Source organism: Schistocerca nitens, chromosome 4 (genome assembly GCF_023898315.1).
Source record: "Schistocerca nitens isolate TAMUIC-IGC-003100 chromosome 4, iqSchNite1.1, whole genome shotgun sequence".
NCBI classification, from domain to species: domain Eukaryota; kingdom Metazoa; phylum Arthropoda; class Insecta; order Orthoptera; family Acrididae; genus Schistocerca; species Schistocerca nitens.
This window is the reverse complement of record NC_064617.1, coordinates 74,234,184-74,306,272: the sequence shown is the minus strand read 5'-3', so window position 1 is coordinate 74,306,272 and position 72,089 is coordinate 74,234,184.

Below are 72,089 nucleotides of genomic sequence, written 5' to 3'. Positions count from 1 at the left end.
AAAACAATTCGGTAGGTCTTTCTTGCATTCACTGTGCCAGATTTGCACCTGATAGCCAAAATTGCAACTAATTTCTTCCAGTGTAAATCGGGTCCGAATTAGCGCGTTAGTTTATCAACCAAGTTTTGCTGCCATATGATAATCAGAGACACAATGGACCTCTGTGAGTATCTGCACTTTAATTATAACCACCCGGTATTTACGCATTTAGCATATACCACACCACAGAGCAATGTTAGCACAAACGCAACCACACAAAAGCTATGGCACTCGCGCAGAAACCCATTCTCGTCCCGAACGCTGGCCGATTCCACCCGATTGCTCCGAAGGGCTCTTGGGCTAACATGTTCAAACAAACTGCAATACACTTTCCGCCACAAATACCCGGAGAGTGTGCTGAGAGGCGTTATTTAGACACATAAGCCGGACAGTATCTAAGTGCTAAAAAAATTTGGTGGATATACACCATGAGGTGAACCACAAATATAGACAAAGAGGGGGAAGGAGAGGTGGACACAAACAGGTGGCGGAGGGGAAGTGGTCAAGGTACACTACTGGCCATTAAAATTGCTACACCAAGAAGAAATGCATAAGATAAACAGGTATTCATTCGACAAATATATTATACTAGAAATGACATGTGATTACATTTTCGCGCAATTTGGGTGCATAAATCGTGAGATACTAAAAGGTTTCAGATAGATTATACAATGGTAAGACAGAGATTTAGGAACCAGGTTTTAAATTGTAAGACAGTTCCAGGGGCAGATGGGGACTCTGGCCACAATCTATTGGTTATGAACTGCAGATTAAAACTGAAGAAACTACAAAAAGGTGGGAATTTAAGGAGATGGGACTTGGATAAACTGACTAAACCAGAGGTCGTACAGAGTTTCAGCGAGAGCATAAGGGAACAATTGACAAGAATGGGGGAAAGAAATACGGTAGAAGAAGAATGGGTAGCTTTGAGGGATGAAGTAGTGAAGGCAGCAGAGGATCATGCGGGTATAAAGACGAGGGCTGGTAGAAATCCTTGGGTAACAGAAGAAATATTGAATTTAATTGATGAAAGGAGAAAATATAAAATTGCAGTGAATGAAGCAGGCAAAAAGGAATACAAACGTCTCAAAAATGAGATCGAGAGGAAGTGCAAAATGACTAAGCAGGGATGGCTAGAGTACAAATGCGTGGATGTAGAGGCTTATCTCACTAGGGGTAAGATAGATACTGCCTACAGGAAAATTAAAGAGACCTTTGGGGAAAAGAGAGCCACTTGTATGAATATCAAGAGCTCAGATGGAAACCCAGTTCTAAGCAAAGAAGGGAAAGCAGAAAGGTGGAAGGAGTATATAGAGGGTCTATACAAGGGCGATGTACTTGAGGACAATATTATGGAAATGGAAGAGGATGTAGATGAAGATGAAATGGTAAATACGATACTGCGTGAAGAGTTTGACAGAGCACTGAAAGACCTAAGTCGAAACAAGGCCCCGGGAGTAGACAACATTCCATTTGAACTACTCACAGCCTTGGGAGAGCCAATCCTGACAAAACTCTACCATCTGGTAAGCAAGATGTATGAGACAGGCGAAATACCCTCAGACTTCAAGAAGAAGATAATAATTCCAATCCCAAAGAAAGCAGGTGTTGACAGATGTGAAAATTACCGAACTATCAGTTTAATAAGTCACAGCTGCAAAATACTAACGCGAATGCTTTACAGACGAACGGAAAAACTGGCAAAAGCCGACCTCGGGGAAGATCACTTTGGATTCCGTAGAAATGTTGGAACACGTGAGGCAATACTGACCCTACGACGTATGTTTGAAAATAGATTAAGAAAAGGCAAACCTACGTTTCTAGCATTTGTAGACGTAGAGAAAGCTTTTGACAATTTTGAGTGGAATACTCTCTTTCAAATTCTGAAGGTGGCAGGGATCAAATACAGGGAGTGAAAGGCTATTTACAATTTGTACAGAAACCAGATAGCAGTTATGAGAGTCGAGGGACATGAAAGGGAAGCAATGGTTGGGAAGGGAGTGAGACAGGGTTGTAGCCTCTCCCCGATGCTATTCAATCTGTGCATTGTGCAAGCACTAAAGGAAACAAAAGAAAAGTTCGGAGTAGGTATTAAAATCCATGGAGAAGAAATAAAAACGTTGAACTTCGCCGATGACATTGTAATTCTGTCAGAGACAGCAAAGGACTTGGAAGAGCAGTTGAACGGAATGGATAGTGTCTTGAAAGAAGGATATAAGATGAACATCAACAAAAGCAAAACGAGGATAATGGAAAGTAATCGAATTAAGTCGGGTGATGCTGAGGGAATTAGATTAGGAAATGAGACACTTAAAGTAGTAAAGGAGTTTTGCTGTTTGGGGGGCAAAATAACTGATGATGGTCGAAGTAGAGAGGACATAAAATGTAGACTGGCAATGGCAAGGGAAGCATTTCTGAAGAAGAGAAATTTGTTAACATCGTGTTTAGATTTAAGTATCAGGAAGTCGTTTCTGAAAGCATTTGTATGGAGTGTAGCCATGTATGGAAGTGAAACATGGACGATAAACAGTTTGGACAAGAAGAGAATAGAAGTTTTCGAAATGTGGTGCTACAGAAGAATGCTGAAGATTAGATGGGTAATCACATAACTAATGAAGAAGTATGGAATAGGATTGGGGAGAAGTTTGTGGCACAAGTTGACTGGAGGAAGGGATCGGTTGGTAGGACATGTTCTGAGGTATCAAGGGATCACCAATTTAGTATTGGAGGGTAGCGTGGAGGGGTGGAGGGTAAAAATCGTAGAGATGAATACACCAAGCAGATTCAGAAGGATGTAGGTTGCAGTAGGTACTGGGAGATGAAGAAGCTTGCACAGGATAGAGTAGCATGGAGAGCTGCATCAAACCAGTCTCAGGGCTAAAAACCACAACAGCAACAACAACAGATCCTGAGAAATCAGTTCCCCGAACAACCACCTCTGGCTTTGATACGCCTGGGCATTGAGTCAAAGAGAACTCGGATGGCGTGTACAGGTACAGCTGCCCATGCAGCTTCAACACGATACAACAGTTCATCAAGAGTAGTGAGTTGCGTATTGTGACGAGCCAGTTGCTCGGCCACTATTGATCAGACGTTTTCAATCGGTGACAGATATGGGGAATGGGCTGGTCAGGGCAGCAGTCGAACATTTTCTGTATCCAGAAAGGCCCGTACAGGACCTGCAACATGCAGTCGTGCATTATCCTGATGAAATGGGGCGTTTCGAAGGGATCGATTGAAGTGTAGAGCCACGGGTCGTAACACATCTGAAATGTAACGTCCACTGTTCAAAGTACCGTCAATGCGAACAAGAGGTTACCGAGACGTGTAACCAATGGTACCCCATACCATGCTCGGCCACCGTTGATCAGACGTTTTCAATCGGTGACAGATCTGGGGAATGGGCTGGTCAGGGCAGCAGTCGAACATTTTCTGTATCCAGAAAGGCCCGTACAGGACCTGCAACATGTAGTCGTGCATTATCCTGCTGAAATGCGGCGTTTCGCAGGGATCGATTGAAGGGTAGAGCCACGGGTCGTAACACATCTGAAATGTAACGTCCACTGTTCAAAGTACCGTCAATGCGAACAAGAGGTTACCGAGACGTGTTACCAATGGCACCCCATACCATCACGCCGGGTGATACGCCAGTATGGCGATGACGAATACACGCTACCAATGTGCGTTCACCGCGATGTCGCCAAACACGGATGCGACCATCACGATGCTGTAAAGAGAACCTTGATTCTTCCGAAAAATTGACGTTTTGCCATTTGTGCACCCAGGTTCGTCGTTGAGTACACCATCGCAGGCGCTCCTGTCTGTGATGCAGTGTCAAGGGTAACCGTAGCCATGGTCTCCGAGCTGATAGTCCATGCTGCTGCAAACGTCGTCGAACTGTTCGTGAAGATGGTTGTTGTCTTGCAAACGTCCCCATCTGTTGACTCAGGGATCGAGACGTGGCTGCACGATCCGTTAGAGCCATGCGGATAAGAAGCCTCTTATCTCGACTGTTAGTGATACGAGGCCGTTGGGATCCAGCACGGCGTTCCTTATTACCCTCCTGAACCCACCGATTCCATATTCTGCTAAGAGTCATTGGATCTCGACCAATGCGAGCAGCAATGTTGCGATACGATAAACCGCAGTCGCGGTAGGCTACAATCTGACCTTTATCAAAGTATGAAACGTGATGGTACGCATTTCTCCTCCTTACACGAGACATCACAACAACGTTTCATCAGGCAACGCCGGTCAACTGCTGTTTGTGTATGAGAAATCGGTTGGAAACTTTCCTCATGTCAGGACGTTGTAGGTGTCGCCACCTGTGCCAACCTTGTGTGAATGCTCTAAAAAGCTAACCATTTGCATATCACAGCATCTTCTTCCTGTCGGTTAAATTTCGCGTTTGTAGCACGTCATCTTCGTGGTGTAGCAGCGTTAATGGCCAGTAGTGTATGTCTCTAACTCCGACGCAAGCAAAGATGTGGGGAAAAGCCTAGCTTAGGTAACACAAATTTGTAGGGCACTTACACGTAATTTCCACTTTCTATGTGTTCTTTATTTCACGCTGTCGGTACTATAGTAGCCACCTAATCAACATTTTTTATCTTTTGTTTGTTCTTGAGATTTCCTTCTGGCAGTGCACAATAGCTTTTGTTTTGGTCGCTTCTTTCTGTATGCGACTACTTTTGTTTCGGCATTCTAGTGAGAAACTGTTGAATTTGAATGACAGGTATTGTCCGTAGTGGCATAACGTGTTAGTATGACTGAGATTCACTAGTCGTAGCCTACAGGTTCTGTTAGATATACATTTGTGCGTAAGCTTCAGCTGTCGGGCAGCGCCTCTGCTTCTGTGCAGTGGTCATCCACAATGGAGCTTCCACCGCTGCCCCTGTTTCCTCCCGTAACTCACTGTCTGTGCAGCTACAGGCCAACCCACTTTGTGCGGACTGTACGTGTTGCCCTCATCACCTTGGTTGGACATTTTGTAACGTATCACTTTGTGCGGGCATGGGCGAGCCCTGTCTTGCGCTCCTGTGTCCATATCCAGTGGCGGAGGGCTTTCTTCCAGCCATAGAAAGGTGGGGCTGTCCGACGATAATCCTCCTAAATTGGCTGCGGACTGCGCCTACTATGTTGGTTTCAAGATCAGGTACTTTAGTAGGGTCGTAGGTCTTTTCTAGCATTTATTATCAACAAATTTTGAAAAACTGCAGGAAGCAGTTGTTTGTTGAAGAATGCTTCTACGGGAGCGGGAAATCGCCAATGAAAATATCTGCACACCGCATCTCAGGTTGACTGGCTGCGAGGCACGAACGTTGAAGCCAGTTCTGAGGGAAGTTTTTTTGAGTTCGGGAAACTGGAGGAGGTATGTCGAGGGATCTAGCAGTTGTTGAATTTATTTCTTCTGCCCTCTGGGGTGGAGGTGATGCTTCGAACTGTATTTCTGAACTAAGTTTTCAGCAATCCTTAGCGATCAATTTTTTATTTATTTATTTATTCACTTTTCTTACAAAGACGGGAAGGTTGCAAAGATGCAAAACCGCGTTCTGACTGAGTAATTTTAACTTTGAGGGTGCACTTGCTCGTTAGATACAGGACTCAAATCACGTAGGAGAATAAATTAGCTGGAAATGGTGTTTTGTGAACGACACTGACTGTAATTGAAGCCGGGGAACATTCAAGTGTGGTGCCTTTTGTTGAATAGACAAGACAGCCTAGACACAATGAGAGGAAGCCGAAAGGCATGCGCTTAAACTCACGCAGGCTGGCGTGAGGTCTGAAACAGGATACGTAATGAATGCTATAAAGAAAAGTACGTAGCTTCTGGAATACTTAACTTTAATCCACATTTGTAGAACATCGCTCTTGATAATACATTAATACAGGGTGTTTCAAAAATGACCGGTATATTTGAAACGGCAATAAAAACTAAACGAGCAGCGATAGAAATACACCGTTTGTTGCAATATGCTTGGGACGACAGGACATTCTCAGGCAGACAAACTTTCGAAATTACAGTAGTTACAATTTTCAACAACAGATGGCGCTGCAAGTGATGTGAAAGATATAGAAGACAACGCAGTCTGTGGGTGCGCCATTCTGTACGTCGTCTTTCTGCTGTAAGCGTGTGCTGTTCACAACGTGCAAGTGTGCTGTAGACAACATGGTTTATTCCTTAGAACAGAGGATTTTTCTGGTGTTGGAATTCCACCGCCTAGAACACAGTGTTGTTGCAACAAGACGAAGTTTTCAACGGAGGTTTAATGTAACCAAAGGACCGAAAAGCGATACAATAAAGGATCTGTTTGAAAAATTTCAACGGACTGGGAACGTGACGGATGAACGTGCTGGAAAGGTAGGGCGACCGCGTACGGTAACCACAGAGGGCAACGCGCAGCTAGTGCAGCAGGTGATCCAACAGCGGCCTCGGGTTTCCGTTCGCCGTGTTGCAGCTGCGGTCCAAATGACGCCAACGTCCACGAATCGTCTCATGCGCCAGAGTTTACACCTCTATCCATACAAAATTGAAACGCGGCAACCCCTCAGCGCCGCTACCATTGCTGCACGAGAGACATTCGCTAACGATATAGTGCACAGGATTGATGACGGCGATATGCATGTGGGCAGCATTTGGTTTACTGACGAAGCTTATTTTTACCTGGACGGCTTCGTCAATAAACAGAACTGGCGCATATGGGGAACCGAAAAGCCCCATGTTGCAGTCCCATCGTCCCTGCATCCTCAAAAAGTACTGGTCTGGGCCGCCATTTCTTCCAAAGGAATCATTGGCCCATTTTTCAGATCCGAAACGATTACTGCATCACGCTATCTGGACATTCTTCGTGAATTTGTGGCGGTACAAACTGCCTTAGACGACACTGCGAACACCTCGTGGTTTATGCAAGATGATGCTCGGCCACATCGCACGGCCGACGTCTTTAATTTTCTGAATGAATATTTCGATGATCGTGTGATTGCATTGGGCTATCCGAAACATACAGGAGGCGGCGTGGATTGGTCTCCCTATTCGCCAGACATGAACCTCTGTGACTTCTTTCTGTGGGGACACTTGAAAGACCAGGTGTACCGCCAGAATCCAGAAACAAGAAGCCATTCCGCCAGACACGTTGTCAAACGTTTCGGGTAATTTCATTCAGAGACTACGCCATATTATTGCTACGCATGGTGGATATGTGGAAAATATCGTACTATAGAGTTTCCCAGACCGCAGCGCCATCTGTTGTTGACAATTGTAACTACTGTAATTTCGAAAGTTTGTCTGCCTGAAAATGTACTGTTGTCCCAAGCATATTGCAACAAACGGTGTATTTCTATCGCTGCTCGTTTAGTTTTTATTGCCGTTTCAAATATACCGGTCATTTTTGAAACACCCTGTAGAATCTCAATATCAATTGAATACGGCGCCTTGCTAGGTCGTAGCAAATGTAGCTGAAGGCTATGCTATCGTCTCGGCAAATGAGAGCGTATTTGTCAGTAATCCATCTCAGGCAAAGTCGGCTGTACAACTGGGGCGAGTGCCAGGACGTCTCTCTAGACCTGCCTTGTGGTGGCGCTCGGTCTGCAATTACTGACAGTGGCGACACGCGGGTCCGGCGTATACTAATGGACCGCGGCCGATTTAAAGGCTACCACCTAGCAAGTGTGGTGTCTGGCGGTGACACCACATTTTTACCTCTGGATTTTGAACTGTATCATTTGAATTAATCAGAAACGGTAGATTAAACTGAGTCAGTCGTAAAATTATTTAATAAATTTTTAAGGATTAACTGAATACACAGCCAAACCACCTGGCCCCCTTAGTTCGACAAACAACAATTAGAAATCCACGAGTAGAAGGTAAGCCTCTCTTAGCAAAACATAGTTCACGTTCGACGTAACTGTTTCTTTTGGACGAACGGAATACTGAAAGCAGGCGCCTAACAGCTTAAGAGCACTACTGCTCAGGTAACCAGTCTACCTGTAGGATCAGCATGACTGATCAGTTTTCTGTTTCGTAAGAATCAGTGGGAATGTATTCGTTTACGAAAATGAAAACGGCTTGAGATATATTCTAGCAAACATAGAGTGGCACGTGTGGAATAAATATACTAACAGGAAGGCTGAAACTCAATTAAAATTTGACAGAACACATATTAGTTTAAGAATTTTAGAGAGAAAGCTCGAATCATGCACACAAAACGTGTTGGGTTGCTGGCGCCTGATTTACTGAGCTAGTGAGTACATAAATTAAAAAAGTACTTGATCTCATGGGCTCATGATCAGTTGATAATCTGTAAAATAGGGATAGTTTGACGGACAGGTATCATACGCGTACTTCCACATTCGGACTAGCGCCATACAGAGAAAAGAAGATAAACGAGAAGAGTTAGACCTACACCATAACCATGTAGTCACTAAAAGATGTGGTCCCATCGGACTAACACATCACTACTGAACAGAAGCGCAGATTTGTCAAAATGTCTCGAAAAGAATCACGTGGCCGAACCGGCTAACATGCTGACTAAACCGCGAAAACTCCACAACTTACGGAGGAAAAGAAAAAAAGGACGCATGCAAGGAAAAGAATCGCAGAATGTTGTGAGCGATCAGAAATACAAACCAGAAATATCACACATGCGAATGGATTTTAAATTAAAAGGAAAGAAACCTAAGGACGAGGTACTGATGACTCATTCGTTTTTCAAGCTTGTGATCCGAGTTACACAAAGCAAGACCACGATAGAACACGAAGATCCTGAAAAACTGGTTATAGCAGACAAATATTTATCCTCCCAAAAAATTATTGCAAAGTAATGACAAAAGAAAACTGACTCAGAGAACTGAAGGCTCTCTAAACGATACACTAATACGTGAAGTCGAACAGAAGAGGCACACGTATAGTAACTGCAGAATAGTTTAAAACTGATGAAAAAGGAAGAATTACAGCGCAAGAAAGACAAGCATACGCAAATTAACACTGAAAGAAAAAGATTAGTACCAGAAACGAAACACAATTCGTCCAGAACACTTAAACATTTCTAAGTTGGATGAAAAAATCGACTACATGTAAAATTCGAATAATAGCAAAAATACTAGCAGTCTCTGTGTGGTATAAACTATATCCCACGATTACCAAGACCAAAGTCCGCCCCTGGTTGCTAAGTGGTCAGTGCGACGGAATGTCATACCAAACGGCCCGGGTTCGATTCTCGCTGAGGGACTGTGTATTGTGTTGTCCTTATCACCATCATTTCATCCCCATCGACACGCAAGTCGCCGAAGTGGCGTCAACTCGGAAGACTTGCACCAGGCGAACGGTCTACCCGGCGGGAGGCATTAACCACACGGCATTTCCATTTCCATCAAGACCTAAGGCTGTAAGAGAAATGTATTAATTCTTCAGATAGGTTGAAATATACACAATCTCAATTACCATACTAAAGCTAACAACATTGGGCCCTACACAGGTAGCCAAAGTGGTCACAGAAACCCATTCCGCATTGTGCCAAGTTAAACACAATAGCGCTTTCAGCAACAGGGTCCAAACCCCTTTTCCTCACACTAAGACTACACATGTGTTGGTTAAACTACCACGGCTGCAGAAGGATCTACACCCACAGGTAGACAGTATGAAATGCAATAAACAAACATATTCAATTATTCTGTTACTGAAAGAGGGGAGGAAAGGGAAAGAAACACAGGAACAAAAAAGATAAGCGTCAGAACCAAGGCTGTGACAGGTAGAGAAATAACAGACACTTAATGAACTTATGCATACACATACAAACAACTTACAAAACACACAATGTTACAGAAAACGAGTGAAACTGTAATTGATAAAGACATACTCAACTGCTCATTCCTTATAACGGCATGATTTACTAAATGCTTCGAAAGCGTGAGGTGCTAGTGATTTGGGGAGTGAAGTTAACTTAATTAAAACATCAGGAAGCGGATCATTAGAGATCTTTCTTTGCTAGCGGTTTGCTTTTTCCAGTGCATTTGTGGGATCTCGGAATCGTGCTGAATGTAGACAGTTAATTTCGAGGCATTAATCGTTGATTTTAACCCTATCTCGCAGATATAAGCGAATTATTTTTTACATTGATTTAGTGATGTAGCACGCAGAGAAATAGTCAGGCCAACCAATAAAAGTATCTGATTAAATGTAGCCAGCAGCATGTTGCGTGATTTGTCTCGCGTGCGGCACATCGTTATGAATGCGTGGATTCTGGCAGCGGTCGTGTGCAAGTCTTCGGCCGACGCCACACCAGCTCCGAGGACAGGTAATCATGAAATAAAGTTATCACGATAATAAGACCTCGTCTTGCTTTAAAATACCCAACTTATGTTCCGTTGCTCCGTCCCATCACTAACACTCAATCGCCAACGCATCTCCTTTCCTTGTGCAATGTCACTGACTTTATTCACTTGTAGCCACACCAGCTGAATTTTGCTACATTGTTTGTCTAGTGGACATAAACTGTCCGACGTCAGATAAATGCAACTAGTTTATTCCAGTTCCGCACTTCGGTCCTAATATACCATTCGGTGCCTCTCGGACGCAAAGCTATCTTCTGACATATGGCAAAATCCGAATGCAGTATGAAGGTGCATGTGGTCAGCACACACTCTCCCGACCACTGACAGCTTCCCGGACCTGGGACACGATACGTCTCGCTCAAGCACCTGTTCAGCTGTCGTCATGAAACTGAGAGGAACGGTTTACTAGTTTTCGTTCCAAGATTTTAATAACGCTAGTTGCATTTCGGTACTGAAATGTATCAACGGTAATAGGTGAAAATTTTTTCCGAATTGTATTCGAACCAGGATTTCCCACTTTACGCGAACGGTCGCGTTAACTGCCTCGGCCCTTCGACCACGCATCTTTTCCGACCGAAATTCCCAGTCTACGAGGTGCATTCAAGTTCTAAGGCCTCCGATTTTTTTTTCTAATTAACTACTCACCCGAAATCGATGAAACTGGCGTTACTTCTTGACATTTGTCACAACGCTGACGCCATGATTCCATGGCAGCGGCGAAGGCTTCTTTAGGAGACTGTTTTGACCACTGGAAAATCGCTGAGGCAATAGCAGCACGGCTGGTGAATGTGCGGCCATGGAGAGTGTGTTTCATTGTTGGAAAAAGCCAAAAGTCACTAGGAGCCAGGTCAGGTGAGTAGGGAGCATGAGGAATCACTTCAAAGTTGTTATCACGAAGAAACTGTTGCGTAACGTTAGCTCGATGTGCGGGTGCGTTGTCTTGGTGAAACAGCACACGCGCAGCCCTTCCCGGACGTTTTTGTTGCAGTGGAGGAAGGAATTTGTTCTTCAAAATATTTTCGTAGGCTGCACCAGTTACCGTAGTGCCCTTTGGAACGCAATGGGTAAGGATTACGCCCTCGCTGTCCCAGAACATGGACACCATCATTTTTTCAGCACTGGCGGTTACCCGAAATTTTTTTGGTGGCGGTGAATCTGTGTGGTTCCATTGAGCTGACTGGCGCTTTGTTTCTGGATTGAAAAATGGCATCCACGTCTCATCCATTGTAACAACCGACGAAAATAAAGACCCATTCATGCTGTCGTTGCGCGTCAACATTGCTTGGCAACATGCCACACGGGCAGCCATGTGGTCGTCCGTCAGCATTCGTGGCACCCACCTGGATGACACTTCTCGCATTTTCAGGTCGTCATGCAGGATTGTGTGCACAGAACCCACAGAAATGCCAACTCTGGAGGCGATCTGTTCAACAGTCATTCGGCGATCCCCCAAAACAATTCTCTCCACTTTCTCGATCATGTCGTCAGACCGGCTTGTGCGAGCCTGAGGTTGTTTCGGTTTGTTGTCACACGATGTTCTGCCTTCATTAAACCGTCGAACCCACGAACGCACTTTTGACACATCCATAACTCCATCACCACATGTCTCCTTCAACTGTCGATGAATTTCAATTGGTTTCACACCACGCAAATTCAGAAAACGAATGATTGCACGCTGTTCAAGTAAGGAAAACGTCGCCATTTTAAGTATTTAAAACAGTTCTCATTCTCGCCACTGGCGGTAAAACTCCATCTGGCGTACGGTGCTGCCATCTCTGGGACGTATTGACAATGAACGCGGCCTCATTTTAAAACAATGCGCATGTTTCTATCTCTTTCCAGTCCAGAGAAAAAAAAATCGGAGGCCTTAGAACTTGAATGCACCTCGTATTACTCACTACTGACGTCGGGACACCTTTCCGTGAAACCCTTAGTCGCAGTTTCTGATTCTCAGACACGGTGTGAATCCCCACTGTAAGAAGAGCGCTGGTCGTCGTCACATTATTGATATACAAGGTGTAACTGTTACAAGTGCAGATATTTCTGTTGATAACTGAGGATGGCTTACATCTGTATTTATATCATTTACAGACTAATAATTATGTGTGCTGCAAAGTCGTATGTTTTTAGAATAGGTGGTATTTCCAAGAACATGCGCCAAGAGCAAGCCACAACGCTTATTATCCCCCGAGTAGCAGGTCAGTTGTTGTTGTCTCGAAGTGTGCAGGTGTGGACGTAGTACGACTACTCTATACTAATAGGCATATTCCACTTAGTAGCGCAGTTACGACCGTGCAGAAAACAAAAGGTTGTAAAGTTTGTGACCTGTTCTCTGCGATGCAGAGAAAAAAACAATCAAAACACTGACGTGTGTACATATTATGATACTACATATAAAAGTATCTGCACTTAAACCTGTATGTATAGGATGAGTCACCTAGAACTTGCGCCGCAAACACTGCGGAAATGGACAGTGCTATTAGTGTGTGGTTATCACAGAATGGATCAGTGGTCAAAGGCTCTTATTGTTACGCAATAAACAGATTGAAATAACACCCAGAGAGTGTATTTTTCGTGTAAAAATACACTTTCTTTAAATGCTATAAAGCCTATTGACACTAACAACCTAAAAGTAGGGTAAATTAGAAAATCAGTGGTGCTTGTTGCAGAATTCTGGTGCGAGTCATTTACGGGATATCGCGTTTTGGAAAGTTCCCACAGCGATACTTGTTTGTGCCAGGCACGATGTCGTTATGTTTATTGATAGTGTGCTTGTGTGTTCCTTGAGTGCACTGCGACTTGCTCGTCATTTAGTGTGTAACAAAAAAAAAAATCGCTCTGAGCACTATGGGACTCAACTGCTGTGGTCATCAGTCCCCTAGAACTTAGAACTACTTAAACCTAACTAACCTAAGGACATCACACACATCCATGCCCGAGGCAGGATTCGAACCTGCGACCGTAGCAGTCGCACGGTTCCTGACTGCGCGCCTAGAACCGCGAGACCACCGCGGCCGGCTAGTGTGTAACAGTCCAAGCAGTAGGTCGTGTGTGGACAATGGGATTTATGAATGTAGAAAAAGCCGATATGCTCATGATGTATGGAGAGTGCAAGAATACTGCGCTTCGGTCTTGTACAGTGTTTGCGGAAAGATATCCCAACAGACGTCAAACATCTCGGCAACTATTTATTAGCCTCTTAATGGTTCAAATGGCTCTGAGCACTATGGCACTTAACTGATGTGGTCATCACTCCCCTATAACTTAGAACTACTTAAACCTAACTAACCTAAGGACATCACACACATCCATGCCCGAGGAAGGATACGAACCTGCGACCGTAGCGGTCGCGCGGTTCCAGACTGTAGCGCCTAGAACTGCACGGCCACTCCGGGCGGCCAGGCAGGTGTCCTACGCATTCTCCATCGACAAAGGTCCCATCCCTACCATATTTTTCTCCGTCGAGGGGTGACAGGAAATGATTATGAGAATCGTGTTAACTGCTGTACTTGAGCATTAAGACACTCTAGATGTGTCATATGTCTCGTTTACTGATGAAGCCACATTTACCATTCATGACCTGCTAAACACCGAATCGTGCACTACTGGTCTGTTCACAGTTCCGTTGTATTCGTCAGGTGGAACGTCCGCGTCCACGGTGTGTAAACGTATGCTGTGGGATATTGAACCACCAGTTCACAGGGCCTGTTTCCATAGATGGAACACTGAACGTGCACAAGTATCGTAGCCTCCTAACAGATCATTTACCACAGATGCTAGAAGACGTTCTTCCGTACATAGTGCAAGAAGTACTACAGCGCGTCCTCATGAATTGTCTCCAAATCGTTAAATTGGACACAGAGGACCTGTACCTTGGCCTGTTCGGATATCTCCACTGAAATGCTAGCACGTGTGCAGTAGTTGTTCTACAGTAGACTAGAAGAGTGTATTGCCGCTGCCGGTGACCATTTTGGACACAACCTGTGACGGTCAGTTGTCTCGCTAGTGGCCAGTACCTACATAACTAGTGGATGCTCTTGCGCAGTTCTTCAGAATGACCTACCGCAGGTATTGTACAAGTGGGAGTGTGTGAATTTTTCATAATACGATATCTCGTAAACTGTTAGCACTATAATCCTGACACAAACACCACTGACATTCTAATTTACCCTACTTTTTTTTAAGGTCGATAGGCATTTCTCCATTTAAAAACGAGTACTTTAAAACAAGAAAGACACTAAGTATTATTACAATCTGTGTATTGGCTAACAATACGAGTTCTCTACTACCAATCCATTCTGTGAAAACGGCACATCAATAGCACTTTCCATTTCCGCAATATTTGCGGTGCAACTTTCACTTGATTCACCCATATATAGGATGATCATAAATAAAACCAACAAAACTGCAGGGACGAATTCCTGACTGAAAATGGAGGAGTGGGAATGAGCCAAGCAGATTGAAAAGGTCGAGAGGCAGCACGGCCATACCAAAACAAGTAACCCCCACCCCCCACCCACTCTACAGTCAGGATCCTGAGACGAAGCCCAGGACTAGCTCCAGTCAAGTGGCCCGCCAACACAGTCTACGCCAAAGTACAAGTATGTGTATCTTGCATGACAACCGCTGCTATCCCTAATCACCTGCAGTCGCATGGTGGACGCAGAACATCTGTTGTGAAGTGAATGTGGTGCAGCACTGTACTGTATTCCTGGGAGATCTGTTTCATTGCACACACACTCTCCGTTTCCAGACACATGTTCATGTGACCTTTTTTCGTCCATTTCCAGTCAAGAATCCGTTCCAGCAGTTTGTCGGTTTTATTAATATTCGCCCTGTATATGCCTGTTATTCGAGATGTGGTGCTACAGAAGAATGCTGAAGTTTAGATGGGTAGGTCACATAACTAATAAGGACGTATTGAATAGAATTGGAGAGAAGAGAAATTTGTGGCACAACTTGACTAGAAGAAGGGACCGGTTGGTAGGACATGTTCTGAGGCAACAAGGGATCACCAATTTAGTATTGGAGGGCAGCGTGGAGGGTAAAAATCGTAGAGGGAGACCAAGAGATTAATACACTAAACGGATTCAGAAGGATGTAGGTTTCAGTAGGTACTGGGAGATGAAGAACCTTGCACAGGATAGAGTAGCATTGAGAGCTGGATCAAACCAGTCTCTGGACTGAAGACCACAACAACAACAACAACATGTCTGTTACAGTTTGTCCTCTCCCAAAGTTTTCGTACGCATCAGCTGTGGAATTGAGCGTCCTCGTCAAACCTGCGCTTAGAAAAATTAATTATTTACTGTGCTGATAAAACTCTTACGTTATGATTTTCAAACAGCTGAGCAAAACTGAACGTACTCAGACATTTCTCCCTTTACTTATTCTGATCAACACTAAACTGACACACAATATTTTTAGCACAACGAAATCTGACTTTCAATAATCCCTACAAAAGAATGGCCCCGTCTAACAATAACCTATACCTTTCATGAATCACTTACCTCACAAAAATCTTTGTTCCTCGAACTACTGCAATACAGCGAGCGCCAATACTGCCAGATAAATAAAAGGTTCTAACTAATGAAGGCACTAACTACTGATAGGCATAGTTAGCAAATGAAAGATTATGATAGAGAACAGACAATGTATTTACCTTAATAATGTTCAAAAGTCATAATATATACATATCAGTTCACGATATCCAGTATTACAAATTTACTCTTTCTGGCGGACACACGTCCAGATCGTCCGCTCTTAAAATTCTGCCATCTCTCTCCCCAACTCTCCCCACCTCCAACTGCCCAACACTACGCACTGTTCACATTCAACAGCCCAACACTACAATAGCGAATATTCCAACAATGCAAACCAGCCACAGACTTCACACAGCACAGTCAGTGATTTTCATATAGAACGCTACGTGGCGTTACCAACATAAAAACCTAAACAGCCTACTTACACTTGGTGTATTATTCAAATTTTTCGGCAGCCGAATCTTTGCACACTGATGAGCAAAAACAATGTGACCAACTGCGTGTTTATGCACGTTCTGAACTCTGCGTGCTATGGATTCGGTAAGCCGTTAGTAGGTTTCCAGAGATATGTAGCATCAGAAGTCCACTTACCAGTCACACAATTTGCGTAAATTACTGTCCAATGGTTTGTGGGCACGAAGATGGCATCCGATACTGTCTCAGATGTGATCCGTCGGTTTAGATCGGGTAACAGCTGTGGGTATGAAGTTTACTATCATGATGCTGAAACCACTGTAGCATGATTCTGACCTTTTGACACGAGCAGTTATCCAGCTGGAAAAGACTGTCACTGCTGGGGGGAGACTTGAAGCACGGTGGGATGCCGGTGGTTCGCTGTCGTGGTGCCTTCAGTTACTATCAAAGACCGCGGGTGAATATTTACCGTAGCGTAGTACTGCCCATTCCAGCTCACACCTGTGGCGCGCTGCGTATTCGAACAGCAACTCGTATGCAAGATGACGTATCCGTAACAAGGAACGTGATTCATCTGGCCAGATTACACGTTTCCAATGATCCACCGTCCAATCTTGATGATCCCACGCCCAATGCAGTCGTAATTGTCGGTGTCATTGCACACTACTGGTCATTAAAATTGTTACACAACGGAGATGATGTGCTACAGACGCGAGATTTAACCGACAGGAAGAAGATGCTGTGATATGCAAATGTTTAGCTTTTCAGAGCATTCACACAAGGTTGGCGCCGCTGGCGACACCTACAACGTGCTGTCATGAGGAAAGTATCCAACCAATTCCTCATAGACAAACAGCAATTGACCGGCGTTGCCTGGTGATACGTTGTTGTGATGCCTCGTGTAAGGAGAAGAAATGCGTACCATCACGTTTCCGACTTTGATAAATGTCAGATTGTAGCCTTTCGTGATTGCGGTTTATCGTATCGTGAAATTGCTGCTCGCGTTGATCGACATCCAATGACTGTTAGCAGAATATGGAATCGGTGGGTTCAGGAGGGTAATACGGAACGCCGTGCTGAATCCCAACGGACTCGTATCACTAGCAGACGACATGACAGGCATCTTATCTCCATGGCTGTAACGGATAGTGCAACCACGTCTCGATCCCTGAGTCAACAGATCAGGACATTTGCAAGACAACAACCATCTGCACGAACAGTTCGACGACGTTTGCAGCAGCATGGACTATCAGCTCGGAGACCATGGCTGCGGTTACCCTTGACGCAGCATCACAGACAGGAGCGCCTGCGATGGTGTACTCAACGACGAACCTGGGTGCACAAATAGCCATTTTGTCGGATGAATCCAGGTTCTGTTTACAGCATCATGATGGTCGCATCCGCGTTTGACGACATCGCGGTGAATAGACATTGGAAGCTTGAATTCGTCGTCGCCATACTGGCGTTATCACCCGGCGTAATGGTATGGGGTGACATTGGTTACACGTCTCGGTCACCTCTTGTTCGCATTGACGGCACTTTGAACAGTGGACGTTACATTTCAGATGTGTTACGACCCGTGGCTCTACACTTCAATCGATCCCTGCGAAACGCCGCATTTCAGCACGATAATGCACGACTGCATGTTGCAGGTCCTGTACGGGCCTTTCTGGATACAGAAAATGTTCGACTGCTGCCCTGGCCAGCGCATTTTCCAAATCTCTCACCAATTGAAAACGTCTGATCAGTGGTGGCCGAGCAACTGGCTCATCATAATACGGCAGTCATTACTCTAGATGAACTGTGGTATCGTGTTGAAGCTGCATGGGCAGTTGTACCTGTACACGCCATCCAAGCTCTGTTTGACTCAATGCCCAGACGTATCAAGTTCGTTATTACGGCCAGAGGTGGTAGTTCTGGGTACTGATTTCTCAGGATCTATGCACCTAAATTGCGTGAAAATGTAATCACATGTCACTTCTAGTATAATATATTTGTCGAATGAATACCCGTTTATCATCGACATTTCTTCTTGGTGTAGCAATTTTAATGGACAGTAGTGTATTAACATGGGAACACATGGGGACGCCTACTTCAGAGCCTCATCTCGAACAAATCTCAAATCTGAGACGCCCGCTAAACCCACTGAGCAGAAAACGTAATAGGACTGAGGAAAGGGCCAAGGAAAGGGCCAAGGGTTGAGGTCAGTTTCTGCTTCTAATTGTCATTTATTGTAACTTAGCAACTCTTTCACGGCTGAAGGCCTCCAACAAGAAATCTTAACAGGATAAAAATCCGATTAAGGTAGCAATAAATTAATTCCAAAAATAACATACGCAAAGTGGAAATGGCCGAAGGCCACAATTAAATTTCAAAACTTGAAAACATATTACCATAGACCTTTAAAGGCAGAATGCCAGCATGTTTAACAACAAGAAATCTTGAAAATCAGCAAGATATAAATCCAATTAAGATAGGAATTGAATAATTTGAAGAAGCAACATATGCAAGGTGCAGTACCAATGGCTGAGGGCCACAATTAAACCTCAAAATTTTAAAATATGTTACCACAATCTTTAAAGGCAGAAGGCCGCAGTGTTTAAGCTTGAAAGATAAATTTAAAAAGTAATTTTGCAAAAATGGCTCTGAGCACTATGGGACTTAACTTCTGAGGTCATCAGTCCCCTTAATTTTGCAAAATTTTAAGAAACAAAAGTAACAACCATAAGCCTAAAATTTAAAATAGCTGACAACAGATAATTAAACACCGGTGACACTCGCAAGAACTCCATTGACGTCGGTCTGCCCTCGTTCACTTAGGTGAGACAGGTGATGAGCCCAACTATACTTGATAAGTCGGAACCCAACCAGGGGACAGCCACGGACAAACCGACAAACGACAGGCTTACCACCAGTCGGTACATGGGAATCTCGCCAACAGCGAGCCACCGAAACGAACGACACAACATGAATGGACGTTGCTTGGATACGTGAAACCACTACTCAACCCTTGGCTTCCTGGGTCGGTGAACCACGAAGCTCGTAGCAATGGGACAGCTCCACACACGCTGCGACAGTACCCGGGGAATGGCAGCGGACCCAGCCGACTGCACCGGGTGGATATATCTTCCCAGGTCCGCAGCAACCGACCGACAACCCGCTTGCCCGTCCGCGACTGCTGCTGCGTCGCGACTGCACTGCTGGTGCGTCTCCCACACACTTCTAGACACACAACGGCGGAAGTACTGGCTCGGACCCCACCATGAAGAGGAAACACGCCCACTGGCCAACCGAAATCCCTGCACCAGGAAAGGACCGACCCAAGTTCCGCAAGATGGTAGTTTAAAGAGCCCAGAAGCGCTCAGAGAACCAGTCACACGTCGCCAGATGAGACGACCGACCTCTCAGAGCCAACTTGTCAATCTAAATCACAAACTACACACACAACCTGACAAACACTGCACGAAGACCTGAACGATACTCAACAGTAACTAAGCACACACAAGACAAATTGGGAGTCGATGCACGCACACACACACAGCCGACTGATGGACGATCGGCGAGCCAAAACGCGTCGTCCGGTAGGACGACCGACCGACAACCCACCAGTAGAGATGGGGGATCCGCTCCTGAACTGATTAATAGAGTTGAATCTTTCAAAGGAGTGAACAATCAGTGATTCAGAAAAAAAGAACGGTAGCTCCAAACGTTTCCCACAGCAGAGAGAGAGAGAGAGAGAGAGCATAGCGGGGCCTCTGCTGGTCAGAGCACACTACACGCCACACAACACAGCCAGCGCAGGCCTCTGCCCTGCTTCTACCTTGGCTGCCTGCATTGTGCAGTGCCCCATTGGATTTTGTGTTTCACATATGCCGTGCCGTCTCTGTGCTTCGTCTGCCGCGTGCAGTGTCTGGCACAGCTTAACTTAGCATCGCACTCCGTCGGCGATCGTTTCAGTCGCACATCCTGCCCTCTGGGCAGTTGATGCGAGCAACAGGACAGAGAGCCTCCTAGCGGAGAACATAAGAACTACTTGCAACAACCTGCTCGCAAGAGAACGGACGATTTGTCTCGGAGCGGGTGACTGGTGGCCGTTCACCGCTCCCCCCACCCTCGGAACTCGCCCGCTCAACGCTCATCCCACCGTTCTCGACTCTAGCCAGAGCATTGAGCAAAGCAACTCAGGTGTCACTCTGGTCTCTGCGGTCTTAACTCACGCAGTAATACAGCTCGCGGCTCGACCTGTTTGACTCAGCACCTCTGCATCGGAGTTCATCTCTACTGGATATTGTTCTTCGTAGTAATACTGCTATGTTTATTACATTATTATGTTATGTATACATCAATTGTTTTTATTTTATTTTTATTTGTTTAAACTGATCAGATTAGGTTCCTGACGACTCCTCTTACTATAGGATTTTTATTATGGACACTCGAATTTACGCTTAATTACGAGCGAACCGATAAACGTATTGCAAAATGTGATACACCAATATTTTCCTTGTTTTATTCTGCGTAAGGGTACATGCAGCACTTTAGTCTTACAGTCAAATTTATACATATTTTTTTCTTATTCTTGTACGGATTTTGCGATTTTAGGCGTATTCAGAAGGAAACGTTCACTTTAAAAATATATGGCTTGCGATGTATTTGTACAAGGTTAATGAAATTTTAATACATTATAGCCAAATATATTGTTAACGTAAATCTCAAGCTACAACATTTTCCGATCACCCAGAAAACCATGATAGTGCAAAATAAATCAATAATCAAGAACCTTCTCATATCGTGGAAATTTCAATAAACAATACAAAATTCTTATTCATTATCTGTGTTACTTCAAAATGGGATCAAATAATATCAAAATACAGCTATAGTACTGGAATAAACCAAGTTTAAAGGGCAATGTGCCTTCCATTTATTTTCTATTGTGAATGAGTGGTGAGTCATGAAAAAGAGCTAGTTCATTTCAGGGAGTGAACAGTTGTGATCCGATCTCTGAAAAGAACAGTTTTGCCCATCTCTACCCACCAGGACTGTGGCCCGGCTCAAGTGATGCGTGGCGGCAACGGTCGGGTGAGCCATGTCGACGCAGACCTCACCACTGCTCCAACCCGACTGCACCAGTGCCGCACTGCAACTCACCGACTGGCAGGTCCGGACTGCGCTCCAGACGCGTTCCCACTGACTGGCAGACCCGAACTCGCAACCCGAACTCCCGACACGAACTGCATAACCGAACTATGTTACGACAGGCAACGACAGCGAAGTAATAGCAGTCAAGCAAAGACATTAAGAGAGGGGATATATCAATACGCGCTGCTAGCGCCGGTCAGGCAAAGCAGCAACTCACAAGGGAACCTCCCCATCGCACCCCCCTCAGATTTAGTTATAAGTTGGCACAGTGGATAGGCCTTGAAAAACTGAAAACAGATCAATTGAGAAAACAGGAAGAAGTTGTGTGGAACTGTGAAAAAATAAGCAAAATATACAAACTGAGTAGTTCATGGGATCATATGCAACGTCAAGGACACTGGGAATGCAGGAGCGCCGTGGTCTCGTGGTAACGTGAGCAGCTGCGGAGCGAGAGGTCCTTGGTTCAAGTCTTCCGTCGGGTGAAAATGTTATTTTCTTTATATTTGCATAGTTATTATCTGTCCGTTCGTTCATTGACGTCTTTGTTCACTGTAATAAGTTTAGTGTCTGTGTTTTGCGACCGCATCGCAAAACCGTGCGATTAGTAGACATGCCTCTCCAATGGGAACCGAAAACATTTGATCGCAAGGTCATAGGTCAACCGATTCCTCCACAGGAAATCACATCTGATAAATTCTATACGACACTGGTAACGGCATGTGCGTCACATGACAGGAATATGTTGTCGACCCACCTAACTTGTACACTTGGCGAATGGGTAAAAAGATTCTTCTACCTTGTCCGATTTAAGTTTTCTTGTGGATGTGATAATCACTCCAAAAAAAGTGATGAAAACATAAGAGTTTGTCACATAAACTGAAAATAAAAAATTAAACTTTTCACTCGATGGAAGATTTGAACCAAGGACCTCTCGTTCAGCAGCTGCTCACGCTACCACGGGACCACGACGCTCCTGAGCTCACTTTGTCCATGATGTTGCCTATGCGACCCGTGGACTACTCAGTTTGTATATTTTGCTTATTTTTTCACAGTTCCACACAACTTCTTCCTGTTTTCTCATTTGATCTGTGTTCAGTTTATCAAGGCCTATCCAATGTGCCAACTTATAACTAAATCTGAGGGGGGTGTCAGTGACAGTAGTACTTTAATTAACGTAGTGAGGTGGAAGTACATTAAAAACACGGTGTAAATACATGATGGCGGGAATACGAGACACACAAGGCTAAAAATCCACCGAACGGTGTGCTCCGAAACACTTGTGCCTCCGTCATCATCGTACTCCGTCGTCATGTCTACCAGAGATCGCCACCTGTCTTGTTTAAGCAGCGTCTATTTACTATGCTCAAGCATTGATATCCTCTGCTTTGCACGGAAAAAGTTGGCGATAATGACTGCCGCAAGTCATTGAAATTAAGCTGAATTGAGCATCAGCGCAATGGTCAAAGGATTCGAGTGTTGGTGATGGTGATTCTGCATCAACAGCTTTACCCCGCTAGCACGTACTTTGTGTCCCTCTAACAACCGAGTGGTCTACGGCGCTGCAGTCATGGTCTGTGCGGCTGGTCCCGGCGGAGGTTCGAGTCCTCCCTCGGGCATGGGTGTGTGTGTTTGTCCTTAGGATAATTTAGGTTAAGTAGTGCTTAAGCTTAGGGACTGATGACCTTAGCAGTTAAGTCCCTTAAGATTTCACACGCACACGCAAGCATCCGTCTGTCACTTTCCCCCACCCCACCTTTTTCCTGCTCCAGACGAAAATGATTCCCGGGAAGAACGATTGTTGCTATGCCTCCGTGTGATCTACAGCCTCTCAGAATTTTCGTTCGTGGTCTTTACTCAGTATATACGTAGGGCGATGCAACATATTTTTGTTACTTATCTAGGAAATTACGTACGCGGAACTTTTAATAGTAGACCACACCATGTTGAAGAACATCTCTGTTCCAGCGCCTGCCACTGAATTGGGTGAGCAGCTTCGTGACAGCTGTAATCAAACGAGTTGCTCTTGTTTGGATAGTCTCCTTTTTCTCCATCAATCCTATCCATTACGCATCTCAGTCTGCCAAGCAATATTCAAGTACTGGTCGAAGGGGGGTTTCGTAACCTACCTCCTTTGTGTGTGAACTCCACCCCATGACGATTCTGCCAATGAAACGTAGTCTGACAAGTGACTTACCTGTGATGTTTTATTTCGGAGTTTTATTCTGGAAGACCTGCAGTCTGAGGGGCAAGTTTCCCATCAATGGTCGTGAGTAGTGTGCTCGCATGGCAGCCAATACCTCTTGCATGGTGCAGATTATCACTTATTGAGTACTCTCCTATCACAACCACACGAACCTCGAAGTATGTAGATCTTTCTTCCATACTAAAAAAAAAGAAACCTGTTTTTTTTTCTTGAATACACGGCTTACTACCTGACACTAATAATACATAGTCCCTCTGTAATTAATTACCCATCAACACTCGTAAATTTCCCACCCCGCTTTCTAAGCAGGTGATCGTAAGCTAGCTCCAATACACAGTGTTCTTTTGTTTGGAACTGTGATGGTAGCATCGTTGCATTGAGGTACAGCTGTTCTTACTTCAGCACATAGATCTGTGGCAGAATTCTTACAAATACTTTTGCAATTGTCATGGCGTTAAAATTTAATTGTTTACATAAGTCTGCCGTGCGTGGCTCGTGTTCGTGTCATCTCTTATTTAACATCCTGTTTTTGCCGTTCTGCCACGTCGGTATGTTAGTTTCAATTACTGGTGTCACTGAGTTGCTGCTTTGCCTGCCCGTGAGAGGCAGCAGCAGCGCTTATCGATATAGGCCCTCCCGTATTATCTTTGCTGGACTGCTGTTACTTCCCCGCTGTCGTGTGTCGACGAGTCAGTTGCAACGCGGCAGCAGTTAGTTCGGAGTTGGCAGTGTCTGAGTTGGCACGCGGCACGAGTTAAGTCGGGACGCGGCAGCAGTGAAGTCCGGACCGCCACGACTCGCTCGACGGTTGCCTACACACATGACTGGAGTGGCGACGACTTCGGTTGCTCGCCGGTCGGTCGTCTTGCCGGACGACGTGTTTTTGGCCGCCGATCGCTTATGGGTCGGGTGTGTGTGCCGACTCGTGATTCGTCCCTGTTATTGTACAGTCACTGCCGTTAGCATTGTCTTGTTCTTAGTGCAGTGTTCGTGAAACTGTGTCTAGTTTGTGTGATTTTGCTTGAGAAGTGATTTTAAATGTTATCGGCGTACTTTCTCTCTCAGGAGTCGGTCGGTTGGCGCGGAGCAGCGAGGAACTCCCGGCGGGGCGTAGTTTGGCCAGGGCCCGCTGGCTCTCTCTACGCGGTGTCGGAGAGTGTGCCGCTGTTCCCATTGCTACGAGGTCCGTGGCTCACCGACCATGGACACGAAAGTTGACTTTTGATTTAACCTACCAGCAAGTCAAGACTGTTCACATGGTGTCGTTTGGAGTTCGTTGCCGGGATATTCCCGCGAGCAACAACGTGGTTTTCAAATTGGAAAATTCTAGCCACCCTTCCAGTGGAGTTCCACTGTATTTGGTTATTTGAATTGAAGTGCACCAGCGGAATCTTCTGCCTTTTGGCCGTTAACGTTCCGGTTACCTGCCCTGGGCGTTGACGTAAATTTCAGGCAGTGTAGTTTCCTCATCGTGTTGTTTCTGCCCAGCACGGTGTGTAGTTTGACAGCTCCGCGTATGATCGGTTGTAGGAGCCAATATCTTCTACGTTGTTCCGTTGACCTCCCTGTTGTGCCCTGGTCGAGTGAAGTGGAAGTTATCTTGTCGGTGGGTCAGCTGACATCGGTCGGTTGCGTTGTCGTCGGATCGTTAATGGTTGGCCCGACTTCCTGTCTCACCTAAGCGAGCATTACTGTTTCAACTGCAGGCCGACCCTCGAACATCTGAGCGCCCTTATGTGGACTGCCTTATTTTTTTTTATTTGTTCTTGTTGTTGGTATTTGTATTGCTTCTAGCCGGTTTCGTGTTTTAAATTAGATTCTAAAGGTCTTCAGCCTAGTTTAAAGTACTGTTTCCCGTAAGCCCTTTGGCATTAAAAAAAATTTTGAATGTCTTTGGCCTTAGCCGATTTGAATTTAATTTCTTCAACCTGTTGAATTTTTAAGTCTTCGGCCTTCAGCCGATTTGAATTTCTCTTGTTTACTCCAGCCTAACTAAAGAACTGTTTCAAGATAAGGCTTGACTTTTAAACTTCTGATTATGCTTGCGTTTTAAGTTATTGGCCTTCAGCCTTTTTTAAATTAAAGTAGCTTTCAGCCGATAATTAAGTCCCAAAGATTAAAGCTGTGTGTTATAAAAAATTTTTGGATTCTTGCAATGTTTGATCAAAAAATAAAGTTGTATGTTCGAGTGTAACTGACAGCCCCTTACTTTGGCCGCTTTCCTCAATTTATTCTATCTGTCCTGTCCTACACAAGAAGCAGGGCGTTTCAATAAGTTTCTAGCAGTGTATAACGTCAACCTTTGCACGAAATTTACCCGAAGTAATATAACAATGCCAAATATCAATAATCATACAAAGATCATAATGTGTAACTAGTATAAATAGCAGTGAACGAGGGCACCTTTCTCTTCTGCTCTATCCTCCTTGATCTTTACTCTGTTGCCATTCTGCTTGTATCTCTCGGTTAGTTTGATTCATGTTACGCAATTACTTCTGCGGATTTGTTGAAACGATCACAGTTGATCTTTCTTGGGCTGTTAGTTAATTATTTCTTGGACTGTTAGTTATTAGAAATCAAAATATCAAGTGCATGCATTTGAAAGTCACCCGTTTCAAGTAGAGAATCTTATCTTTCAAATATTAGGCATCAAATATTTGATGTGTGGAGTAGTGTAAGTTGGCTTTTTTTTAAAAAAATATACTATTATAGTTTAAGAATCTTTCATTTACAAACCTGTCCATTCTTTAAAGATTCATAATTTTGTGTGTTTTCTTAAACAAAGAAACATTTCTTTAGGGTATTGTAGTTTGCATGCGCCATTTCATGCGTCGTAGTCCTTTGTTTGTGAAATACGATAGAACCTGTAATCATTTTAGTATACCAAGTCCGATAGTGAATTTAATACTAATGTCCGCAAGGAAACATATTTAAATTCACAGTTAGCAACAAATTTCATCAAAAGATTTGCTCTCCAAGCCAAAACTGTGGGCCGCTGCTGCTTACAGAAGAAATTGCATTAACGTTCGTAAAAGTCCAGAATTAAGTTAGTCATTTAATGAAAGAGGCCCCAGTTTCTTTTAATGCTACCGCCATTGCTTTTCATTTTAATATAAAAATAATTCACAACCTGAAATTGTAATCCATATTAATAGCAAGTAAAATAATTAAATCAAAATTAGCGGTTAGTGACGTTAAAAATCATTTGTGGCATCTGTTTCGTGATACGTCAAAGATACATTCCCAGAATTTGCAATGTTTTGCAATCACCTTCTACAGTCATCGACCTCAAAAACGCCCTCCACACTGCTGACATACTTCGATTAAAATAACTTGGCGATTGACGTTTCAACGAATCAAGTGGCAGTGCCCAGCCAACAGCCAATCGCCGTTCTTCCTCGAGCGCCACTTCCTCGCTGTGTCGTAATGTTTTGTAGTTACACGTAGAGACTTGCCTAGCGGGGCTGATTTACTAAACCATTCGTCACCTTCAGGATTATGGGCTGCGTCAACTATCATTTTGCACTACGCTCTGTCCGTTGCAGTTTCTCCCAAGCTATTTCCTCCTCAAAGCTTCCTGCATGTTTCTTTAGGGGTCGTCTGCTGATATCTTTATTGACCTTCCCAAGGGTCTTTTTGTTGCTGTAGGGACAAAGAAAGCTTGCTGAAGGAGTCGGATACCTGCCATACGGAATACGTGTCCTCCACGTTGGAGTTTTCCTTACCTTTGTTATTGTAAAACATCAGTCTGGTTCGTATCTATGTATCTCGGGAGATTCCAGATTCTTCTCGTCGTCTGTGAAGTGCCGTCGCGTTTATTTAGTACTAACCACTGGCATATGTTCTGATTTTTTGTTAATTGGCTAGTACCCCTGTGAAACGTCCCCTTTGAACAATTATACATGACTGTGCTTAAACTGACACAATATTTTTAGCGCAACGCAATCTGACTTTCAAAAATCCCTACAAAAGAATGGCCCTGACTAACATTAACCTATACCTTTCACAAATCACTTACCTCACAAAAATCTTGGTTACTCGAACTACTGCAATACAGCAAGCGCCGCTACTGCTGCCAGCTAAATAATAGATTCAAACTACGGAAGGCACTAATTACTGATAGGCATAGTTAGCAAATGAAAGATTTTAATAGAGAATAAACAATGTATTTACCTTAATAGTCATCAAAAGTCATAATATATATAGCAGTTCATGACATCCAGTCTTACAAATTTCAAAACTCCGCCATTTCTCTCCCCACATCCACCACTGCTGGCGGCTCACCTCCAACTGCGCAACGCTACGCGCTGTTCACATCCATCTGCCCAACTCTACAATGGCAGACAACAATGCAAACTAGCCACAGACTGCACACAGCACAGCCAGTGATTTTCATACAGAGCGCTACGTGGCGTTACCAATAAGAAAACCTAAACAGCCTACTTACATAGCCCACATGCTCCCCACAAAAAATTTTACAAATTGTTTTGGGCAGTGGCCAATAATGATATGATAAAATTTTTCATAATTACAATAACAAAGATATCAAATGCGCACACTTATTGATACAATGTTGGTCAAAAGCTAAAATTTTTTTTACAGTCCATAAAGACAGTCCTGATCGTTCATCACAGTAAAATTGCAGTTTTTCTCAAAGTCTCAGCAGTAAAAGAAAAATCACATGGAAGTAGTGGATTTCCATGCAGTATTGAAGAAGTAGCGGTTTCCTTCCAACGGAAAGACAGTGCTGACTCTCGACATGCAGACAGGTATTGGGCCACAACAGAGCAAACCCACAGCAGAGTCAGTCGAAGTTTTGAAGAATACTGGTAGGTAGGTCATCACAGAGCAGATCCACTGTAGTCCTGGTAGAGATTGTGGTATTGGTGGATCATCAAAGGTGTAGACCTACTGTAGTCCTTGTAGAGATGGCCAGCAGCCATCTGCTGCGACTGTGCAGGTGCACAATCACCATCGAAGAGTCTTGTGGAGAATATAGCAAGTCCATAAACCATCACTTGTGCACTCACTAAAAATTTTTTTTTTTGAAATGTCCTTAGACCCAACAATGCTGTTATCCAGTCCCTTGCTGAATTATCAACACACGTGCAAGCACTAACAGTACTCTTTCTTTTCACATATTGTGCATGTATTATGACCAACAGAAACGTGTGCACTGAAATGAAACTTAATTTGAAGAAATGGTACAATTATAAATTTACAATATAAGAATACAATTATAAAGGTACAAAATACATCATTAAAGAACATAACAGTACAGATAACATTTGTAGTAACACAGGCTTTACAAAAGAATAGAAATAAACATATACATCAGTGTTACAAGAATTATGACATAAGTACATACATAAAAGATCAGAATAACTTTCGAAACATCAACTTCACACATGAGCATTAAAACAGAACAGAATAAATAATGTTTAAACATCTTTACAAAGAAAATAACATATTATCAGAAAAATTCTACAACATAACTCTTATTAGCTAAACACATTAAGACAGGGAAAACACAAATTTACATAGTGTAGTAACACAAAAATACAGGACAGGGTTTGTTTTCAGTGTGACATTTGGTACTGCAGTCCACCCCAAAACTTCATTCCATATATCTTTCCTCTTATTTCAACATTTGTTACCACCAAAAAAAATTCTGTCCAAGCTTGTTTTCTGTATTTATATGTTCACACATTCCTTACCTCATTATTTATTTTCCATTATCTTACCTCATCATTTATTTCCAAGAAAATCCTACCTAAACCTGTTGTCCCTAAACCCTACTTTTTGGTTCATATCCTCTTTCAAAATACTTTTTTGGCCAAACCATTTTCTTATAGCTTCTCAATGCATTTCTTCCAATTCACCACAACTTGTTCTCTTATATGGCCTACCCCATCTTAAGCTAACTTAAATCTACTGAGCTCAGATGCTAAACTAAGGTACGAGGCAATGCAGCAGCACAAAACAATTAATACAAACAGCAATGACAAAAATTCAAATTGGCAAAGCAAGCACCATAAATTAGGAAAGCAAATGCAATATTACAACTAATATAAGGCAATGTGCAGCAAACAAGAAAAATAAATCAATAGTAAAACTAGCTTAATACAATGTAACATTCAGTAGGACTATGCCCTGCAAACAGCAACAGCAAATGCAATAACTTATATCTAAACATGACATAGCTCAAGCAGAAAAAATATTACAGTAAAAATGGCCATGTTTAATACCTATGCCACATCTTAACACTAGAGTGATGCATCACAAAAACGTACTCTGCAAGAAAATTACCAAGTCATTAAAAAATTATTTATGCAATTCCTGTGAAGGGAAATGTCTATTTGTGCTCTCTTTTCTAAGAAAGTATATGAGAAACGTATTCTTTACTGGGTCTGTAGACAGAAAATAGTGATATTAGTACATCTATTAAATTTTGTGATAACCAATGCTGCAGTGCAGCTAGAAACTAGATATTAAAGAAAATGAGCAAATATGTACAAAGGAAGGCATGAAACATCATTCATTAGCCATATGGCATTTCATAAGGTAGTAAAAAAAATCTCTCAACTAGAAAGACAGTAGTCATAATCAGGTGTATAGACATAAAATATTTCTCGTCATTTCATTAGACATTTCAGTAAATATAATAAATTAAGAGCTCCACAGTGTTATCATATGTTTTCAAGTTTGAGCGTGTCGTATTTGCGATGCTTTCTACAAAGGAATGTCAATAGCGAGGATAATGGCCCCCCCCCTTTTTTTTTCTTCACCTGTGCCTCTGAAAGGCACACAGAAATGGCTTTTTTCCTGGCGATTGTAGAGCAGCTGGGTGCCCACGACGCATTACGTGCAGGTGGTCACTTAACTTTCTTACCGAAATATTTACGACAGCAGTGACAGTCTTGTATAAAAATTTCACAGGTCGAGAATTTGCGTTACAAATGTGTAGAAACAAAATCCTATCAATATAACAGAGTCCAAAAAATTTTTGTCAGCATTGTAATACATTCACGCATTTACACACATTTCATAACTCTCAAAGTGTGATTCTTGGTTTCCAAAATCCTTTTTCACAAGTCAGAGCCCCCAACCACTATTCATTACTCCTTACCTTATTACACACATACATATTAGTCGACACGTCGATCTTGCGTCGACACTTCAATATTTCATCATAATAAATACATAGCATAATCAAAATCATCATATAACATCAGCTTATTGATCATAAATGTGGTGTCACCGCCAGACACCACACTTGCTAGGTGGTAGCCTTAAAATCAGCCGCGGTTCGCTAGTATACGTCGGACCCGTGTGTCGCCACTGTCAGTGATTGCAGACCGAGCGCCGCCACACGGCAGGACTAGAGAGACGTCCTAGCACTCGTCCCAGTAGTACAGCCGACTTTGCTAGCTATGGTTCACTGACAAATTACGCTCTCAATTGCCGAGACGACAGTTAGCATAGCCTTCAGCTACGTCATTTGCTACGACCTAGCAAGGCGCCATTATCATTTGCTATTTATCTTGTGATGCATGTACCGTCAGACAGATGTTCACCAATTATGGATTAAGGTTAAGTATTCCAGAAGCTATGTACTTTATTTGCTAGTCTTCATTACTTGTCCTGTTCCAGACCTCACGCCATCCTGCGTGAGCTTAAACGCGTGCCTTTCGGTCTCCCGTCCATTGTGGATTGGCTGTCTTGCCAGTCCACAACAATAAACATATCTCAACAACATAATACACATCGTCGTCGTAATAGTAACATCATAACACCTCAGTCAAATCTCAAAAACGTCGTAGCTTTCTGCACTAATTTCAAAACCTAAAAAAAATTCTCTGCTCATTTCAGTAGTGTCATCTACCTCAAACGTACTTTAAAAATCATGATCCCATACCAAATACATCATTCAAAGCTCTCATAGTATCACGATGGTTCCGAAAAAATATGAACAGCTCACAAAGTACAGACAAAATACAGTTTTATAAGTGTGAAATTATCCAACTGTGTGGTTGTGTAAACATGTGTCACTGATGTAGTAAAAAAAATGTTTGTCTCTCTGTTAAATGATCAGATAGCTGTGTAATTTGTGTGTTTGGAAATATGGTACCAATGTGTAAAGTTGTATAAGCAAATACCATATTAGCTAGGGCTCCTTGTGCTTGCCAAACACATGGTACACAAAGTAGGCGTGTACCCCCCTGAGGATTAACGAATAATACCCTCAGGTGTTACAGATTACAGCAATGGAATGAAATGTATCACGTAAAACCTTTGTATCATTGAACTTCAAATATCTTTAAAAATAAATGTTTTAAGTACAAAATTAATCACTCAAATACGTCTACTGTAGCGCTAAACTGTGTGTCTTTTTGTAAGATAATCTCTGTGGAAGTGTCGTAGTTATCGTCCTCCAAAAGCTAAGTTCTGCAGAAGACAATGTACTTACCTCATGATAAACAAAAGTGAAATGCTTTGCGTATAGATATCTTAATTATTACGCTTATTGCCATGATGAAGAAAGTACTGTGCTGTAACATATTGTTGTGCTACGGTAAAGGCTGTCTCCTTGTAGCTATACCACAAAAGTTACTACTAAAACATGTTTTACTTTTCAGAAGAATTCAGAACAACTGTGCAGATATAAAACAGATACACCGCAAAAGCAACATTGTAAATTGGCACTCATTAGTAGGGTCGTGATGAAATCGTGTAGCTGTCACATAAACTAACCACTGTGTCATCTGGTATCTCACAGAAAGTACTTTAAATCCAGAATGTATTTTCAAGTAAACCAAAATGTTGCATTAAAATCTCATTAGCAGTAGGAGTAAATGTTCTAAGTATGTGAGCCTTATATTCGTTACGTAATCGTGCAACTAACAAGGAAGAATGTACAAATAAGAACGCTGTGTCGTCTGTCCACTGTAACAATGCATTCGTAATTTCTGTTTAATTATGTTCCCATGGTTCTTGACTGGATATTTAACTTCAAACATTGTTGCATGTTAACAGATTCTAAGTCTGACAATGCATACTAGAAATGTGAAGTGAAAAGTTTTATGGCAAAGACTAAGTTATAAAGCAGACTATCTTTCAATAAACGGTTTTACATTTGAAATGTGGTGCAATCTTTTGCTCTTCCTAGTACGCAGAGTTCCAACTTTAACGAAATTATCATGTGGTAGACGTCGGTAAAGAATACTGGACTTTTTCTCAAGGTTAGCGTCTATGTTGTTTTTCCCTGAGCCAGCGGGCGCACGTGGCTGCATGCGGTGCGAGTCATTGTCTGTTTCTTTGTTGGCGCGCGTCGTTATTAGGATTAGGAGACCTAACTTCTACAAATTCACCTTGTCGAGAGTGCCCTGCTCTGTTTGAATCCCACCAGTTCTGATGGAATTCAGGTCTGTCGTTTTGTTGGTAGTTTACATAGTTTCTTGTTTGTCGGTCATATGGTGGAGAATTTCTCCCGGAATCGTAACTGTGCGCTGAACTGTTGCGTCTGAAGTTATCCTGTCTCCCTTGATAATAATTGTTTTTGTTCCCATATTGTCTGTTTCTATGGTAATCTCTGTCATATTCATTACTACGGAAATGCGATCGTTCTCAGTAACTATTATTACTCTGCCAGTGGTTGTCATATGGGTGGTGTCTGTTTTGGTCACGATTTGCGTTGTAAGAATAGACTTGTCGTGTCCAGTTATTGTTTCTGTCGTCATGGAAGTGTGACAGATGTGACCTGTAGTGATTGTTTTCCTGTTTTCGCATCCCACGACTGTCAGTGTCAATTTCCAATTCTTGTAACAGTCCCTGAAAAGCTTCAATGTTATCTTTGCAACGTCCTGCCAAAATAATCTGTCGTAAATGTTCAGGTAATTTGATTAAGAAAATGCGGATGAGTTCTGAGGGGCTGTATGGGTTTGACAGGTACTGATTCTTGTGCAACATGTCTTCAAAATATTTCACAAGACTGGAGAATTCAGATTGTTCGAAATGTTTCGTCATTATGATGCTATGTTTTACTCGGTCTTGTGTAGCTTGAGACCAATATGCTGAGAGGAAGGCATGATAAAAATCTGCTTCACTGTGACAATCGTGAATGACCGATCGCATTCTTACAGCTGGTTCATTCTCTAAGTAGCCACACATAAATTCTAACCTGTGCTCCAATGACCAGTTGGGAGGAAAACAATGAGAGAATTGATGGAGCCATGCTTGTGGATGAATGTCGTTGTCAGAATTCTTAAATGTTTTGAATTTACGTGTAGTAATGAGCAGCTTATAGTCAAAATCATCGTGTCGGCGAGTCGCACATCGCTCATTGTTACTTCGTTTCGGCGGTCCCATCTCAAAATTCGGTGCACCTTGCCAATTTCTTTCATAATTTCCGAAGTTTCCTGTGTTATTATTTTGTGGTTTCTCCGTATTTCTATGTCCCTCTTCCCGTACTGGAGCGCGAGTCTCCTCTGAAATATGTAATTCTTGTATTACTTGTGCCAACTGATCTTGTACTTCCCGGATTTCTCTTTTGTACTGTGTATTAATTTGATTTTGATTTTGTTTGAATTTTCTAATTTGTTCATACTCTTCAGTGTCAGTGAAGGCTACAGGTCTTGTGTCATTCAGATCATCATCTACCTTTGTAGATAAGTTAGTGAACTGATCTGAAAGTTCGGCTACTTTATCCGATAGTGAAATTATTTCCTCTTTGTGTTTTTCTGAACCAAGTTTCAGAGTGTCCATTTGTGTTGAAATCGTATCTATTGTGTCCTTTAAGTTTTCCTGAGTTTTTGCAAGTTGCGTAACCGAATCGGTAGGTGCAACTGAGTCAATTTTAGCTTGCAAGGTGTCATGATTTTCATGAACAATAATTTGCAGTTCTTTTATGGCTGCTTCGTGATTCTGTAATGCATTTTCATGACGCGAAAAAATAGGTTGGAAATGCTCACAAATTTGTGTTTTTACGTCATTACAGACTTTTTGACATTTCGATTCAATGTTATGAAACTCAGTAGTTAAATCTTCACGTGTTTGTTCAAGTGTGGTGTCTAACTTCTGAAGATTTTGTTTCATTGTGTCAAACTTTTGAAGATTTTGTTCCATTGTGTCTAACTGTTGCTGTGTTTGTCTCTGGTGTTGTTCCATTGTGTCTAACTTTTGAAGCTTTTGCTGTGTTTGTCTCTGATTTTGTTCCATTTGTTGCATTAATTGCAATAATAATGTATTAGTGTCTGGAATGTGTTTCTCTATGCTTTTTGGCAGTGCATTTTCACCGGCAACATTCACGTTTTGACAAGCAGAAAATGTGTCTTGACTCATTTGAGAAAACTGTGAGGACCCAAAACCTGAGTCTACAGTATTTGCAATATTGTGTTCTGTCATTTCGGATTCCTGAGGCGAGCTGTTGCGGACCGATCGATCGATAATGCTTCCCTGTTAACTAATTGTTTCACTGCCTACACCATTATTTGCAGCCCGCTCCATTTCCCTATGCACAATTACCAAATTACTACTTTGAACATTAGTTAATTCATTACTCTGCGGCGCTAACACACTGCTTTCGTCTTCACTGTCATTTCTCAGTTTACTTTGAAGCCTAGTATTACGTTTTTCACACGCCATTATTGTCACAATATTTCACACGACAACACAGAAAAGCACAATTTGAAGACCAAAATAACAAAACACATTAACATAGCATTGAAAATAATGTCTAGTTAATTGCAAGCGCAGCTGCGAAATACTTGGTGCAAAACTACATGCATGCCACAACTGCGTGCGACAATGAAAAACTACAACTACAAGGGAAATTCTCTCTATAATTACGCGCTAGCAATAAACAAAAGCTACATTAATTACACAAACTACAAGAAAAAATCAGAAGATTCCAGTGAGGTATCCTCGGCTAAGGGTCGACATATGAAACGTCCCCTTAGAAAAATAATACATGACTGTGCTTAAACTGACACAATATTTTTAGCGCAACGCAATCTGACTTTCAAAAATCCCTACAAAAGAATGGCCCTGACTAACATTAACCTATACCTTTCACAACTCAATTACCTCACAAAAATCTTGGTTACTCGAACTACTGCAATACAGCGAGCGCCACTACTGCCAGCTAAATAATAGATTCAAACTACGGAATGCACTAATTACTGATAGGCATAGTTAGCATATGAAAGATTTTAATAGAGAACAAACAATGTATTTACCTTAATAGTCACCAAAAGTCATAATATATATATAGCAGTTCATGACATCCAGTCTTACAAATTTCAAAACTCCGCCATTTCTCTCCCCACATCCACCACTGCTGGTGGCTCACCTCCAACTGCGCAACGCTACGCGCTGTTCACATCCATCTGCCCAACTCTACAATGGCACACAACAATGCAAACTAGCCACTGACTGCACACAGCACAGCCAGTGATTTTCATACAGAGCGCTACGTGGCGTTACCAATAAGAAAACCTAAACAGCCTACTTACACCTGTTTTACTTGCTACTATGTCGATTTCTTTTGGTACATCTCCCCAAGGTCATGTTCCCTCTACCACACAACGCTACGTCACCTGTGAAAGCAAATATCTGAAACCTACCACTTTCCATTTCTCGCCTGTTACATTCTTCAGCTTTGCTCTCTCTGCTGGCTTCGTCCAGGGTGACATTGAGTAGCATACATTAACAGTGAATAACTCTGTGAAAGTGTTTTTAATAAAAATTCTCTATTTAAACTAGACTGAACTGCATTTGACTGCTTTTGTCTTTAATAAAACTTGCATCTGACTGCGTATTTAACTGAACTGAACTTTATCTGACTGCATGAAAAAATTGTTGGAAAATTAATACTCAAAATACACATCTGACGGCATGAAAGTTTAGCGGTAAAAATAAATGAAAGTCACCAACCTGCATCTGACTGCGTCTCTGGACTTAGCTCGTGCAGTCCTTCCCGTTTAGCCGATAATAAAACTTATATTCAACTCAGCCGTAGTGCAATGGCATAAAATTGTCATTCTAGATAACTTTGCTCATTTTGGCCCTGTTTGTTACTTAATAAAAATTCTGTCCTGATCTGAATAATTTGCCAACTGTGCAATGGCATATAAATTATTTTACTCTGATAAATGAAATTATTAGCTTTACTCATGGGAACTTTACTTTAATGTACCTTTTGGTTCAATGCAAGCACAGGATGCGGAGAACGACATAAGGTGTGAGATGAAACTCTAATTTTATCTAAAAAATATTTATTGTTCAAACTTTTAAGGCACATGTGAAAAACAAAAAAAAAAAAACTTCTATAGCATGGATTTACGAGAAAGTTTCACAAAACGCTTATTGCGTCAACAATGGGATTTCTATCTAGCTTTTAGACATTATTTAACCAATGAAAACCTATTTTATTAATCATTCTTTCTAGTTTCCTCAGGTATGTGCCGAGTTTCGCTCAATATATAGCTTATTATGTGCGTAGCGCCAATTCTTACTTTGATGCTGTCACGACCCGGCTGCCTCGTGCAGGCATCTAGCTCTGACTTGAAACACGTCTGCTGTCTCTGCGCATCTCCTCACTACTACTCAAACTTTTACCGCGTGCACCTAGCTCTGTTAGCTGTCAAAGATCTTACTACTCGAAGATGTACTACTCGTCCAACCTTGCGGTTGGGAACTATCGACATAGTTCACTGGCTCCATCCTGATCGAATCTCAGCACATACCTTTCAACTGTCGCAATGCAGCTCTTATGGGAAAAGATTGCAAGTATGTTCCTGCTGTTGGCACTATCACTCTTGATTCACTCATACAGACTAATAATTTTCATGAGCTTATTTGGGATTTTGAACTCCTTTGAGACTTTATAGAGACTATTTCGATAAGTACTGCCTTACGATAGTTGAAATCTACGAGCAGTAATTGGATTTTTCTATCTCTATAGCAATATTTCTCACGAGTTCATCTAAGAGGAAAAACACAGTCAGTTCTTGAACGGTTTCGACGGAATCCAGTTTGATACTCTCCGATGATACACTCCTGGAAATTGAAATAAGAACACCGTGAATTCATTGTCCCAGGAAGGGGAAACTTTATTGACACATTCCTGGGGTCAGATACATCACATGATCACACTGACAGAACCACAGGCACATAGACACAGGCAACAGAGCATGCACAATGTCGGCACTAGTACAGTGTATATCCACCTTTCCCAGCAATGCAGGCTGCTATTCTCCCATGGAGACGATCGTAGAGATGCTGGATGTAGTCCTGTGGAAGGGCTTGCCATGCCATTTCCACCTGGCGCCTCAGTTGGACCAGCGTTCGTGCTGGACGTGCAGACCGCGTAAGACGACGCTTCATCCAGTCCCAAACATGCTCAATGGGGGACAGATCCGGAGATCTTGCTGGCCAGGGTAGTTGACTTACACCTTCTAGAGCACGTTGGGTGGCACGGGATACACGCGGACGTGCATTGTCCTGTTGGAACAGCAAGTTCCCTTGCCGGTCTAGGAATGGAAGAACGATGGGTTCGATGACGGTTTGGATGTACCGTGCACTATTCAGTGTCCCCTCGACGATCACCAGTGGTGTACGGCCAGTGTAGGAGATCGCTCCCCACACCATGATGCCGGGTGTTGGCCCTGTGTGCCTCGGTCGTATGCAGTCCTGATTGTGGCGCTCACCTGCACGGCGCCAAACACGCATACGACCATCATTGGCACCAAGGCAGAAGCGACTCTCATCGCTGAAGACGACACGCCTCCATTCGTCCCCCCATTCACGCCTGTCGCGACACCACTGGAGGCGGGCTGCACGATGTTGGGGCGTGAGCGGAAGACGGCCTAACGGTGTGCGGGACCGTAGCCCAGCTTCATGGAGACGGTTGCCAATGGTCCTCGCCGATACCCCAGGAGCAACAGTGTCCCTAATTTGCTGGGAAGTGGCGGTGCGGTCCCCTACGGCACTGCGTAGGATCCTACGGTTTTGGCGTGCATCCGTGCGTCGCTGCGGTCCGGTCCCAGGTCGACGGGCACGTGCACCTTCCGCCGACCACTGGCGACAACATCGATGTACTGTGGAGACCTCACGCCCCACGTGTTGAGCAATTCGGCGGTACGTCCACCCGGCCTCCCGCATGCCCACTATACGCCCTCGCTCAAAGTCCGTCAACTGCACATACGGTTCACGTCCACGCTGTCGCGGCATGCTACCAGTGTTAAAGACTGCGATGGAGCTCCGTATGCCACGGCAAACTGGCTGACACTGACGGCGGCGGTGCACAAATGCTGCGCAGCTAGCGCCATTCGACGGCCAACACCGCGGTTCCTGGTGTGTCCGCTGTGCCGTGCGTGTGATCATTGCTTGTACAGCCCTCTCGCAGTATGGTGGGTCTGACACACCGGTGTCAATGTGTTCTTTTTTCCATTTCCAGGAGTGTATCTTCCGCAAATAGCTTTAAACTCTCTGTCGGAGCAGGGCTCGAAGGCTCAAAGGTACCGACCGACCGACCGACAAATGTATCATCCTCGGCCGACAGGCGTCGCCGGATGCAGATATGGAGGGGCATGTGGTCAGGACACCGTTCTCCAGGCTGTTGTCAGTTTTCGTGACTGAAGCCGTCAAGCAGCTCCTCGGCCTCACATGCGCTGAGTGCAGCCCACTTGCCAACAGCACGTATCCAAGTGCTAGCCAAGTCCGACAGCGCTTAACTTCGGTGATCTGACGAGAACCGTTGTAACCACTGCGGCAAGGCCATTGGCATCAAATGTTTTTAGCTTTTCTAAAACATTTCTTGTATGGCTGACTGCTTGGCGAAAACACTGTCCCTCGCTGCTGCAGCCATTCAATTACAAAGTTAATTTATTCGAGCGGTAGTAATGGGCGTGTACAGAGTCAGTGTCCTCTACAGTGGCCGTCATAGCGATTGTGTCGGGGTTCCTTATTCGCTACACCATTACTGCTGAAACTGTTTCGGTATTATACTCTACGTTTCTAGCGACCCATTGTCTTCTTTCCGCACTATATCCTCGCTCTTTACTGTTTCTCGGTATCGTCTTTGAACTAACTATCGAGGAGATACCGATTTATATCGATCGTTCTTTTGCTTTCATGAACAATGCCTGGAGAGTCTTGGACTGCCATTGAATTGAATAAGACACTGTTTTCCATTCTGTAACTGCATACATTGAAGGACACACTAACAGTACATTTCGACAGGGATTTTAATGTCTTACGAGAGGTGCAGAGACTTAAGGTGTCTGCAAGGAGCAAGCTGTGCTACTTCGTGAAGATTTTCCCAATCTCGGACAATATCTAAGAAAGCATCCAACGAGCTCTTCAACATTTTTGTTGAGTGACAACGTGTTAAAAAAACGTTGGACTTTCTAACTCTGCCTAAAGAGAAATGTGGTCGCAGTCTTAAAAACGTACTCCAGCGATGCAAGACTATTCTGGTTAGCTGCACAATAGAGTTCTACCACGCAAAACTCGAGATTGATCACAAATCTATCACACAGATGGAACCAGACAGTTCGGAGCTGTTTGCACAAGATGCAGCTGTGTATAAGAAGGGAGCAACGCCATAATCATTAGTAGCGTTCTGCCCAAAGGCAAGTTTCCACTTGGTAACTCTCCATGCTCTCCTGTCAGCTGCCACTCTCTTCAGGTCCGCGTACTTTCCGTTTCCCCTTATATCGTCTAGCATCTAATATATTCTCCTTCCTCTGTCTCCTCTCACACACTAGTCTTTCCTAAGCGTCTGTTAACAAGTACTGCCGTCTCAACGAATGTCCCATCCAACTCTCTTTCTTTTGTAACCTGCAGCAGTCTTCTCCTCTTGCCACCCGTTTCCAGCACTCTTTCGTTGCTCACTCTTTCCATCTAGCTTCTCCTTTCCATTCTCCTCCACATCCACATCTGACATGCTTCTAGCTTCTTTTAATCTTCTATTTCTTATTTAGTCTTCTATTTTATCTAGTTTGCCACAGAGTACTCTCATTTATCTGCTGAAAGCGGTCTTCGCTATATAAATGCGGGTGCTCACCTCCTGATGGCATCTCAAGCCCTCAGCAACTGTATTTCCAAGATTTTCTTACTGGGCACCAATAACTTTTACTATCTGAATATTTGCCGGTCTCCTTTATGTGCTGGCCACCACACTTAATGTTTTTGTTGTATCAATTCTCATCCCATGTTCAACACTAGCTTAATGCGGATCGTTTGGGATATTATTTAAAGTTCGTTCACTTTCTGCCACTAATACCATATCGTCAGCAAATCGTATGCAGTCAATACTCTTCCCAAGAACGCATACTCCTCTATCCGCGCCTTTTGTAACAGTCTCTTCCACATATAAAAAATGGTTCAAATGGCTCTGAGCACTATGGGACTCAACATCTGTGGTCATAAGTCCCCTCGAACTTAGAACTATTTAAACCTAACTAACCTAAGGACATCACACACATCCATGCCCGAGGCAGGATTCGAACCTGCGACCGTAGCAGTCGCGCGGTTCCTGACTGAGCGCCTAGAACCGCTAGACCACCGCGGCCGGCCTTCCACATATAAGTTCAACAGCAAAGGGGACAGGCAGCAACCTTGTCTAACGCTGAGCGGTGTCACGGCTCAACATTTTTGATTTACCCGCGAGATCATTTCACTTGTTTTCGTCGCAGCGATAGGGGGCGTGATCGCTGGGCGCCGCTGGCGCTGGTGCGCGAAGCAACAGTTTTGGGGAGGACGGCTCGGTCGGAAGATGGCGACAGGACGGAAGCGGCGGGGAGCCAACTGGTGCCTGACGATTGAGGAATGCGATGAGTGTGGCTGTTTGCGAACATGTGGGGAGGACTGAATGCTCGCTTGCTTATCGTGGTTCTCCATGACCAGCTGTTGTTTGTTGGGCCTAGCACTCGAGTGTAACAGGAAACAGCATTGGTGTGGTTCTCGTCACCTGGCCAAGGCCGAAGTTTTCATATACTTTTATTATACAGGGTGATTCAAAAAGAATACCACAACTTTAAAAATGTGTATTTAATGGAAGAAACATAATATAACCTTCTGTTATACATCATTACAAAGAGTATTTAAAAAGTTTTTTTTTCACTCAAAAACAAGTTCAGAGATGTTCAATATGGCCCCCTCCAGACACACGAGCAATATCAACCCGATACTCCAACTCGTTTCACACTCTCTGTAGCATATCAGGCGTAACAGTTCGGATAGCTGCTGTTATTTCTCGTTTCAAATCATCAATGGTGGCTGGGAGAGGTGGCCGAAACACCATATCCTTAACATACCCCCATAAGAGAAAATCGCAGGGGGTAAGATCAGGGCTTCTTGGAGGCCAGTGATGAAATGCTCTGTCACGGGCTGCCTGGCGGCCGATCCATCGCCTCGGGTAGTTGACGTTCAGACGATAAGGTTTCATAACTACCCTTTTTCGTAGGACTCCCATACAGTTGATTGTGGAATTCTAGCTCTCTGCTAGCTCTGCGAGTCGATTTTCCTGGGCTGCGAACAAATGCTTGCTGGATGCGTGCTACATTTTCATCACTCGTTCTCGGCCGTCCAGAACTTTTCCCTTTGCACAAACACCCATTCTCTGTAAACTGTTTATACCAACGTTTAATACACTACCTATCAGGAGGTTTAACACCATACTTCGTTCGAAATGCACGCTGAACAACTGTCGTCGATTCACTTCTGCCGTACTCAATAACACAAAAAGCTTTCTGTTGAGCAGTCGCCATCTTAGCATCAACTGACGCTGACGCCTAGTCAACAGCGCCTCAAGCGAACAAATGTACATCTAAATGAGACTTTATAGCTCCCTTAATTCGCCGACAGATAGTGCTTAGCTCTGCCTTTTGTCGTTGCAGAGTTTTAAATTCCTAAAGTTGTGGTATTCTTTTTGAATCACCCTGTATTTCATGATCCTTACCTTATTATGGGGTTGGTACTTGTAGCCAACATTTTGTGATTTGAAATACTTCAGAAAATATCATCATGTGCCAGGTGTCTACGGTGAATAATTCTTAATTTGTTTCATAGTGTATGGCACGGTATCCACTTACATCGATCATTTTTTGAAAGTTCTGTTCAAATTATTACTACATTAGACTTTAATTCTACTAATATTGCTTGGGATAAACCCATCTATTTCTTGATATTGCCATATTTGTGTATTAAGTTGTGTTTCTTCTCGAGACTGACTGAATTGATTCTGGAACACGTGGAGGGGGGGGGGGGCGAGTATTTAAATGAAAATTTGCTAAATAACACAACCGTCGTGAAATTGAAAACTTGACAGTGTTTACTCATGTCATCAGTCGTTAATGTTATTTCTGTCTTGTAGCTTATTTAAACCTGTATAAAATAATTTAGAAATTTTGTGTATTTGTCACGAAAGGTCAACTGATGTCACATGACATTGACAGTTGCGTAGGGTTTACGTAAGCTTAAGTGAAATCAGGAGGTAAATAAAAAAAACTGATTATCATTGCCACATTTGTTTTTTTAGCTGACAGTAAGGAATTTGTTGCACTCTTGCCAAACTGGATTTTTTAAAGGTTTGATTTACATGTAGTACAAATCACAAGTTCAATATTTTTCTGGTGTAATTGTTAATATTTGTACATGTTGCACTATTGTACGATATAATATACCTTTTACTAACAGAATCTTCATGTAATGTTTCAGAGTGGGCCTGCATGTTCTTCTAGAGAATGTTAAAAAAAAATTTTTTTTATTGCTAAAATTTCCTTTTAAACTGTTACAAGTATTAACTTGTATGTGTAACCAGTTATTGTTAAATAATAAATTTGTGTCAACAAGGCTTGGACCAAATAAATGTGCCAACACCTTACCCATCCTGGCTCTGCTACCGTCTGTGCACCACAAATGGTAGCAGAGTGTGGTTTCCTCTGGAGGACCAAGCCTTGTTGAACTAAGTTTGCTAAATTTACTTATATATTTTGGAATTGTTTCAGATATATATTGGTCATGGAGAATACACGCTTTGCTGGCTGGAGCTACTTAAAGAAAGTGCAGCTCCAATATGAATTGAGAATTCGTCAGTTGTCGCACGAAGGGAGTGTGCAAGATTTGTTGGACCGTTTGCTCTCCGCTGCTTCCGAACCTGTTGTTCTCTCACCGCTCACAATTGGCGAGGTAGGTGCCGCCATGATGTCTTATTCCTCAGCGTTGCAAGAATTAGGTAGAAATGTTGCCTTTTTAAGTTGAAGGGGTACAGTACCGCCCGACATTGAAAATAGGTACAACATACTTCATTATTTTTGTCAGAACAACACTTTTTTTTTGTAAAATAACTCAATTTCAATTAATACAGCGAAGCCGGATACTAGAGTGGGAAAGAATGACAATTTATTTATTTAATTGATCACATGTGCACTCCCACAAAGTAAATCCCTACATCCAGTTTGGTGAGATCTGTGAAATGAATGAATGTATGGTCGTCTGCTAACCGCAGATAGTGAATGTGAATATATCATCATCTTTGAGACGATCCTTTGGCCACCTCTGGTGGGACCAAAGAGATGAAATTTACCTGAGCTTTGAGCGCCTGAAATGTGGCTGACCAATACGGTAGCATGGTCTTCCCCCACCTCGATAGAGGTGCAAGAGGACCTAGAGAACGGCCATGTTTCAGCACTCTGCCGCTGGATCTTGTGCTGTTAAGACCTGTTTTAGTTGTGCTCCGTAATGACGAAAGAGTGGAGACATGGTATGCATGTGGAATATTTAAGAGTAGTTTGAAATAATAATTTCTGTATTTCAGGAAGTTTTGTGGGGAGAATTAAATGTCAGGCAGATAATATTAATGGGATTGTAGTAATCTTCGGAAGTGACCAATGGTCACAATGAAACCACGTGTAGCAATAAGTTGAAATACTTCCGTGTGCTTAAGTTAAGCTGAATTACTAGCGTGTGTACAATAAGTTAAAATATTTAAGAAATAGCGTGTGTACCATAAGTTGAAATATTTAAGAAATGACGTGTGCAGGACTTGAAATTAGAGACGAGTACTTCCACGTGGTGAGTACTGTGTGAGTCTCAAACTGTGTATGAGACAAAAGATAAAGAGAAGTACTCGTCCATGGTATCAGTTGAGGACTCGCGTGTGTGATGAATACGTTCTTAATATTACTTTGCGTGATATGATTCCGTGTGACGCTAGATTCAAACTCTGAGAGAGAAGCAAGGTGAGTCGGCCGTCTATCCAGCAACGCCACTTGGCCTGCATTGCACAGGAAGACGTGCAAATATCTCCAGAGTTCATAGTAGGAAAGTAGAATTACAAAGTGGGGCAGTGTCGTGTGAAACTGGGATAAATACTAAGTGGGAAAGCTGAAAGTGATAATGTTGTGACTATTTAGTGTTTTGTATTTCATGTCGTAATGTGGTGTATGTCATGTAATTTGGCTATGTGTGGTTTGCATGGGAGAGTAGCAAGGTAGTTTCAAAAGATTAGTGGGTTATGCTTGTTCCTTCTGTACTGCTCGGTCTGGACGATAGTTTCGTGATGATGATTGTGAGAGTCGAAGTGTGAGATATAATAAAAGATCCACCATCCTATCCAGAAAGTGCACTGTAGCGTTAAATAATTACGAGACCATAACATAGAGATTCACCAATGTAAAGCCATGCCCACTGGGCGGAATTTCTCATGTGTTATTGTTGTAGGTTACAGAATTTGTGTGTTTAGGTTAGACAATTTGTCGGAATAAATAAGATAGTGAAAAGAAAAAGATTGGTGGACTTTTCCTTCGAATTGTATGTTGTCATAATGTCCCGAATTTATAATGTGTGCGCCATTCATATTCAGTGCGGTGGCCACGTGTTGACAAAAGCCGTTAAATAAAAGACAAAAAGAAAATGTGGTATTGCCAGTGCGTAGTGAACAGTCAGAGTTCTGTAAATTACTGATAGTCAGATGTGCGTTTCCGTTGCGTATTATTTATACAGGAGGATAATTTGTAACTTAATTGAGAGTACGAGAGTTCATATTACTCGATAAATAAGAATGAATCCACTCGCTTGGCAGACCACTCATCTTGCAGGCCTGACTGCTTGATGCCACAGTATGAGCAAGGCATGTGGGTGCCTCTCAAAGTGAAAGTCGACCAACCCGTCGACAGTTGTATAGAATTCACACTCAGCTAAATCACTATAGTTATCGTTTGGCCGATTTGGAAGAATTGGAACTTGATGCGGCACGGAGTATTTCACTGGTTCCATTAAAAGGGGATCTTCAGTCGCTTCTTGTTGCTGTTAATTCAGTGTGGTTAAATGAGGTACCTAGTGTTTTCGTGGATTCGGTATCTGCCAGGTCAGATCGAAAACTTGCCCCGGTAGTGCCTGTTGATCAGAATTGCCAGGTTAGCGAATTTGCCAAGTTGCCCAATCCATTAGGACTTTTGCTTAAAGAAGTGAGAGATCTTTCGATTGGTGATGATTTGAACCACATTGAACATGTTTTATGTTTGTTGGTTCGCTTCGAACAACATGTAGAAGCTTGTAAGAGGTATGCGATGTATGCGCTGCCTGCAACAGGCAAGACTTCGGAGAGTCTCTGACCAGAGAGCAGTATGTAGTTAGTTGTTGCTTGTCGCTAGTCGGCATCAGTCTGCAGTAGTGTGCAGTAGTCTGCGTGAGTCGGCGGTAGTCGGCGGTAGTCGGCGCGTGTCGGTAGTCTGCTCTGGTCGGGACTCTGGAGGATAAGTATTATTGTAGAAGGTAAAGAAGCAGCCTTGCGCATATCTAATAATGTATGTCAACTGTCATTCAATTTCTTTTAAAAAATGCCCCAATAATAATTTTTATAATATAAAGTAATTAAAAAAAAGCATTCATTTCAATTTAAAGATTTTATTCAATGGATTATCTTTCCTTTCATGAATCACAAAGCATAGTCCAGCATTGCACGGAGCTGTGCCGAAATTTTTTTATGTAAGAGCAGATATGTTTGCAGTTTTTATTGAGGTAAGAATTTTTGCTTTTTTTATTCAGAATACAAGGCCGTGGCGCAGTGCTGCTGTCGTCATAAAATTTACCAGGTTACTGAATTTTTTTTTATTGTTTTGGTGTTTAGGGATTTTTCTGTTTCGAACTTAACATTAAATGAGAAAAGAATTTTGTGGTTACATTAAATGTGAATGCATTTCTGCACAGAGACTATAAATGGGAACAAATTTTGTTCAGAAGTAACAATATTTAAAAATTCATTTAATTATCATTTCCGTGGGGATTTTACACTTGGTTCATATTTTAATTTTAATATTTTTGTGGGGAGGTTACAAGCTCTCCAAATTTCGCAGTCTACGGTTTTGGCATTACTGTATCCGTTAGCTCGGGGGTTCCTGGCTGAATTACTAGCTGAAGTGCTACAGTCTAAAGGTGACTTGAATGATCTTAGGAGGCAGATTATTGATGAAAAAATTGCTATCCGTGCAAGAAGGGAACTTGAAAGGGTGCATTTCTGGCGTCCTCAGTCTACGACTGAAGCTTTAGGTGCTTGTGTTAATCGGGTTCGCATCGCGGTGAAAGCGTTACAAATGGATATCGTGCAAAGGACGTCGTTACTACTGTTGTATAAGGGTTTCGGCCGGAGGACAGGGCCCGTGTAGTGTTTAGTATCAAACCTTTTACCTCCTCTCGATTGAATTTATACCAAGGTTTGCTCGTATTCATTGCAATAACTAGCTGTATGTTCATTTCCAGACATAGCTTAACACAACGATGTGGGCGTTGATCAGTAGGTAGCAAGAAACTATTGTAGTAGCGTCTAACGAAACTTCCTGGCAGATTAAAACTGTATGCCAGACCGAGACTCGAACTCGGGACCTTTGCCTTTCGCGGGCAAGTGCTCTACCATCTGAGCTATCCAAGCACGACTCACGCCCCGTCCTCACAGCTTTACTTCGGTCAGTACCTCGTCTCCTACCTTCCAAACCTTACTGAAGCTATCCTGGCGGACGTAAAGCTGTGAGGAATGGGCGTGGGTCGTGCTTGGATAGCTCAGATGGTAGAGCACTTGCCCGCGAAAGACAAAGGTCCCGAGTTCGAGTCTGTCCGGCACACAGTTTTAATCTGCCAGGAAGTTTCATATCAGTGCACATTCCAATGCGGAGTGAAAATCTCATTCTGGAAACGTCAGATACTGCTTCCCATACTCCAACTCTCTCTACACCACTAGTTCACCGGATATCGTATCATGTAGGGGGTGCAGGAAAACCGATACCCCGTTATCAGGTTTTATAGGGAGGGAAATTGCAATGTGTCTATCATTGTCTGATGCAGAACCCCAACTTCCAAATGGTTCAAATGGCTCTGAGCACTGTGGTACTTAACTTCTGAGGTCAACAGTCCCCTAGAAACTTAGAACGACTTAAACCTAACTAACCTAAGGACATCACACACATCCATGCCCGAGGCAGGATTCGAACCTGCCACTGTAGCGGTCGCGCGGTTCCAGACCGTAGCGCCTAGAACCGCTCGGCCACTTCGCCGGCCACAACGTTCCAGATCTTGGTCAAAATGGGGAATAAGACCATAGTAAGGTCAGCCTCCAAAAGCCAGTCCTCTTTGGGAGGTCTGGAACTCCATCGAGCTAGTTGTGCGCGCCCGTTGTGCAGTGAAGAAGCCGCCATAAGTTTCCCTGCAGCTGAGAAAGGTGGTCGAGATTTTATCTCAAATTTAAAGTGACGTGAAAATCTACGTGTTTTTTAACCCAACACTGACATTCCTTAGCCTATCTCGCACGAGTTTTTCATGGTATCCACGTCAGTTTTATGCCTCCCGTGATGTCAAATGTGCAATGCTGTATACAGTGTCTGACAGTCGAGTTGAGACATGGAGTTTGCGCTACTGCTACGTCTCTCCAGACAGCTGGAGGAGAGTTACGAGCACCAGGTGCGGCGGTCGGCAGCTGGTCGTGACCGGCGTCTGTCGCGGCGCCGAGGTCGCCCGTGTCTCGCCGCACACATTTGTCTGGCCGCGCCGGCACGGGCGCGTGCTAGTCGCCGGTATTCTGCGCCCCCATCCGGCTCGCTATCTTCCGCATACATTACGGCTGCGGACAATTTGTCCGGCGCAGTCCGCGAGCGATACCGTACAGCACGGCGGCCTCCGTCCCGGCGGGGTCATAACGCGGCCGGCAGGGCGGCGAGCGAAGTGCGACACGCGGTCGTAAATCTGCGATAGCCATCGGCGTGCGCAGTGGGCGCGCAGGCGCTTGGCGCCGTTGCGAAACTGCGCGTGCGCCACCCGGGGCGGCACGGCGTGTCACTGGCGAGGGCCACGCCCTGCCCTGCCCTTCCCAGGTGCCACCAGCACTGCCGGCCGACCGCTCCTAGCGCCGGCATCTCTTTATCTCCAAACACTTTGGAGACCAAGCCCGAGTATAGCTCGGGCCAAAACGTTGCGTTAGAAAAACTTCGGCCGAGTAGACAGTCGCCCCAAAAAGTATTGGCACAGGTACATTTTAGTGGTTGTGAGAGGTGGCATGAGCCCCCTCTCATATTTCTATCTTACACTGAGTAATTCAATTTTCCTCTCTAATTGCATGCGGTGAAAAGTTGCTATTCCATCACACGCAAACTTCCCACGCAGCGTCTCTCGTCACCCGGGTAGTCCGGTGACAGGCGGGTTCTGCTGATCTTGAAAGGGTTATGCTGACGGGTGTGAGGGAGTCGAGTGGATGCTTTCCAGACGCCGACATTGTCATAAAAGTGGGGGCGACACGCCCACAGGGCCCTGACGGAGCGGCTGGGCTAGAGACTCCGTTACTTTGCAGAAACTTAGTGAAAACACTTTCTGGCGGGCTACCAGCGAGACGTGGGAATGACTTGTGTTCTCAGGCAGTCTTGGCGGGCAAATTCCCGCGTTTTCTGCAAAATCGTAACTGTGATTGGCTTGTCAGGGGATAGCTCCGTGACGTAGCAAAATCGGCGCAGAAATTTGCGCCAAGTATCTCCATTGGTGGAATAGTAGTGTGTCACCAATATAGTGGAATTTTCCGCTGGTTTTTGAGTTGCTGATGCAACGTTTAACCACGGCCACTGTCGTGGGGGCGGGAATGTTCTGTGTTCGGCTTGTATGGGTGCTCTTGAGTGTGTCGGCTCTCGCCTTTTGGTCGGAGTAGTTTACAAGACAGCTCCAGCTGCTCTGGACAGCCTCCCCTCCATTGGCTGTCTAATATCCTTTCATTTAATTGTAACTGTTTGACGAAGTTGCTGAAGTTTCGACTTAAATGTAACTCTCCGAGTACAGGTGGCAATTGAGCGTTCTGCGTACAAGCGGCCTGTGTTGTCCGTCTTCAGCAGTTTTGGCTAAAGTTGACTGTATCGGAGTTACTGTGTGACTTCGCTTGTTAAAATCACTCACTGTACCATCAGTGATTGTGTAGCGAGCCTTCTTCGTCTCCCTCAGAGGCGCATTTGTATTGATAGGAAGTCTTTAGTCTGGAACAACCAGACCAGGATAATTTGTTTCAGGCTATACTCGCAACATTATCATCACCACGACGGTTCATCGGAGCAACCAGCCGTCGCCCCCGGTATGCCAGAACGTGTCCTTGCAGTTAAGAAGACAGCTTGGTAATGTATGTCCAGAGCACCGGCAAATTAGGGAATTTTGCTAGGTGTTATCAGAGCTCAGCAAAGCTGTTCGTCTTTTCTAACTTTGTCCTGTCTTGGGTAGCAGCAATTAATGTTGGGTTGGGTGGGTGTTTCTCTTAAGATTTTAGTTGCAAGGAATTGGCTCCACATACCACTTGGTCATAAATGTCACAAGCTAGTTTATGGACAACTTCACCTTCACAGCATTTATTTGAGTATGCAATTTGACGTATTGTAAATGTTTCATGTGTTTTGTTTATTATTTTGGGTTTAGTCATAATAAATCAAATTGTTATTTTGGACAGAACTTTCATTCTGTAGATTGGTAGAGCAATTAAGTTATTGCAGGTGCCAAACTCTTTTCTACTCCACTGGCAGGGTCGATTTCAGTCAGTTCGCGTTTCTTCTTAATCCATGTGCAAACAGCAAAAGGCGGAGTTAGAAAAGGGGGGGCTTAGAGCATCATTTCCATATGAAGATTCTAGAAGAATTTAGTGTTAAATGTACTGCTAGTCCCGGCACCTCGCAGTTGTAGGTTAAACGAAACATATATTTCAGAACGGAACCCAGACACGTGCCACCTTTCATTACATAGGTTACAAATATGTCCATGTCACCTGTCCGTAAAGTAACATACAGTGTTATGAAAATAAACATCGCTGTTCTGCATCCAAAAAAGTATTGGCACACGCTTATGAATCGGACAGTGTGTTCGTTTTCTTCATTGATGTTCATCTTCTAATAGCTAGTGTGTATCCCTTTAGCATCTATAACAGCACGTAAACGCCTAGCAATGCTTTGTATTAAATTCCGGGTGACATCAGGGGTAATTTTCGACCATTACTCCAGGAAAACATTCTCCAGGTCGTTTTTACCGGACGGACGCCTTTTTCTGACTTGTGTGTCAAGATGAGCTCACAGGTCCTCAACGGGGTTCAAATCAGGGCTTTGAGGTGGTGTTAGAACTCTTCTGGGGGCATTGTACAGTTACCACTCCCGGGTTTTCATGGCGGTATGTTTTGGGCAGTTGTCTTGCTGGAAATGAAGCACCCCATTAAGGCCCAATGTCTGTGCACTAGCGCGTAAATTACCTCGCAACGCGTCGCTGTATCTCATATGATCCATTGGACCGTGGATTGCAGCCAAATTTCCAACGTCGGACGCCGCCATACAGCCCCAGACCATGATACCGCCCCCACCGTGTTTGATTTTGGGATGCATGTGTTTGATGTCGAGGTGCGTATTCGGCTTGCGCCAAACTTTCTTCCTTGCATCAAATCCGAACACATTGAACTTCCATTCGTCGCTAAATATCACAGTGTTCCAAAACTACATCGGCTTGCTGATGTAGTCCTTGGCAAACTGCAGGTGTTTCTGCCGGTTAATTTTCCATATGTCTGGCTTTTTCCTTGGAGAACGTTGATGCATGTCAGCCTCATTCAACACATTTCGTATGGTTTGAACACTAACCGTCTTGTCGGACGTCGTCTGAACAACCTCAGCAATAGTTGCTGCACTCGTAGCAGGTTCCTTCCGAGCAAGTGCGATTATACGGCGACGCTCTCCGGTTGTAAGCACTTTTGGACGTCCAGGACGACACTTATTCACTGTTGTTCCAGTCTCTTTATATTTATGAATGATGGCTCGTACCGTGGTGTAGCTAGACACCTCTGCTCCGATTTGTCGATAGCTTCTCCCTTGTGAAAGGAGCAATACCACTCTCTCACGCAACGCCACTGAATGTTCCTTCTTCTGCTGCCACATTCTGACCACTATCGCGCAATACAGCAACATACTAGCAACTGGACCGTCAACAACACGCAGTGTCTATTGCGTCAGCAGATGGCGTTCCGGTACCTGAAAACCCAGCAGTATACCGAGAAGCCACGTTCTGTGCCAATACTTTTTGTGTGCAGAGGAGATACATGTTTGCTCTTAACAATGCATTTCTTTGTTAATGGTGGGCACTGTGGGCAGAATTGTAATGTCTGGTATGTGGGGTAGCACGTACATGTGCTGTGTACCGGAAGGTGCAGCGTTTGTAACCAGCAACGATAAATACGCACGTGTGCCAACACTTTTTGGTGCGAATGTATGTCGTATGACCCGTGAGCCACCTATCGTTCGAAAGCTCGCCTCCTTTAGTATGAGAACAATGTACGAACGTCTTGCTGTCTGGCGCTCGACGGGTGCTGCCTTCTGTTGTCAGTTTCTACAATTACGACGGAAAAGACATTAGTGAACTTAACAGCTTCTGTCGCGAATGGCTGAGACAATATGATACCACTGACGTAATTTCATACATGTACGCGTTAGTTTTTGCAGTGTTATGCAATTCTGCTGCAAATACGTCAAGTCGGTTGAGTGAGTAAGAAATTTTGGAAGCTCAAAAGAAAGAAATTGCTCAGTAACTCACCTCGCACTTTCTTCTTGGCAGGATAATTGTAATTTTTGTCATCATTATTTTAAAATTTGTGATCTATGGAAGAACTATGTAAGTAAATATGAAAAATACACGTTGGAGCTTGGTCCTTTTAGTTGCATATGTGCCAGCAACGGTTTAAATAACGGCATAAATGACCGGTTATCTTGGCCCAATATTCTTCGAAGTGAGCGCGCTCCTAAGTGTTAACGGAAGTTCCACCAAAAGGCACCAACGGCAAGGAACTGTCTGTGTATTCGTACAAAGCTATTCACACCTAGAATCTTCTTCTCCTTCTACCATTCCAGCGTTAGGCCTAGCGCTTGTTTCCGTCTCTCTATCTCATCTCTAACTTGATTTTCCCACATTTCTCTTGCCCAATGGTTTTTAATCCACACTAGTACAGTAAGTTCATGTGGTGGCATACGAAGTACATATTGTCTCCGCTTTTCTCTGTACTGGACTGCCTTTTAGGTTACTGTTTGAATCCCTGATTCTTCCCTTATTACTTCATTTCTAATTGTGTCTTCCATAGCACTGTCTTTCGGAGATCTTAGAAGTTACATTTCTGATGCTTGTAAATCTTTATTTCTCAGCGCACACTCTTCCGTTCTACATGAAATAGTTGCGATTGCCATGACTTTCTAAAATTTCAGTTCTGTCCCTTTCCTTGCTTTATCCTTAATTCTTCTGCTTACTGTTCCAGATATATACTGGCAAGTATTTTGATTATATGATACGTCACATCATAAATATTAAAAATGAGCTATCCGTTCTATTAGTTCATTATTGAGGACTATTTTTGCTCATACTGGGGGAATACATAGAAAGGCCATGGCTTCAGTTTTGTGTACAGACATGGTCAAACTGTAGCTTCCGCATATTTCATTCATTTCATGTAATGCCACTTGTAATTTATCTTCAATTTTTTTATGATAATTTGGTCAACCACCAATGACATCGTGTTAAAATGACTATTACCCCCCCCCCCCCCCAATATTTATGCCTGATGGTGTTCCATCTCTTTCCTGTCCTGTGGTCATGTCATCTGTATAGATATTGAATTACGTCAGTGACAGGCTACACCGCTGTATTACTTCTAGATTTTTGTTTGTATTTCAGGTCTTATCCCTTTACCTATGTCATCCCTAATTCTGGTGTTCATATAAACGGTATTTGCCACCTGGATTAGATGTTTCGGGATTTCTCTTTTATCTGCTTTATTATTGCCCATAGCTCATCGCTGTCAATTGTTTTTTTCATAATCCACAGATGCAATTAGTCTCTTTTGCATTATCCGTCTCAGTGCAAAAACACTGCCTGCGTAAACTCTTTCCTTTCGGAAATGTGCTTGTTGCACTTTCAAAACTACACTCCTGGAAATGGAAAAAAGAACACATTGACACCGGTGTGTCAGACCCACCATACTTGCTCCGGACACTGCGAGAGGGCTGTACAAGCAATGATCACACGCACGGCACAGCGGATACACCAGGAACCGCGGTGTTGGCCGTCGAATGGCGCTAGCTGCGCAGCATTTGTGCACCGCCGCCGTCAGTGTCAGCCAGTTTGCCGTGGCATACGGAGCTCCATCGCAGTCTTTAGCACTGGTAGCATGCCGCGACAGCGTGGACGTGAACCGTATGTGCAGTTGACGGACTTTGAGCGAGGGCGTATAGTGGGCATGCGGGAGGCCGGGTGGACGTACCGCCGAATTGCTCAACACGTGGGGCGTGAGGTCTCCACAGTACATCGATGTTGTCGCCAGTGGTCGTCGGAAGGTGCACGTGCCCGTCGACCTGGGACCGGACCGCAGCGACGCACGGATGCACGCCAAGACCGTAGGATCCTACGCAGTGCCGTAGGGGACCGCACCGCCACTTCCCAGCAAATTAGGGACACTGTTGCTCCTGGGGTATCGGCGAGGACCATTCGCAACCGTCTCCATGAAGCTGGGCTACGGTCCCGCACACCGTTAGGCCGTCTTCCGCTCACGCCCCAACATCGTGCAGCCCGCCTCCAGTGGTGTCGCGACAGGCGTGAATGGAGGGACGAATGGAGACGTGTCGTCTTCAGCGATGAGAGTCGCTTCTGCCTTGGTGCCAATGATGGTCGTATGCATGTTTGGCGCCGTGCAGGTGAGCGCCACAATCAGGACTGCATACGACCGAGGCACACAGGGTCAACACCCGGCATCATGGTGTGGGGAGCGATCTCCTACACTGGCCGTACACCACTGGTGATCGTCGAGGGGACACTGAATAGTGCACGGTACATCCAAACCGTCATCGAACCCATCGTTCTACCATTCCTAGACCGGCAAGGGAACTTGCTGTTCCAACAGGACAATGCACGTCCGCATGTATCCCGTGCCACCCAACGTGCTCTAGAAGGTGTAAGTCAACTACCCTGGCCAGCAAGATCTCCGGATCTGTCCCCCATTGAGCATGCTTGGCACTGGATGAAGCGTCGTCTCACGCGGTCTGCACGTCCAGCACGAACGCTGGTCCAACTGAGGCGCCAGGTGGAAATGGCATGGCAAGCCGTTCCACAGGACTACATCCAGCATCTCTACGATCGTCTCCATGGCAGAATAGCAGCCTGCATTGCTGCGAAAGGTGGATATACACTGTACTAGTGCCGACATCGTGCATGCTCTGTTGCCTGTATCTATGTGCCTGTGGTTCTGTCAGTGTGATCATGTGATGTATCTGACCCCAGGAATGTGTCAATAAAGTTTCCCCTTCCTGGGACAATGAATTCACGGTGTTCTTATTTCAATTTCCAGGAGTGTATATCGAAGATATTTCGAAGCCATTCACTTTCGAAGATGTTGCTCCAGGCGGGCGTAAACTGACTGTGCGCAACGGAAAATAATAAACGCAAATATGATGGGGGAATACATAGAAAGGCCATGGCTTCAGTTTTGTATACAGACATGGTCAAACTGTAGCTTCCGCATATTTCATTCATTTCATGTAATGCCACTTGTAATTTATCTTCAATTTTTTTATGATAACTTGGTCAACCACCAATGACATCGTGTTAAAATGACTATTACCCCCCCCCCCCCCCAATATTTATGCCTGATGGTGTTCCATCTCTTTCCTGTCCTGTGGTCATGTCATCTGTATAGATATTGAATTACGTCAGTGACAAGCTACACCGCTGTATTACTTCTAGATTTTTGTTTGTATTTCAGGTCTTATCCCTTTACCTATGTCATCCCTAATTCTGGTGTTCATATAAACGGTATTTGCCACCTGGATTAGATGTTTCGGGATTTCTCTTTTATCTGCTTTATTATTGCCCATAGCTCATCGCTGTCAATTGTTTTTTTCATAATCCACAGATGCAATTAGTCTCTTTTGCATTATCCGTCTCAGTGCAAAAACACTGCCTGCGTAAACTCTTTCCTTTCGGAAATGTGCTTGTTGCACTTTCAAAACTATATCGAAGAAATTTCGAAGCCATTCACTTTCGAAGATGCTGCTCCAGGCGGGCGTAAACTGACTGTGCGCAACGGAAAATAATAAACGCAAAAATGATGATTTGGCTCTGTCTGACTAGCCCCTGAAGCAGACCTTAGGATGTCTTAATGTTCTTTTTAACACATAAATTACAATCTAAACATAAATGAATGATGGAGGCAACTAATCCTACTAAATGATAAACGTTGTTCCTGCTTATACATTTATTGTATATTAAAATCAATCTTTATTACAAATGTTTATATTTCCTAACTAAAATTACTGATCCCTCTTATTATGACTGCGCGATCTAATATAAATAACATTAAATGACTGACATAATCTATGTACCAAACACAAGAAGACACTACTTTTAAAGATGATCTACAATGGAGTGCAACGTCAGTGGAAATAAATCCTACGTGATCACAGCTGTTTAGCCTTGTAGCCCCTAATAAGCCAAAGCATTTAGCAATATCACCGTATGTACTGCGTCCGGTGCGTCGAAGTGATGGTTCTCGTACTCGTCTGCGACAATGGAAGAACACCAGCCACAACATAAACTCTTTCAAAAAGTAGGACGGCTGAAGGCTGTCCTCTGACTACTATTCTCTAATACAGTCTTCTCCTCTCTGTTCTACAGACGAGAAACGCGAAATCCCAGCCACAAGGACGGAGTTCAGATAACTTCTCAACATAAGTACAGGCAGAAGAAGTGCTCTAGAGCACTGAACGCTGCGTACTCAACGACGACTTCCAACGCGGGAGCGAAGACAAAAATCGTATAAGTTCACAACAATACGGTGGCTAACCGTTCTAACTATAAAATCTCATTAGAGCAAAGACAGCAAGTCTGTTCGTACCAACAAGACGCTGATACTGAACGACCGTCACACACGGGAGCTCAAAACGGAAGACCTCTTCTCTCCACCGCTGGTCTCCCAGCAAGGCTGAGCTCCCCACCATCGTAATTCCGAAAACTAATCATATTCCCAAAACCACGGAATATTCTCCCTCTCTACAAATTCTTCCGAATGGCGACAAACCATATTTTAGTCTTTTGTCGTCCAGCGCGAAAAGTTTGCGAGGAAAAACCTATACTCGTACAATGGTACGCTTCTGAGTAAAAATCCTTGGAAATAACTCAGCCTATGTGTTTTCCGAGGTGCCGCTTCTTCATTCCTCTCACCTACGGGCTGTGCCATGTGACATACCTGTGACATAAATAAGAAAAAAATATTACTTTATGTATATTTAAAACAGCAATAAATAATAATAAGACTAAATACTGTTATTTACTTATAGTAATGTTGATGGTCGAACTATTCACCTTCTCTGCTCTGACTCCATGGTTTGAGCAACTCACTGCAACATTCAACAAGGTCTCCAAACCAACAAGGTAGATCGAGCTGCCCCTCCTCTAAAAACTCCATAATTTGGCGGTCCTCTGCAGTGGCCGCCATTTGACCCCGGCCTTGCACGCCACCCTCTGTGCTCCCCTCCCTATGTGTGGAATTAGGATCATCTAGAAAGAAAAGAAAAGAATATGTATAAGAAAGTTCAATCTAGACACTTGGAAAATGGGAATATATATTAGATGAAATTATTTCATTTTAGGAACTACGATTTTATTACATATGTACTGAGAGGCACTCACATGTCTTGCTCATACTGTGGTATCAAGCAGTCAGGCCTGCAAGATGAGTGGTCTGCCAAGCGAGTGGATTCATTCTTATTTATCGAGTAACATGGACTCTCGTACTCACAATTAAGTTACAAGTTATCCTCCTATATGATTAATACGCAACGGAAACACGCATCTGACTATCAGTAATTTACAGAACTCTGACTGTTCACTACGCACTGGCAATACCACATTTTCTTTTTGTCTTTTATTTACCGGCTTTTATCAACACGTGGCCACCGCACTGAATATGAATGGCGCACACATTATAAATTCTGGACATTACGACAACATACAATTCGAAGGAAAAGTCCACCAATCTTTTTCTTTCAACTATCTTATTTATTCCGACAAATTCTCTAACCTAAACACACAAATTCTATAACCTACAACAATAACACATGAGAAATTCCGCCCAGTGGGCATGGCTTTACATTGGTGAATCTCTATATTATGGTCTCGTAATTATTAAACGCTACAGTGCACTTTCTGGATAGGATGGTGGATCTTTTATTATATCTCACACTTCGACTCTCACAATCATCATCAAGAAACTTTCCTCCAGATCGAGCGGTACAGAAGGAACAAGAATAACCCACTAATCTTTTGAAACTACCTTGCTACTCTCCCATGCAAACCACACATACCCAAATTACGTGACATACACCACACTACAACATGGAATACAATACAATAAATAGTCACAACACTATCACTTTTAGCTTTCCCACTTCAATTAGTATTTGTCCCAGTTTCACACGACACTGCCCCACTTTGTAATTCTACTTTCCTAGTATGAACTCTGGAGATATATGCACGTCTTCCTGTGCAATGCAAGCCAAGTGGCGTTGCTGGATAGACGGCCGACTCACCTTGCTTCTCTCTCAGAGTTTGAATCTAGCGTCACACGGAATCATATCACACAAAGTAATATTAAGAACATATTCATCACACACGCGAGTCCTTAACTGATACCATGGACGAGTACTTCTCTTTACCCTTTGTCTCATACACAGATTGAGACTCACACAGTACTCACCACGTGGAAGTACTCGTCTCTAATTTCAAGTCCTGCACACGCCATTTCTTAAATATTTCAACTTATGGTACACACACTATTTCTTAAATATTTCAACTTATTGTACACACGCTAGTAATTCAGCTTAACTTAAGCACACAGAAGTATTTCAACTTATTGCTACACGTGGTCTCATTGTGACCGTTGGTCACTTCCGAAGATTACTACAATCCCATTAATATTACCTGCCTGACATTTAATTCTCCCCACAAAAGTTCCTGAAATAGAGAAATTATTATTTCAAACTACTCTTAAATATTCCACATGCATACCATGCCTCCACTCTTTTGTCATTATGGAGCACAACTAAAACAGGTCTTAACAGCACAAGATCCAGCGGCAGAGTGCTGAAACATGGCCGTTCTCTAGGTCCTCTCACACCTCTGTCGAATTGGGGGAGCACCTTGCTACCGTATTGGTCAGCCACATTTCAGGCGCTCAAAGCTCAGGTAAATTTCATCTCTTTGGTGCCACCAAAGGTGGCCAAAGGATCGACTCAAAGATGATCATATATTCACATTCACTGTCTGCAGTTAGCAGACGACCATACACTCACTCATTCATTTCACAGATCTCACCAAACTGGATGTAGGGATTTACTTTGTGGGAGTGCACATGTGATCAATTAAATAAATAAATTGTCATTCTTTCCCACACTGGTATCCGGCTTCGCTGTATTAATTGAAATTGAGTTATTATTAGAAAAAAAATGTGTTGTTCTAACAAAAATAATGAAGTATGTTGTACCTATTTTCAATGTTGGGCGGTACTGTACCCTTTCAGTACTTACATTCGAGCTGTACCTGCGCACCCTCCATCTCGTGCTGCCGATCAAGCTCCTCCAGTGCTGGACGGATGTAATCTAGAAAGATGGAAAACACTGAGTATAGTATGGAGGATGGATGAAAATATCTGTAGAAGTGCAATGATTTAAATGGTACAGCAATCAGCTGTCCAATACAGATATAACACGTAACACAGAACACGTAAAATCTGTTAAATGACCCGGAAAACTGCACAGAGTGGTCCAAAACAGTTATAACACCTAACACAGAACACGTAAAATCTGTTAAATGATCCGGCAAACTGCATAGAGAGTGATCAAAAACAGATATAACATAGAGACATAGAACACATAGACACAAACAATCTGTTAAATGACCTGGCAATCTCAATAGAGAGCGGTCGAAAACAGATATAACATACAGACACAGAACACGTAAAATCTGTTAAATGACCGGTTAAACCTTATAGAGAGTGGTCCTGCATGACTGCGTTGGAGTTCGACTGCTGCTGCTCCTACTGCTGCTGCTGGCACTTCATGGCTCTTCTTCTTCTTCTTCTTCTTCTCCTGCTGGTTGACCAAGACTGAGGCCACGGAGCTGCTGAGCTTAACCTATATCCTCTACAATGACGTCACTGGATACTTCATTCCTATTGGCCAAAGTCGAACAGGTGATTAACAGCACGTATTGGATCCCACCATTTCCCCCACACCAGAACATCATCAGCTGACTCCTCGATAGAGCCCTCTGGTGGCGACGATATGAGCTAGATCCGCATCACGTGGTGGATACACCGGGTACCGCCATGTTGAATAACACTACTTGCGTCATTACCTGACGTCACGGTGGCGTCCTCTGGTGGCGACGGTATGAACTAAGCCAGTTGGATTCCAGACCCAGTGGAGAACACAACTGCTTGAAATTCTTTAAATAATAAAGACAAGTACTGTTTTCCATCCATTTTTTTTTTGCGTAATAGAGATAACAAGGGTGTGGTACATTATACTGCTGGAATTTGAACTTTCTCAATTTTTCTGGGGGGAGGGGGCGTGGCACTTTCCTGCCAAAATTCAAACTTCTCGCCAAAATCTCCCATCTTGATTGACGTCATCGTGGCCATGTTCATTGATTTCATCGTAGCCATCTTGGATGACGTCACCGTCGCCATCTTGGATAACGGTACTTTGTCCCTGAACAGGCCTTGTTCCAATACTGGAGTATGTTATTCACTTTAATTATGTAAACTGTCATGTGATAACTGATGTGTCGGCAGCTGGGCCAACACCTTGTAAATAGAGGTGGCTAACAAGGCACGCGAGACTAACGCAGACGGGCGTGAAGTACTGGAACAGGATACGTAATTAATGCTATGAAGAAAAGAACGGAGCTTCTCATATACTTATCTTTAATGTCTTCTTGTACATCTCTATGGTGAACACAAGTGAGGCTCTAATTACAATCACTGTAAGGCTAATGGCGCCTTGCTAGTTCGTAGCCATTAACTTAGCTGAAGGCTATTCTGACTCTCGGCTAATGAGAGAGAAAGGCTTCGTACGTCTAGTCGCTAGCTCCCTCGTCCGTACAACTGGGGCTGAGTTCAAGTTAGTCTCTCGAGACCTGCCTTGTGGTGGCGCTAGGTTTGCGATCACACAGTGGCGACACGCGGGTCCGACATGTACTACAGGACCGCGGCCGATTTAAGCTACCACCTAGCACGTGTGGTGTCTGGCTGTGACACCACATTCCTCCCCCGCAAATCGGCGAACGGTCGTGAGATAAGGCTTCCGCCCGCCGTGGGGAGGACCCCATGTTGATGTATGCGATGAGGTGGGGAGCCTAACAACAGGCGAGGCTGTGCCACCCGCACCTGGCCATTCGGTCCGAGGGGAGCTAGGAAACGCCTGAAAACCTAGTCCAGGGTGCACGTCAACATGCGGTGTATGCGCCCGTAAAGAGACAGGAGGGGCCGAAGGGTCGACCTCCATGTGGTCGGAGAATCCGACGCGGGATGACGACATCTGGTCCGGAGCGGGCAAGAGTTCCATGGCGGAGGACAGCTGGTCACGGGAAGCGATCGGCGGCGCGTGACCCAGGGAGGCGCGTGGCGGCTGCAGCGAAGCGTCCACTGCGGGCGGCGCCGGAGGCGGCTGCGGCGGCTGCGGCGGCTGCGGCGGCTGCGGCGGCGGCGCGACGCCATGAGGCAAAATGGAAGGCAGCGTCGGTAACACCTGGGGATGAGGCGAGCCAGTAGATGGGTCCCCAGGGCGCTGACCTGACGGCTCCGTCGCTGAAAGCAGACGGGGAGCGGCAGCACCCAGGCGACGACAGAGGCGCAGCTGATTGAGATGCCGACGCACCCCACCAGAGGCCCCCAAAACCAAATACATCGCGCGGCCGAGGCAGCGAAGAATGCGCCCTGCGAGCCAACGCCGTGAACCGCGATAGTTGCGATAATAGACAACGTCGCCAGGAGCAAAAGCAGGAGTCTCGCGCAGCACAGGAACCTGATGCGGCGGATGCAGCAAAGACAGCAAGGTTCAATGAGAACGACCATGGAGCAACTCAGCCGGCGAGCGACCATCTCGGGGCTGAGAGCGATACGAGGACAAAAAGAGCAATAATGCGTCCTCCTGAGAATGCGACTCTTTCAATTTCAACATCAGAGATGTGAAAGTCCGGACCAATCGTTTCGCGGCACCGTTTGACCGAGGCGAAAACGGCGCGGACGTCAGATGTTGAATACCATTGTCCTTGCAGAAGGACTGAAATTCTGCGGACATGAATTGTGGGCCATTGTCGGAAACAATAGTCTGCGGAAGACCTTCAATGCAAAAGATAGCAGACAAGGCTTGGATTGTGGCAGAAGACGTCGTGGAAGACATCCGGACAACAAAAGGAAAATTACTGAAAGCATCAACCACAACCAACCAACGAGCATTCCAGAATGGACCAGCAAAATCGATGTGCAAGCGTTGCCAAGGGAAAGTGGCTGTCGGCCATGCAAAGAATTTCCGCGGCGGTGCGGATTGTTGTTCGGCACACGCCACGCAAGAGGAGTACATATTCGTAATCGCAGCATCGATTCCGAACCAAGTACAGTGCTGACGAGCAAGTTGTTTCGTACGCACTATACCCCAATGTCCGTGGTGAAGAAGCCATAAGACAGAGGACTGTAACGAACGTGGGACCACGACTCGGGACGGATCATTATCAGAACGCAACAACAAAACACCACGTCGTACAAAAAGTCTCTCCTTGTGAGCAAAAAATCGGCGAACCAGCGGATCCTCGATCCGTGACTTGGACAAGGGCCATTGCGTAGCAACAAAATGCAAAACGGGAGCAAGGACAGGGTCAGCAGCTGTGGCTGTAGCGACACGACGAAAATCAATCGGAAACGATTCGACCACGTCATCGGTTTCCGCATCAATGAACATGCAAGCAAGTTCGGAAGAATCGAATGCTTTATCCTCAGCAACAGGCAAACGGGACAACGCATCAGCGTTTCCGTGCTTAGCAGTGGACCGATACAAGATATCGTAGCGGTACTGCGAGAGGAAAAGAGACCAGCGAATGAATTTCTGCGCCGTACGCGGGGGTACCGGCTTGTTCGGATGAAAAAGCGATGTCAAAGGTTTGTGGTCCGTAATGATGGTAAAGTGACGACCATACTAGAAATCGTGAAACTTAGTAACACCAAACACGAGAGCTAAAGCCTCTTTCTCTATCTGTGAATAATTTCTTTGCGCAGATGAGAGCAATTTTGACGCAAAGGCAATAGGGCGATCATGCGATCCATCTTTGTGCGCAAGCACAGCACCGATCCCGAAATCCGATGCATCTACCATCAACAAAAGGGGTTTCTGGGGATCGAACGGCGTAAGGCAAGTATTTGAAAGTAACGCCGATTTCAACTGGCGAAAGGCGCGTTCGCATTCCGTCGTCCAGACGAACGGAACACCTTTACTGCGTAAGCGATGAAGCGGAGCTGTAATGGAAGAAGCATTGCGCAGTTTTGTGAAGCGATACAAACCAAGATGCATGTTTACCACCAAGACGCGCTGGGATTCGTCGTCCACAGGTATTTGCAAGTACGCATCTGCTAGGTCCAACTTTGAAAAATATTTTCCCGGGCACAGTGTGTCAAAAAGACCTTCCGGGCTGGGCAAAGGAGAAGTAGCAGTTACTAGTTGTGGATTCACAGTTGCTTTGAAGTCCACACAAAGCCTCAATTTTCCGGAAGGTTTTGGCAAAATTACTAAGGGTGAGCCCCAGAGAGAAGCCTGCACACGTACAATTACACCTTGAGATTCTAAATCGTTTAATGTTCTTGCGACCTCATCACGCAATGCGTGGGGAACATTGCGCACTCTGAAAAACTTCGGTTGCGCGTTTGCTTTCAGTTCCAAATGTGCTTCATAGTTCTTAGCGCAACCAAGGCCCGGTGCAAAAATGTCTGCAAATTCTTCACATAGACTAGCAACACTGGCGGAAGGCACAGTCTGAATCACTGAGAGGACCTGATTTACTATAGACAAATTAAACAACTGAAATAAATCTAAACCGAACAAGTTCACTGCAGTAGAAGAACGAAGAACGTAAAATGGCACAAGTTTTGTTTGTCCCTTGTATGTTGCAAGAAGGCTGCACTGTCCTAACACTGGTATTTTCTGGCCTGAGTAACTATTGAGCTGAACATTTGCGGCACGCAACGGAGGTTTGCCCAGTTGGTTGTACGTGTCGTGATTGAGCAATGAAACTGCAGCTCCGGTATCGAGCTGGAATGGTATCACTTTGCCTGCAAAGTCTAAGTCGACAAAAGTTCTTCGTAGGACAGAGTTGCTACGTCGCGCCGGGGAAACAACTTCACTATCACTCGGTAGGTGGACACACCTACACAAGAAAGCAAAAACGGCTGCCGCTCATTACCTTGAATTCTGTATGCTGCTAGATGGAAGCTGAACTGGCGTGACCATTCTTGCCATGTCTCGTGGGTTGAATCAAAATGACGGAAGGGCGGTGCATCGGCGTGTTGTGGCTGTGGTAGCGATGAAGCGGCGGCGGCCGCATCGGTTTGCAGCGCACGTTGACCCTGGACGAGCTGTCCCAGGGCATCCAATAACGCCTGCGTCTGCTGATTCTGCAAGCGATAAAATTCGGACAGTACATCTGGCGAAGCCATGACACAAGGAAATGTAAGCAATCAGAAAGAACACGTTTCCCTCGTCGCCATGTGATGTGTCGGCAGCTGGGCCAACACCTTGTAAATAGAGGTGGCTAACAAGGCACGCGAGACTAACGCAGACGGGCGTGAAGTACTGGAACAGGATACGTAATTAATGCTATGAAGAAAAGAATGGAGCTTCTCATATACTTATCTTTAATGTCTTCTTGTACATCTCTATGGTGAACACAAGTGAGGCTCTAATTACAATCACTGTAAGGCTAATGGCGCCTTGCTAGTTCGTAGCCATTAACTTAGCTGAAGGCTATTCTGACTCTCGGCTAATGAGAGAGAAAGGCTTCGTACGTCTAGTCGCTAGCTCTCTCGTCCGTACAACTGGGGCTGAGTTCAAGTTAGTCTCTCGAGACCTGCCTTGTGGTGGCGCTAGGTTTGCGATCACACAGTGGCGACACGCGGGTCCGACATGTACTACAGGACCGCGGCCGATTTAAGCTACCACCTAGCACGTGTGGTGTCTGGCTGTGACACCACAATCACAACCCGTTTCTTATCTTATCCTGTGGATACGATAGAATGTCAGGATCAGCCGACAAATTCCAGTCCCCCTTTCAACGAATAAGTTGTAAAATGTACACAAGATACAAGATTAATTGGTACAGAAAAATACTATGTACTAAAGGATCAATTCTGGCAGGGACCATTGCACTGACCCTCTGTCGCCAGTTTATGCGCTATTATGCCCAATCAGGGTACAGGCCGCAGATGTTGAGATCTTGTTGCAGGTTGTCAAGTCATCGCTGTCTAGGTGGAAATTCTGCAAACACGCCGCCATTTTCAAGGCAAACTGCGACGGACAGGCGGCGTACATGCAAATTTAAAACCTCGGTTCTCGGACTGAAGCAGGAAAGATAACACACACACTCAACACTAGTGCCACCAAAGATGACAAAGTCAGAGGTATCGACAGTGAGACTACGAATTCGTGGGTGAGGTAGCATTGACTCTGTCCGTATGTTTTTTGACAAGGTAGAGAGCTGGATTCCAAACAGAGTTTAAACAAACACGTCCATCTCTGTTAACAAGGTTGCTCGCTAATTTAACCTCAACTGCCTCCTTTATAACACTGTCCCAATAGCTGGACGTGCATGCCAATATCTCGGTGTTATATAATAACATGGGGTGACGATATCCAAGCAATGTTCAGCAATAGCAGATCTACTTGGCTGCTGTAATGGTGTGTGCCGTTTATGCTCAATGCATCGGTCCACCACGGTCCTGATAGTTTGACCAATATATGCCATGCCGCAGCAACAAGGAATGCGATATACACCCGACTTACGCTGACCAAGATCATCCTTAACAGAACTCAAAAGTGCTCTAATTTTGGCTGGAGGGCGGAAAACACATTTCACTTCGTATTTCCGTAAGACAAAAAGGCAGTATACTTAGGTGTCGACTCAGAATTATTATCAGTCACCCGATGTGCAGTTGGTCGATGGCGCAACTATCTGGACCGTTTAGGACCGATGCACTGAGCATAAACGGCAAAGCCGGCCCGAGTGGCCGAGCGGTTCTAGGCGCTACAGTCTGGAACCGCGCGACCGCGCTACAGCAGACAACTAGATGTGCCATTGCCAAAAATTGCTTGGATACGGGTTACCACATGTTATATAATAACACCGAGATGTTGGCATTCACGTCCAGCTGTTGGGACAGTGTTATTAAGGAGGCAGTTGAAATTAACTTAGCGACCAACCTCGTTTTTGTTTAAACTCTGTTTGGAATACGGCTCTCTCCCTTGTCAAAAAGATAGGGACAGAGTCAATGCTACCTCACCTGCGAGTTCGTAGTCTCACTATCGATAGCTCTGACTTTGGTCATCTTTGGTGCCACTAGCGTTCAGTGTGTGTTATCTTCCCTGCATCAGTCCGAGAACCGAGGTTTTAAATTTGCATGTACGTCGCCTGTCCGTTGTAGTTTGCCTTGAAAATGGCGGGGTGTTCTCCCGCCGAAATATCGGCGGTCGCTAAAAATGTTACCTGGCTGAGTTCCCGGAAGTTATTTGAAAGTTGTATACCCCAGGAGAAACTCAGGTCTCACATTGTTTAGCTCTATGGGGAGGAAATGTATCGGTGTTTACGTAAGCTGGATAAACTTCGTAGCAGTCGAGTTAGACTGCAATGTGCTTTGTCGTTTTTATTGCTGTGTCGTGATGAAAATCATGTCCCAACATTTGCCAAGGTTGTGCACCATATTAATTCTCCTGCCGCCAATCGCATCAAGCAACGTGCTGGATTGGCTCTTGTTCGTGAAACGATTCGTTTTACTCGTCGACGTTTGGATTCTGTGTCCAAAGAATTGTATCGTTTTCATTTAATTGTTGCATCGGAATTGTCTGATTTCACTTGGGATTGGTTGGACGGTGCCTCATGGACTCAAGCTGACTGGGAATTCAATTCCGTTACTGCCCGGCATTTGGCAAAGTTTGAACGTTTTCATCGCGTGGAGTCTGATATTATATCTCGATGTTCTGTGATAAATCTCACAGAGAAATCTTTTGACGACGCAACCTTAATCGTGCTTGGGAAGGGTTTAAATTTTGCACTCACTCCGATGAGTTTGCCGGTAGTTGATTTTATAAGTTCAATTGAACAGGATGTTTGTAAACTGCCTCCTGACGCTGCAGAGGAGGTTAGGAGGGAGGCATGCCGTGTGTTGACCAGGGCTCGTCCACCCAAGAGTAATATAACAGCAGCAGAGAGGGCTGCTTTACGGTCTCTCAAAGTTGATCCTGATATTGTTATTTTACATTCGGACAAGGGCAATGCCACCGTTGGTTTAAATAATCAAGATTATGTACAAAAGATGCAACGTCTACTATCTGATTCAGCGTACCGCAGAATCGATGCTGACCCCTAGGTTATATGGCCATCCGAAGGTTCACAAGGAAGGAGCTCCTTTCCGTCCTATAGTGAGTAACATCGGCCCTCCGACATATCGTGTAGACAAGCATCTTGCTTCTCTGGTGAGTCCATTAGCAGGTCCGTGTGAACATCGTATCAGGAACTCAGCTGATTTTTTACATCGTTTGGAGGGACTGCGGTTGAATGACTCTGATATTTTAGTGAGTTTCTATGTGGTCTCTCTCTCATCACTCCTGTTCCTCTAACTGATTCGTTGCAGTTAATTGAGGTTAGATAAGCGCTGAATTAGCTAATCTCTTTCGGCATGTGATGACATCCACTTACTTTTTATTCAATGACCAGTATTACGAGCAGACAGATGGATTTGCAATGGGTAGTCCGTTGTCTCCTGTGATTGCAAATTTGTTAATGGAAGACTTCGAGGAACGTGCATTGGAGTCGGCGCCTTTGAAACCTGCCTGTTTCTTAAGATATGTTGACGATAACTTTGTTGTTTGGCCTCATGATAGGGGAAATTTGAATGCCTTTCTAGAACATCTGAACTCGATCCACCCGAACATATGTTTTACGATGGAGGTAGAAGAGGATGGTTGCCTTCCCTTTCTTGACGTGTTGGTTAGGAGGAAGGATGATGGATCATTGGGACATGCAGTCTACACGAAACGTACTCACACCGACTTGTACTTACAAGCTAACAGTTGTCACCATCCGGCTCAGCGTGAAGGGGTACTTCGTACCTTGGCACACAGGGCACATGTCGTTTCTGACGTTGAGACTCTGCTAGCTGAGCCGTCCCATCTTGAAGTTACATTTCCTCAAAATGGTTATAGTGATAGACAGATTGAACGTGCGTTGCGCTATCGACCAACAGTACATCGGGTGATTGATGATAATTCTGAGTCGACACCTAAGTCTACTGCCTTTTTGCCTTATGTAGGAAACACTTCACGATTACAGGAGCCAAAAGGTTCAAATGGGCAACGGCCTTGCCGCAGTGGATACACCGGTTCCCGTGAGATCACCGAAGCGCTGTCGGGCGTGGCCGGCACTTGGATGGGTGACCATCCAGCCGCCATGTGCTGTTGCCATTTTTCGGGGTGCACTCAGCCTCGTGATGCCAATTGAGGAGCTACGCGACCGAATAGTAGCGGCTCCGGTCAAAGAAAACCATCATAACGACCGGGAGAGTGGTGTGCTGAGCACACGCCCCTCCTATCCGCATCCTCACCTGAGGAGGACACGGCGGTCGGATGGTCCCGATGGGCAACTTGTGGCCTGCAGACGGAGTGCAATTGGTTCAAATGGCTCTGAGCACTATGGATCTTAACATCTGAGGTAATCAGTCCCCTAGAACTCAGAACTACTTAAACCTAACTAACCTAAGAACATCACACACATCCATGCCCGAGGCAGGATTCGAACCTGCGATCGTAGCGGTCGCGCGGTTCCAGACTGAAGCGTCTAGAACCGCTCGGCCCCACCGGCCGGCTAACAGCACCCAAGTAGATCTGCTATTGCCGAACATTGGTTGGATACTGGTCACCCCATGTTATATAATAAGACCGAGATATTGGCACTCACGTCCAGCTATTGGGACATTGTTATTAAGGAGGTAGCTGAGATTAAATTTGCGAGCAACCTCGTTAACAGGGATGGAGGTTTTTGTTTAAACTCTGTATGAAATACGGCTCCCTCCCCTGTCAAAAAACAGAGGGACGGAGTCAATGCTATCTCACCTGCGAGTTCGTACTCTCACTATCGATAACTCTGACTTTGGTCATCTTTGGTGGCACTAGTGTTCATTGTGTGTGTTATCTTTCCTACATCAGTCCGAGAACCGAGGTTTTAAATTTGCATGTACGTTGCCTGTCCGTTGCAGTTTGCCTTAAAAATGGCGAGGTGTTCTCCCGCCGAAATATCCGCGTTCCCTGAAAGTGTTACCTGGCTGAGTTCCTCGATGTCATTTGAAAGTTGTATAATCCAAGAAAAACTCAGGTTTCAAATAGCCCTGACATTATATTCTGCTCAAAGATTAAAAGTATAAGAACTGAAGGACAAAAAGAGTTGTGTTGTGGCGGACACCACTATGTTATATGGACAAAATAACTGATGAATGTGAAGAACAGGCAAAGAAAAGATGCGAATGGGAGGGCAATGGGGAAGAACGAGTCAGAGGATACGGGTGGGGAGAAGTTATACTATTTACAACAAGCATATTATCTTACGCTGGCAAAATTATTGGGTGACCGCTGTTACTCTAGCAGGGGTTAATATAGGAACTGTATTTGATTAAGTCAGGATACTTTGACGGTTATTTTTCGATAGCCAGATTTTCAAGTAATGTTAGTTTTCTACTTCATTTGTTGTGTGGAGAAGGTCACATTTAATGTCATAAGAATGGCTTTCATTCAGAGCATGTCCAGCAAGACTGAAATCCTTCTGTTTCAGCCTCCAACTCCTTTCGTGTACAGTGATTCTTGTAGTTATAGCCGCACCTGATCTATACAGGGTGACATTCATAAACCCGACAAACCGCAGGAGCGGTTTCACGACTGGAAATGGAGGGGAGAAGGTCATATGAAGGTGTGTCCGGAAATACATCATTTGCCACGGTAGATGGCGCTGACGAATGAGAGTTTCTGTGACCACGTGCCGTGTGTTCCTTGTGTGTTGCAGGCTGTGTGACTGACATAGCGTGTTGTAAGCAGCCTGATAATACTGTATATTCACTGTATGCATTCAGCAATAGTGGAGAGAGAATTACTATTTACAGCAGCCACACGCAGCACTGTTGATGACAACGTTTTTGCTGCCACACATTGCTGTAAGATATCGCCGGTGTAAACACGTCATTACACGTATAGTTGTGTTTGTGGCGAGTAGAGGGTGTATTAGGCGTGCAGAATACCTTTTCAGTAAGGCCAACCATCTAGCTTCCCACCTTTCCGAGGTCTTCTCCGTCCCTGATGATGCCCACTTTGATTATTCTCTTTTCCCCACCGTCACGGAATGCTCCGATACCTCTGTCGCTACACTTGCTCCTAGTCTCCAGTACTTGGGGCAGTTGCCACCGACATCAACACTCCAGTCACAGCACACGATATTCAACTTATCCTCCAGTCCAAACGCAAGGCGGCCCCTGGTCATGACTGTCACCTACCGCCACCTTACAGAAAGTCCCTTCTTCTTCGTGACTATCCCTGCCAATCTATAACGTCATCCTCTCTACTGGCTTCTAACCCGACCTGTGGAAAACTTCCCGGGTCCTCTTATTCCTCAAACCCAACAAACCCCTTTCCATTGCCTCTTCTTATCATCCCATCTGCCTGAACTCCAGTAAAGTCTTCAAGTCCATCCTCTCCCGTCGTAACCATCAGCACCATACTCAACACCACATCCTCCCCCTTATCCAGTGTGGATTCTGACCCTCCTTCTCCGCTGAAGACCAACTCCTTAACCTCGTCCACCTTCTCTCCCTCCAGCCCAACTCCTGTCGCTCCGCCATCTTTGTTTCCCTCGACCTCCAAATGCCTATGACCGTGTATGGCAACCAAGTCTTCTCTTTAAATTCCAAACATACGCCGTGCCTATCAGTTTTCTGCATCTGGTCGCTTCCTTACTCTTACGCCATCCATTCGTCCTATGTCACCCTCCACAACACCAACTCCCGTATCTTTTATTCCACAGCTGGCATCCCCCAGGGCTCCGTCCTCCCCCTCTTCTCTATCTCCTGTACACCGCCAATATGCCCAAGCTACCCACACCTGTCCACCTTCTCCAATAAGCTGATGACACTGCATTCCTGGCTCTCTATCCTACCCTTCAACGGTCCCAACACACCCTCCAAATCCACCTCGACCAGTTCACCACTTGGCGTAATCAGTGGTTCCTTCGTGTCTACCCCTCCAAGACCCAGGCAATCATCATAGACCACGCCACCCGCTCCTTCCATCTCCACGATTCCTACCTCACCAGTTATGGTCGTCCCATTGGGCTCACGCCCACCCTGAGATATCTTGGCCTCACCCTTGACTGTCACCTCACCTGAACCCCTCACCTCCTGACCCTCCAGCAGAAAGTCCCTTCCCACCTCTGCCTCCTGTGACTCCTATCTGGCTGGACATGAGGATTACATTCTTCCACCATCCACCTACAAATGCTTCATCCGTCCTATCCCGTGTTATGCCCGCCCCCCCCCCTCCCCTTTTGGAAAGGCC